At 37.0% G+C, this 72,089-nt stretch overlaps 1 protein-coding gene and 1 pseudogene across 1 annotated transcript; both read right to left on the bottom strand.

Moving 5' to 3' along the window:
- Window positions 1–16,094: 16,094 nt before the first annotated feature.
- Window positions 16,095–20,008, bottom strand: LOC114289778 (LRR receptor-like serine/threonine-protein kinase HSL2). Its single transcript, XM_028233545.2, has 2 exons — window positions 17,102–20,008; window positions 16,095–16,638 (listed from the first exon to the last, which is right to left on the bottom strand). The coding sequence occupies exons 1-2, from the start codon at window positions 19,695–19,697 to the stop codon at window positions 16,286–16,288; spliced, it is 2,949 nt and encodes a 982-aa protein (XP_028089346.2). The 5' UTR covers window positions 19,698–20,008; the 3' UTR covers window positions 16,095–16,285.
- Window positions 20,009–47,328: 27,320 nt separating this feature from the next.
- Window positions 47,329–47,934, bottom strand: LOC145822397 (putative mitochondrial protein AtMg00860 pseudogene; annotated as a pseudogene).
- Window positions 47,935–72,089: the final 24,155 nt, after the last annotated feature.

Raw genomic sequence — 72,089 nt, 5'->3', positions numbered from 1 at the left:
TGGATTTGTCCATGAAAATGAGAGGTGAATTGTGCAGACAACCCTTGGAAAAATCTTCTTTTTGCACTGTTTGTGCTCTGTTGCAGCATGGTGATCCAATGCATTAGTGGCCGGCAGTGTATCATTTCTGGCCGGTAGCATCCCTACATGGCCGGCAGGCCACTGATGTAAATCTCAGCAAAGATTTGGTAAGATGAAGCAAAAAGATTCTGGAAATGCTCAACCCTGCAAACAGAGGCTTTCAAAAGCAAAATGAAGGTCTTTTCGGGCCAAAACCAAGCATATGCACCTTCCACTTCCCGAGGCGGAGCAGTGGCAGCATAGTTTAATGTCTTAATTGCTTAGTTCGTGTATATTTGTGTTGTAAATTAATTAATTAGTTTGCTAGTTAGTTAAAGTGTTGTAATAATTAGTAATTAGTTTAACTGGTTATTCATTTGGTTTGTAATAATTAGTCTAATTAGCTTAATTATATTAGTTTAATCAGCTAGCTAGTTAGCTCTTATTCATTCGGACCCTTCTTCGCGAGGGGGTAATGTTGTAATAAGTGTGTGTGCGTGTGTGTATGTCTTCCAACCCCACGTCTTTCTCCCTTTTACTTAATCGCTTTCGATGGTTAGATTAGGGACATATTTCAAATTAACATACCTTATGCTTGTATCCATTCATTTGTATTGCATGCACCGAGGCTCAGCGTATCATTCAAACTGCATTGTCATTTCAATATACTTATTTGAATACGTGTTTAAATTGCATATTGTTCAAATCAAGCCATATGCCATATTAGTAGCCGAGCCTATTAATTGCATATTGCATGTGTTGCATTAGGCATCTTGTATAGTTAGGAATCATGCATATTTTACTAACTCATGTTTTCCTGGCTTGGAGTACTTAGTGAGTTTTTACGCTTTAGCATACTTGCCTAAGTGTGAATGTTGCCATGATTAGCATGTTTGCCATGAGGCTATGTGCTTAAATACTAAACTGCATTAATGCCTGTGGATGAAGGCTTGTTGTTTGAATTGGAACGATTCAACGAATGTACGTTTTAAGCCCACTTTGTTGAGTGGCAAATCATGTTTTAAGCCCACTATGTTTGGTGGCAAATCCGCAACTTTTAAGCCCACTTGAAGTGGCAAATTCAAACCATTTTCGCAAACAAACATGAGTTGAATTGTTCCAAATTGAGCAAACTAGTCTATACTTGCTTGTGCGCGTCACATAGTAAAGCTAGTTTAATAACCGAAATAAGAACGCATAATGTTTATAAAAAAATCATATTATGATTAGTAAAGGCCGATCTTTGATCGGGCGAGTGGGGGTGCTCAATTCATGACCTTCCCCTCTTGTACCTAAGTTCTCGAGTCAAGGCAACTTTGGTGATGACAGACATGTAGCCTTTGGCACGAGTCATAGGTTTCCTAAATTTCTCCAAAATAAAATATTTAGGTGGCGACTCTGTATCTGGCAAAGCAGTCCAATTTTGACATTTTTGATTCTAAAATCGATTTTTCAAAAAGATTTGCCAGATTTGGACTCTTTGGTGTTTATCAATTTCACATTGCACTTGTGAGATTAGATTCAGAACCATTGGAGTCTGAACTGGAGGCCTTTCATATCAAACCTTTCGAAATGGGCCGTGAAAAAAAGGGGAGCCACACTACTGTTAGTGGAAAAGAATGCAAAATTAAGTTAAGGAGTCAAATGTACTTTAAAACTGTTTAGAATTATAATTTTATGCATTTTTATTTGTAATGTTCAGGTAAGTGGAGGTAGACAATATAAAAACTGGTGTTATTGAAGAAATTTCAGCAACTGATTTCAGTTGTATTGAATTTGCGTTACCTAATTTTTTTTTTCAGTGGAGGTTGAGATACAAACAAAAGAGTATTAAGGTTGATAAAATATTGATAAAATATTCCCCATTTCCATACCCAATGCCAGTGGGTTGGTCAGAGTAAATGTATATGATCGGAGGTTAGATGGTAATGATAGTTTGCAGGCGTATTTTGTTTTCCCTGTGGACTATTAGTGCGAATTAGTATATTATGGGAATGGTTATTGTTCCATTAACGAAAAATAGGTGCCATGAATGTTGAAGTATCGACTCGAAGATTCGAATATTAAAAGGGGAGTAACGTATTGTAAAATGAAAGGGTATTTAAAGTATTCTACAAGTGAAATGCTGGAAGATTCGCAATTGAGGGTCCTATCTATTGTTATCTTATCTAAAAAATATACGAAGGCGAATGTTGATGTTTGGCATTGTGCTCCAACTAAAGTTCTTCTAATTCCATCGTGGACTAAGTCCGTTGGTTTACCTGAGAGGCGGAGAGATTTGCTGTTAATAGGTTTTGGGGAAAGTGGTTTAGTTATTAATGAACGTAGAGGTCGTCTCAGCTTATCCGAAATTGATGTACGCAGAGCTAACGATGGTGCTAGTGATGTTGATCATGGTCCGTCGATTTCGGAGGTTGGTGCTGCTAGAAAGGAAGAAGTTGATAAGAGATGGTCTGTTGTTATGGCTAGTCCAGAATTTTTCGATGTTTTACGAAATGTAATCATGAGTGTAAAGAAGAATGACAATGTTGTTGTTGATGATAAGGGAAATGTAATAAGTAAATAAAAGTTTAAGTGGTTACATAAATAAAATTAATAAAATTTTTCATTAATCATGACAGTGGTTACATTTACATCAAGCCATTCTCTCATTTTTGGGGACATTGCATCTAACCAATTACTGTCCCCATTCATTAATATAATACAAGGAATTCTTGCTCTAATAGTGAGATCTGGTTAGAATTTAACAAATACATCGAAGTCTCTCTGGCAACCTATTAGATTCTTCATTAGTTCGGTTGGGACACGTGTATAGCACTTTTTGACAAAAGAATAAAAAATACTCACACCACTCACACCTAGGCCCGGGTGTGACTTCCTTTTAATCCCATCCATACACGTGTCCACAAGTACATAAATGGACAGCCCAGATTAGCACGTGGGGGGGAGGGGGAGGAGGAGGAGGAGACGTTGGTAATATTAATACAATGCCCCCCTGTCACACTAAGTCACACCATTCACACCAGGTTTTTAACTAATAGAGAGCTCTTGTACGACTGGTGTGAGTTTACTGTTTACCACTGCAAAATGCCTCGCCAAGCCTTTTTCCGTTTCTATGCCAAGAATGTTTTCCTCATCTACCCACAATGCCTTGCCCAAAAGAACAACTCTTGGAACTCCTCCAATCCCTTCTCTAACTAGCCTGTCAGCCATACTACATACTTGTCGCAAGAGAGCTCCACGACGATGGAAACCCCCACCTTCATGCCATGGTGTAATGCACAAAGAAGATACAAACCTCCAACTAGAGATTTTTCGATCTCACTGGAACCAACGGGAGAATCTATCATCCAAATATAGAAAAACTCCATTCTTTAATAGTAAGTTGACAGTATATATAAAAAGGCGGCGCTTTCATAGAATGGGGAGAATTTTTATCTAAGGGCAAAAGTCCCTCGAAGAATAGAGACGAACTCTGGCGGGAATACTTGCAGAAGCAGAAACGGAAGAACAATTCTTTGCACTTTGTAAAGAAAGATGCCCCACTGATTGCGTAACAAAATATTCCCCGTTAAAAACATTTTCGATGGATCATTACAAATGAGAGAGACCCTCATATACTACCCCCTTTAATTCATTTTCTTTTTAAATGAAGAAATGAAAAATTAGGCAGAAAATAATATTTTATTTGCAAGTCAGAATTTTGTAAAATACGGGCTATGTCAAAATTGTTGTTTCTCCGTTTACAGTAAAGACGACAACATTAGATTAGGGATATACAATAATAATATACACAATTTATATACAGACGAAGAACTCTTCTTCTCTTCTGATAACAGGATCCTGAACAGTGGCCCATCCGCCCAATGTCCCAACCTTCGAGAATAGGAAAAATTGCCTGGGCTAGAAGTCTCGAATGACACAACTACTTCTCCGACAGAATAAGTTTCAAGGACTATGATCAAGAAGCCGTCTACAACGTCATAGATGACATCAAATACTCAATAGTCCCAACCGAAATAATGAAGAATCTAGTAGGTTACCAGAGAGACTTCCGTATATTTGTTAAGGACTTTGATAGAGACCTCCTCCAATCACCACACCCACCCCCCCTCCACATACGTGGCAGGTGGTGATTGGAGGAGAAGGAAAAAAAAAAAGAAATAAAGAAAATCTGACCAATCAGAAAGAGAGGGGGTCAAGGAGGTGGGGGAAAAGGGGGTCCGGATCTTTTTCCATTTGTTAAATGCTAACCATATCTCACTATTAGAGGAGGAATTCCTTGTATTATATTAACTAAAGGTGACAGTAGTTGGTTAGATGCAATATCCCCAAAAATGAGATAATGGTTTGATGTAAATGTAACCACTGTCATAATTAATGAAATATTTTATTAATTTTATTTATGTAACCACTCAAACTTTTATTTACTTATTACGTTTCCCTTATCATCAACAACAACATCATCATTCTTCTTTACACTTATGATTACATTTCGTAAAACAGTAGAAAATTCTGGATCGTCCATAACAATAGACCATCTATTATCAACTTCTTCTTTTCTAGCAGCACCAACCTCTGAAATCGACGGACCATGATCAACATCACTAGCACCGTCGTTAGCTCTGTGTACATCAATCTCGGATAAGCTAAACCGACCTCTACGTTCATCAATAACTGAACAACTTTCCCCAAAATCTCCTAACAGCAAATCTCTCTGCCTCTCAGGTAAACCAATGGACTTAGTCCGTGATAAAATCAGAAGAACTTCAATTGAAGCACAATGCCAAACATCAACATTCGCCTTCGTATATTTTTTAGATTAGACAACAATAGATGGGACCCTCAACTGCAAATCTTCTGGCATTTCACTTAAGTATACTTCAAATACCCCTTCATTTTACAATACGTCACTCCTCTTTTAATATTCGAATCTTCGAGTCAATACTTCAACATTCATGGCACCTGTTTTTCGTTAAAGGAACAATAACCATTCCTATAATACACTAATTCACACTGACAATCCGCAAGGAAAACAAAATACGCCTGCAAACTATCATTACCATCTAACCTCCAATCATATACATTTATTCTGACCAACCCATTGGCATTGGGTACGCAAAAGGAAAATATTTTATCAATATTTTATCAACCTTAATACTATTTTGTTTGTATCTCAACCTCAACTGAGAAAATAAATTAGGTAACGCAATTTCAATACAATTGAAATCACTTGTTGAAACTCTTTCAACAACACCAGTTTTTATATCGTCTACCTCCATCACCTGAACATTACAAATAAATATACATAAAATTATAATTCTAAATAATTTTAAAGTACATTTGACTCCTTAACGTAATTTTGCATTCTTTTCCACTAACAGTAGCAACCATTAAATATATGACACCCTTCTAAATACTTCCAGCATTTCCCAATAGCGTATCTTTGTAGTCCGTCCAAACATCAACTGGGAAGAACCGGTCCACAACTTCTATTTTGTGACGAACATACTCTTTGTCCTTACCACCAATAAGTTTGAATCTCATTTTCTTTAACATTCGAAACCTATCAGACTGGTCAGAATCAACAATCTAGGCCTCAGGATTATCCTCGCCAACTCCAATAAATATCTTGTTAGGTGTGGGGACGGAATTTGACGGACTATTATCACTTATGATGAAAAACAAAACGTGGTGGACCACAACTTCCTCTTTAGTCTCTTGGCACAATTGAACATTCCCAATTAATTTTATATACTTAACCAAGATATTGTCTGATTGACGGTCATATCTTTTATTACTCAACTCAATACCATTCAGCAATCTCGTTGCACCTTTATTATCAAATTTAACGTCCCTTAATTGTTCATCGTACAGTTATAACTTCTTTACTCCCCTCTTAGTCTTCTTAATATATCGTGAAATTTTCTAAACATATCGTCTACGAATGTACGCCGCCTTAAAAGGTGCACGACCACGGTAACTACGCTTATATCCATTGGCCGTCGATGTCCTTGACCTTTAGTACGCAAGGGCAGTTCGATATTGGCTGCTTACTATTTCTTTGGAGTTTTTTTTTAAAAAAAACTCCAAATCTTTTATCCAAACACTTCTACATGGACGCAACTTTTTTTTTTTTTTTGGGGCTTTTCAAAATAAGTACGAGAATATTGATAATGTTAGACATAAATTCTTAAAAATGAGTTTATTAAATTTGGTTGTGTTTATTGAAATAAATTATTCTCTTATTAATTTACTAGTGTATGCCCGTGCCTAAAGGCACGGTATAAATAATGTTAGGATCAATATATAATTGTAATTTATATATATAATGTTGAAATTTATGAAATTTGTGTCATTTTTTGATAAAAAAAAAATGAAGTCAACAAAACTGCGTCCTTTTATTTATTTACATAAATAAATGAAGGCAAAAAAACTATGTCCTTTTATTTATAAATGAAGGCATGGAATAAATAATGTGAGGATCAAAATGAAGGCACGATATAAATAATGTTAGGATAAAAAACTGTGTCCTTTTATTTATTTACATAAATTTATGCAAAAAAAAAAAATACCAGACAATAAAACCATTTTATAAGCAATAATGAAGGAAACTAAAGCAAGAGGGTGGGAATATTGTATTCACCATTCTGAATAAAAAAATACTCTATTCACAATGTGCAAATAATTCAAAAGGGCGGGAAGCAATTAATGAAGACAACTAAAGTACGAGGGTGGGAATACTGTATTCACCATTGTGAATAGAAAATTCTCTATTCACCATTGTGAATAATTGAAGAGGGATGGGAAGTAGTTTACCCGCAGTGGTGGAAGGCTCTAGGATTGCCAATTTCACATAAGTGGAACTCCAAAACTAACCCAATACCTACTGTTTTCAATGTGTTTGGGGTTAGTTTCTGTAGCAAGAGCAGCAATTGAAAATATAATGGAACATTCCCAAAAACAATGGGACAAACAACCCCAAACACTGAAACAAACTGTTGGAAAAATTGGTTTATAGGACTTATTTTGGGCCAACTTTGAGCCCAAAATTGAGTGGGCTCCGAACGTCTTTTGGGGCGGGTCCAAAAAGGTAAAGTGTTCTTTGCTGCGTGGTAAGTCACACGGTGAAGGCGATTCGTCAAAACCATTTATGAGTGATTGGAAACATGACGTCGTTTTCGGGTTCGTGGAATAGGAAATTTAAGGAAGTAAATGTGGGTTTCTTTGGAAAGGGTTGTCCCACATTGAAACTTTAAGAGAGTTTTGTTGAGTATATAAGCTTTAGCCTACAACACTTGGGTTGGGCCCCAAGGGGCACCCCAAGTTTATAGAAAGGAGGAGTTATGGACAAAGTGAACCTTAGCCCAAACCACCACACACGCGCGCCGCCGCCATCCGTCCGTGCCGGGCGCGGGTTGTGGGTCGGGTCGGTTCTTGTATTAATTTTTTGGACAAAATTTTTTCAAAAAATATTGCGGGAATTTAATTCAAATTTGAATTCCAATTTTTTGTCCAATATTTAAGTCTTCTCTGTCCGAAATTCCTTACAGAATCTGCCGAACAGATTCAAACAGAAACTGCCCTGGCAGTTACAGTTTCAACACGGCAGTTACAGATTCAAACATATGTCCAGAACTGTTTGAATTTAAACTTGTATCTGTTCAATTCAAAACACACCTGTTCAATTCAGAATGGTACTTGTTCGGGTTAGCATTTTGTGCCTACAAATACCAACATTCCAGCAGTGTCTTAGGATCTGAAAATCAGTCTGCAAATTGTCTCTTTGCTGTCCAGTATTTATTTTGTGCATTATTCTTCATTTTAGTTTTAGAATAAAATTTAGAGAGTAAGAACACAAGGTTCTAGTTCGTTGTACAAATTTGTGTGGAGTGCTACTACAAGTTTGTGAAGATCATTGTATCCTGAGAGATAGACGCCATTCAACCATAAGCACCGTAGCGGGGCGAATCTGTCTTAAGGACAGAGTGTCACACACTCGACTTGGTCTTTAATTATTGATTCGGTTCAACAAAATAAATTCTGTAAGTTTTATTTTATTTTGTTTGAATTATTTCAATTTATTTTATTTACACAGAAGATTGTTCCAACACAAACAACAATGAAAAAAATACAATTGAACAAACAAACAATGGAACAAACAATGGAAAAGATAATTGAAAATACAATGGAACAAACTAAAAAAGCACATTGATTAAACCATACATACTGTTTTCATTGTGTTTGATGGAGGTTAGTTTTGAATTATCAATTTCAATTTAAAATAAATTTATCGCCTATCTTATAATTCATTAAAACACAATTAAAACTGTTAAAAACAAATTTAGAAAAAATCAATTTTACGAACATTGATTATTTTTGTACTATTTTTTTTTCCCCAAAAAACCTCAACACTATTAATGAAGAGAATAAAAATTATAATGAACCGTATTACACAAAACACTTAGAGATAAAGAGATTTGATATACACTTACAATGAAAAAATAAAAATAAAACAAACAAATAAATCAAATCCAAACAATTGCATCAAAACACATAAGATTCCAGTATACATTAACAAAACTGTGAATTTTCAATCTACAATGTCTTCTCTCTTTTTTTTTTCTTTTTCTTTTTTTTTTAAAAGAAAAACTTTAGAAGCATCATAAAAAAATCCAATTGTAATTTTAACAGGAGGATCACCCTAGGTTTGTGGCTGCTATGATAACAACAACAGTTTATTTCACTGCTTTGCTAACCTGTCAATGTGTGAAAAGTTTGGTATGCTAATCAAAATTTGAACTTGAACATGAACATGAACATTCTGTTGCAATTACACATATAAATAAATTGATATTCATGAGATTCCTTAATTTGGATAAATTCTCAAAGACTTTACCCACATACCATAGTCAAGTCTTGTAACTTTAGGTGAATATGAACATGAACATTCTGCTGCAATCACATGTAAATAAATTGATATTCATGAGAATCCTTAATTTGGGTAAATTCTCAAAGACATTGAACACATCCACAATATCTTCTCTCTTTTTTTCCTTTCTTTTTTTTATTTAAAAAAAAAAACTTTACAAGCATCATAAAAAAATCCAATTCTAATTTTAACAGGAGGATCACCCCAGGTCTGTGACTGCTATGATAACAACAGGAGGATCACCCCCGTGTACAACAAAATAAAAAACTAACCAATGGTAATGAAAAAAGCAGTCAATGGTGTTCCACAGAAAATTGGAAAAACTAACCAGTGTATAACAAAATAAAAAACTAACCAGTGTACACTCAATGGTATTGTACACTCAATGGTCACCATAACCAGTTCAAAAGCTAATGTAGTTCTCGGTGCTTAGATAAAATGTATTAGATTGAGATGAGATGAGTTGGGTTTAATTAATAAAATTGTGGGTTTGGGAGAATGGAATTCTAATAAAAACAGTATGGTGCCCAATGTAAATGACCCATAAACAATGTAAAATAACATTGAAGCCTTTGAATTGTCAACACAAAGAACTGAAGAACTTAACTCTGTTTTGCAACAAGGGAAATTCAAGAATAGACACAACAAACACAGAGAGAGAAGGAGAGTGGCACAAATAGAGTGAAACACAAAATAAAAAAAAACACTAAAACAATTATCAATCTTACCTGAATGATGGGTTTGAATTGCAACAACCATCCCATTAGATGTGCCGTGCTGTTAGGGGTGAACTATGTACAGTGACTGACCTCCAACATTATTAACTACTCAAACCTGCATGTTCACACTAAACTAAACACCAAGGCCTTTACTATTGCACCAAGCAAGAACAAATCAAATCAAGCACAAATACCTGCAACATAAACTGATAAGTTTTCCACGTTGCTTATATTTGTTTCTAACTTACAGCATGATCATAAACTATTATTAGCATATAGTTATTTATTAAATTTTATGTTTATATCAACCTGCATGAATCCATACATTGCCTGTGATGGGATACAGGAAAATCAGGGGTTATATTTAAAAATTTTTCCACTAATATCCAAAAGGAAAAAAAAAAAAAAAATTGTAATGAGAATCTTTGGCCTTACCAATGTTGATCCTCTTATTCCAGTTGCAGCATGTGAGAGCATAGCAAATGGTGTCACCCGTTGACGAAATGTTGAAGAAGATAATGAAAATAAAGTTCTTGGTAATTGAAACATAAGAACTATCAATGATAAAGCAGTAACCAATGTCCAAAGGAAGATTAAGAACATGAACATGAATATTCTACTGCAATCACACATATAAATAAATTGATATTCATGAGATTCCTTAATTTGAGTAAATTCTCAAAGACTTTGGACACATCCACAATATCTTCTCTCTTTTTAAATGAAAGAGAGAAAAGGAAAAGAAACAATAAATAAAAACAACATCGTAATGTTTAACCATGACAAATTATGCACATTTTCTTACATGCATATAAAAAAGTTAAAAGACTTTCAGGTCAAACAAAATTGTAAGCACTTTTAGCATATATCTACTAAAGCTATGCAAGTGGTGCAATGTAGTAACATGCCATAACAATACTGCCTTTCAGGTGTTTAAATTTAATAGTTTCTAGAAGATATTACGGAGAAAGTTGGGTTGTTTACAAAAGTATTAAATTAAATAAAAAAAAATAAAATAAAGGTGAGGCCAACGCTTTCAATCAGCTAAGCAGTCTTAATATGTAGATAAAGAAACATATTCATGTGTTTTTATATTCATGTATGTCTATGCATTACATATTGAAAAAATAGTAATGTCTTTGCACTGTCTATGTTCTATACTTTTTAAAGGATTTACCTTCTCGATGTTTTGATCTCTTGATGAGCCCTTCCATCTTTATGCTAGTTTCCATGCAACTTTTGAGCTAGGATCAAACTCTTTTTTTGTTCAACCAGTTGACCATGCAAGAATTTAGACACTAATTTCAGCACCGCTTCTCAAAATGATCTATAGTTTGGGAACTGGCAAATTGCTTTAAAGATGTATAGCGAAAGACTTTAACCTCAATAACTACAATATCAAATTTTTCTTGAGCAAATAAGCTGAATGGTAGGGAGACCATTAAGAGATCTCTAGTGGATCTTCTGATTGGGGATGGCCTACAAAGAATGTAAACAAAGAAAAACTTCAATGGGAACCTCACAAAAATGAAAAGACGCGAAGGAAAAAAGGAAAGTTTTAGACATCCTTACCTGCATATCTCCAGGCTTATCTTCAATACTTCAGGCTTATCTTCTAAAATCTGTGAGATGGGATCAGTAACAAACTTCCTTCAGCTCCCAACCAGTTAGTTGAGTTAAATTTAACTGAGAAAAAAATTACAATGATCATTCTATTTATGTGACAACCCTCACCACTGATTAGTGTTAATCTATGATTAAGCATGTTAACTGACTGATTGACTGAAATTCTGAATTGATTGATTGAGTGTATTAGTTTAAATGCATGTCTATCTGTTGATTGCTAAATTATCTGTTCATGTATTATGTTTAAACTGCAAATTGAAGGCCTTATCGGCGGCCGAATCGGAAATTGATTAGTGTTTTGTGCTAGTTAGAATTTATGTGATTTTATGGTATATTTAATTGAAATTTGATTTTGTATGTTTAAATTGGATTAAATAATGCTAATTTACAAGAGTTGGACTTATTCACCAAATTGCCATGCTTAGTGGGCCACTTTCTCCAACACCTTAAGGCTTGAGTACACTTAGACATACCTGTTGCTCAGCCATTTTGAAGACACAACCGACTAGAGAGAGAGAGAGATAGGAGAAATTGAGTTCATCTAGGCATTTAGCTTGGAGACTTGAAGATATTAAAGGTTAATTGCATAACTGAGCCTCTAGACCTGAAATTGAGGAACCTAGGTAAGGATTTCATCCTTTTAATTGTGAAATCAAGTTAGTTCTTGCATGGTTTTTGGACGATTAGAGTTTTAAAGCCAAGAATTGGCTTAATATGTTGAATTGAGTAGGAATTCATGCATGCATGTTCATATTGTTGAATTTTGAAGTTGTTTCGTGAGGATTTCTTCATGCATGTTCATATTTTGAGTCTTGATCCATGAACTCACCATGTTTTGAAGTTAAACATTGCATTTGATCTTGTTTTGTAGCATTGGTGTTCCTAGGAACCCATGCATGTGTTGAATTTGCATTGTTCTTCATGTTCATGAAAACCTCTTTGAAAATTGTGTTTAATTGAACTACCTTTGGGCTTTGACTTTGCAAATTGATCTTCAAAACATGTCATATTATGAGTTTACAAGTGTTTTCCAGAAAATTAGCCCAAAAGGATCGATTTTGGTACATTTAAAGTTGAGTTTTGAGCTTGAGGTTCAAATCTGGAAATTTCAGATTTTGGACTCACGCTCGAGCGAGGAACTCCACGCTTGAGCGTATGAACTGGGTTCATGCAATCCGCTCGAGCGGGGAAAGTGACGCTCGAGCGGGAAATGCGTGTATCCAGTACTTTGCATGTATTTACAGTCCGCTCGAGCGGGGGAGTGCATGCTCGAGCGAGGACTTGTGTCTCACGCTCGAGTGGGTATTGAGCGCCCATCGAGCGTGAAATTCGTACATCCAGTACTTTTACTGTAGTTTACAGTCCGCTCGAGGGGGGAATCCAAGCTCGAGTGTATCCCTTTTGTCTGCATTTCCGCTCGAGCGGAGAAAGCCACGCTCGAACGGGACCTCTGTTTCAACAAAATTTTGAAAAATGTTTAAAAGTACATCTTTGCATCCTCATTCCATCCTAGGCATTCTTAGGCCTAGTTTAAGACATCTTAATGAGGATATTGATATAGAACCACACCGAGGCAAATTAGGGATTAAGTTATTATTTCCCAACTGTGTAGCTTAGTGTGTGTTCGTTCTGTAATTGTGTAGGGTTGGCATCCGATGATGCGTACTAGTTTATCTGTAGCCCAGAACTCTGTGAGTAACAATGTTGCAAAGATATGTTCAATTAAGATTATTTTCTGAACAAATGACTGTACTGATTTATGAAATGACCCTGTTTACTGAATGAATGTTTGTCCTATTTGTGAACTGTATTCGTGGCATCCATAGCAATTTACTGTTACAGAACTGTTACTGCTACTGTTACAGAGATCTCTGTTGGTTCCCATGTTGGAACCACTACTGTTTACTGATATGATGGCCATCGACTAACTATTCGGTCTGTTAAGACCTACTGTACTGTTTGTTATGGGATGTACCACTTATGACTGCTATGATAGAATAATTGATATACTGTTTAAACGACTGTCTTAAATACTGAAAGGACATTTATTCTTAACCTCTTTACACAACTGTTATTCACTGGGCTTTAGCTCTCTGTTTATATATATATGTAAGTGTCCAGGCACTGGATCGGAGCTAGGAGTGTTGGGTTAAACTCCTTTTTTGTCAAGCCAACCACTGTACCTCACTGCGAGGTTCCATGTACCGCCAAGCCAAGACTGCTTTGGGGCGTTTTAGATTTTCCCCCTTTCTGTCTCTGTATTGTATAGACTGTATAGACTTGTACTGTACTGTTATGGTAGGGATTTGGTCCCTAACCCGAATGTTTGTATATATATGTATAGTACTGTTTTGTTCTGAATGTGAATATGTTTTAAAAAAGTCTTTTTGCATACAGACTGTCACAGCTCATTGGACATCTTTTAATTACTGTTTTGGCTTCTGTCAGCCCCTGTACTCTGTATTACTGTTTTACTGTTAAGCAAGCCTTCGGTAATCTCGGATTACTGGCCGGTTATGGTGCTAAACCCATAGGGGCGGGTTTGGGTCGTGACAATTTAATATAAAACAGAACCAGTCAAGTGACAATTTTATCACATCAACACTGCATCATTGGAAAATGCAATGTTATCAGATATAATTTTTACAATGCCCTTAAGTGGGAGATTTTGACCAAACCCTGTATCACTGGAAAATATAATGTTATCTGAAAAAATTTGACAAACTAAAAAAATTGTGAGAGTTTCACAAACTTAAAAAATTTCACAAACTCAGAAGTTGTGGAAGTTTCCAGTGAAAGTCAAAAAATTGGATTTGATTATATTATGGAAAATACAATGTCATCTGAAAAAGATTTCACAAACTCAAACAATTGTGGGAGTTTCACAAACTCAGAAGCTGTGGGAGTTTACAACAGCCAATAAAAAGACTTGAGAGAATAAAGAATTTAATTAGTTAGAAATAGAGGGATTTACCTGTTAGGGAGACCATAAAGAGATCTCCAGTGGATCTTCTGATTGGGGATGGGCTGCAAAGAATGTAAACAAAGAAAACCTTCAATAAGAACCTCACAAAAAATGAAAAGACGTAAAGGAAAAAAGGTAGGTTTTAGACATCCTTACCTGCATATCTTCAGGCTTATTATCTTCTAAAATCTATGAGATGAGATCAAGAGAATTCAATATTTCAAGCTTATGGGATCAGTAAAAACCTTACCTCAGCCCCCAACCAGTTAGTTGAGTTAATTTTTACAATGCCCAAAAATTTAACTGGGGAAAAAATTACAATGATCATTCTATTTAATAAAAAACAGAACCAGCCAAGTGACAATTTTATCACATCAACACTGTATCACTGGAAAAAACAATGCCCTCAAGTGGGAGGTTTTGACCAAACCCTGTTATTTGAAAAAAATTTCACAAACTCAAAAAATTGTGGGAGTTTCACAAACTTAAAAAAATTCACAAACTCAGAAGCTGTGGAAGTTTCCAGTGAACTAAAATGTATTAGATTGATTTTTTTTTAAAAAAAAAAAAACACTAAATGACCTGTAAACAAAACCCTAAAATAACTTGTTTGATTATAACAATCACAGCTTGACAGAGAGAGAAGGGAGAGGCAACAACACTGAAAGGGAAAAAAGACTGAAACAATCTGCAATCTTACCTTGTGAGCTGAGTTCGAGAGCAGCGAAAGGGAGGGTTGCAAGTGCGAGTTTGATTATCAGAACCTTGAAGCCACTGAAACAAATAAAAAACATAAACAAAAACAGAGAGAGAAGGGGAGAGGAAGAAATCGAGGGCTGGAAATCCTTGGGAGCCGAGTTCGAGATGCAGAAATCGAGGGCTGGAGAACTAGAGAGTAGCGTTGGGGGGGTGCGAACCGAGTTTGAGAGGAGCAAGCCAAGAGGGAGGGTGTGAAAGAAGAAGAACAAAGAGGGAGATAGAGATAAAGAGGGAATAGAGAGGAGACATGAGAACAGAGAGGAAGAGAGAGATAAGGACGGGATTGGGAGGAGATGTGGGTAGGTGGGAAGGGAAGGCTAATGTTTGGGCGGGAAGAAAATATACCTGAACCATTCACATATATTTAGGATTGATATTGACCATTGATTCAAAATATATCTCTGGTACATTTTACATATTTTCAAAAACCATCATGTTTTATTACATAGATTTGTCTTGTATAATTTTACATTTTCAATTACACGTTGGAACATATAATTTTCATCTATGAAAGTCAATAAGATGAAATTTATATTTCTAGCTAGTTACTTTATCACATATATTGAAATAAATATTGCTTGAAGATTCAAGATCGAGACATATCATAAATGTTTTGTTTTTTTTAATTATATTACAAATAACTGTCAAACATAATTCAAATATTTAACTTCAGTAGATAAACATATGTAACAATATTACTATTTTTTGTAAGTTCATGCAGACAAGAGAATAAGCTCAATTATATAATCATATTTTTGTACTCAATTACATTGACAAAGAATGTCTACTAAATAAGAATATATATATATATATATATATATGGGCTTTGATAGAGACCTTTTCCAATCACCACCCCACACACACGTGGCGGGTGGTGATTGGAGGAGAAAGAAAAAACAAAAAAAAAAAGAAAAGAAAATTTGACCAATCAGATCAAGAGGGGAGGGAAAAAGGAGGTCTAGGTCTTTTTCCTATATATATATATATATATATAATCACTAATTACTAACTAAATTCATAAAAAGACGTTAACTGTAATGCAAATAATATGCCAAGAGCATTAATCTATTCAAGCTTGCCTTGGCTACTCTCTTAACTGAAAAGAGCTTTTACATGCTACATTGGCACAACTATACCACCCCCCCAAAAAATTAAAAAATTAGATGCCACCCAAAAAGAAGCAAAAAAAAGGCCGACCAGCTGCTACAATCTCAGCACATTTTCTCACTTTTGATGAGCCAATGTATGGTGTTTGAGCAACTCAACAACCCTTCTCATGGAAGGTCTGTTCATGGGAATTGGAGAAGTGCAAAGTAGAGCAACGTTGAGGACTTTCTCAATCTCTTCGTAATTGCTTGTTGATGGGTCCATCCTCGGATCTACAAGCTGTCCCAAACCTATTATGCCTTTTCCTTCTTCTGGAGATGATAGTGCAACCTCTGTTACCCACTTCACAATGTCCTTGTTCTCCCCCAAGGAGTCATCGTTTGGCCTCTTACCGGTTATGAGCTCCAACAACACCACGCCAAAACTGTAAACATCACTCTTCTCATTCACTTTCAATGTGTAGGCATATTCTGCGATCAGTACCAACACTCTGAGTTTTAAATTGTTCACAGGATAAAAGGAAGTGGAAAGCATAATTATACAATACATTGGACATTATAATAATTGAAAAAACACATTTCCTTCAATCAAATACTCCGCTGTACCATTTTTCTTGTCTCTCAACTCAAAATTTTTTTTCCATCCCGCAATGTATCCTACTTTCTTTGCCTTTGCATAGATCGTCAGTTTTACTTTTTATGACTTTTTATTTTAAATATTATCTCCACCATAAGATGTGCTAAATCCTAATTAAAGAGAATTAATTTAACACATCATGCAACTCGAAAAAGATTAGGGATAACGGGATAGAGTATCAATTCCTAATTAAGAAATTAATTATTTAACACATCATATTATTGAAATCTAAACTATGCTTTAAAAAAAATGAATAAGCACAAATATCAAAGACAAGACCATGCTGCAAAAACTCACCAGGTGCAATGTAGCCACAAGAACCGGCAACACGTGACATCACTCCACCACCGCCTTCCTCCATCAGATCATGTTGCAACGTCTTGGCCAACCCGAAATCAGCGACTCGTGGGTTAAAATCCTCATCCAACAAAATGTTGCTAGACTTAACATCTCGGTGCACAATAGGTGGCACACAATCATGGTGCAGATAGGCCAACCCATGGGCTGCCCCAATTGTGATTGAGAACCTCTTAGGCCAATTTAACAACACCCCACCCCTCTCCCCGTGCAATACATCCCCTAAACTCCCATTCTCCATGTACTCGTACACCAAAATCTGAATATCCTCTCCGATACAGCTCAACAACAGTTTTACAACATTGCTATGTCGGATTCTACCCAATGTCTCCACCTCTGATCGGAACACTGCCTCTGAGTCTACTAATCGGTTGCCACCTCCCCACAACCTCTTAGCTGCCACCATTTGTCCGCTCTTGAGCTTCATTCTATAAACCTGGCCCGATCCACCTGACCCAATTAGGTTTTCCTTTGTGAGTGCAGCCAACACGCCTTCTTCATTAATCTCAACCCGTTGGAATGCGGTTATTTCTAATGAATGATGTCTCTTATTAAAAAGTAGATTCAAAGTTTTGATCTTGAGGACCCAGATAAGTGACCCGATCAATAGCAAAACCAAGGCCACAAGAATTCCTATCAAACACAAGGTAATGGGTTTGGGTTTGGATTTCGGGCATGGAGGGAGTGGTTTGAGATCCGGACTGCACAGACCCGGGTTACCCATTAGGCTCTGAAGATAAAACTCAGTGTTGAAACCACTTGGCACTTCACCTTCAAGTTTGTTGTTGGAGACATTGAACACGTTGAGTTTCAGATTCGTCAACTCCGCCGGAATCTCGCCGGAAAGTGAGTTTCCTTCTAGATTCAAGTTCGTTAACGACGACAAACTCCCAAGCTCGCTCGGAATTTCACCGTCGAAATTGTTATTCGAAAAATTCAGCTCCGTAAGCTCTTTCCAAGAACCAACGCTCGCTGGAATTTCACCGGTGAACTTGTTCTCTTGTAGCTTCAACTTCTGTAACTTATTCAATTCAGTTATACATCCAGGCAATTGGCCGAAAAATTGATTTCTACTCAGATCGGCAAATACAAGCTCTTCTAATTTGCAAATTTCCAATGGAAGTCTGCCGGAGAAGCTGTTGCCGGAGATCAATATTTTCGCTAAACCTCGAGCATCGGAAATGGAAGGAGGAATCGAACCTTCAAATTTATTGTTTTTCAGTTCAATGAATTGAAGTTCTGAGAGATTCCAGAAAGGTACTGATCCAGAGAGTTCGTTATTGTAGATACGTATGTAATTAAGAGTATTGCAATCACTGTACGAATCGGGAATAGGACCTGAGAAATTGTTGTCGAAAGTGAGTAGTCGTTGAAGTTTCTTTCTGTAACAAAGATTCGGAGGCAATGAACCTTCAAGTTCGTTACCAGAGACATCAATATCATTAAGATCGGAGTTTCGGCCTAAATTCACAGGCAATGTACCAGAAAATCTGTTGTTGAAGAGTTTCAATTGCGACAGATTAGGGTTTGAAGCTAGGGTTTCTGGAATTTCGCCTTCGAAACTGTTGTCATTGAGATTGAGTACCGCGAGAGGCATACCGGCGATACCCTCCGGCAATTTTCCGGTTAGATTGTTCTGAGAAACGTCAAGTTGGAGCAGTGAAGTCAAATTCGATAAAGTAATAGGCAATTCACCTGATAATTGGTTTTGATATAGCTCAATTTGTTGTACATTTTGCAATCCACCAATGCTATCGGGAATTTTACCAGAGAGTTGATTAACGGAGAGATCGAGATTTTTAAGAGCAACGAGATTTCCGATAGAGTCTGGAATGTTTCCGATGAGACTAGCGCTTGGAATCCATATATTTTCAAGTTTTCTCAGGTTTCCGATTGCCAGAGGCAGTGGACCTGGCTTGAAAGGATTTCCAGCAAGCTCGAGCCGTGTCAACTCAGTGAGATTGGTCAAGAACTCAGGGATTGAGCCATTGAGATTGTTATACGCTAGCCTGAGCACCTTGAGAACCGGAAACCTGCCGAAACTTGCCGGAATATCGCCGGTGAAGTTGTTCAAGTTGAGATCGAGCGTGGTCAGGTTGACGAACTCCGGCACAAACTCCGGCAATTCACCGACGAAATAGTTGGAAGACAGATTCAAGAAATGAAGGTGAGAGCAGAAATAGATGGAGATCGAAGAGAGAGAACCGTTGAGATTGTTGTCCGCGAGACTGAGGAACCGGAGCGTCGGAATACGGCAAAAATCCGCCGGAAATCTGCCGGCGATGTTGAGACTGGAGAGGTCAATCGCAATGACTGCGCCAGTGTGCGGATCGCAGGTAATCCCGGTCCAGTTGCAGGGAGCATTATGAGTCGTCTCGACCCAATCACCAAGTCGACCATGCGGGTCGTCGAGTCCGTCGTTTTTAACCCGGAGTAAAACGGTGACGTCTCTTTGAGTACAACTCACAACAGAGACACAACTAACCACAAATAAGAAGAGCGGAGCAACAAGTGTTGTTGACCTCTGCGAAGCCATTGTTCACCCTTTTTTTGCTACAGAGGAGAGAACATTTTTCTTATGGAGAGAGAGAGAGAGAGAGAGAGAGAGAGATGTGGTAGGCTCTGGCATGAGTGACAAATGACAGAGTAGACAGGTTTTCTGGGAATTTTCACAAAAGTGTGGAAAGTGTGTGGGTTCACATGGAAATGCTAGTGCTTCTGCTGCTGGGTGTGAAGGTGAAATGTGTGAGAATTGAGAAACTTTCATGCAGAGATTGTCTCTTTTCAAAGGTGAAGTGGATTAGGACGATGTCTCTATTCAAAGGGGAAGTGGATTCACCAAGGATCCTCTAGAGTGAAATTTTTTTAAAGTTTCTTAGAGTGCTATATTGTGTGGTTGAGATTTACTGGTAAGTCACATCAATTTTTCTGATGTGACTTACCAATAAATCTCAACCACACAATATAGCACTCTAAAAAATTTTAAAAAAAAATCACTTTAGAGGATCCTTGCTCAAGTGGATTAGGACGAGTGGAAAGTAATTAAAGAGCGGTATAATTGCAGGGAATACTCGTAAACGCGTTGCTTTTGTCATTTCGTTGGTGTTTGATAACATCTCCATGTGGCTGTGGGGTGTTTGGATACTGGACCGGAAATTTCCTACATAAGGATTGTGTATGGGAGACACATATGTGATAGTGAAATCGCATTAGGGAAAGAGCAATGTTAGGTATCATGAAAAAATTTTCATGAAAATGATCATAAAATATTTATGACCTTTGAATTACACTTAAAATAAAACACCACACACTAATCAAGGTAATCTAAGGGTCATAAATTTTTCATGATCAGTTTCATGAAAGTTTTTTCATGATCCCTATCTTTTCTCTTAGGGAAAAGTTAGAGATCATGAAAATTTTGTCATGAAAATGATCATGAAAAAATTATGATCCTTGGATTACCTTGATTAGTGTGTGGTGCTTTATTCTGAGTGTAATCCAAAAGTCACAAAACTTTCATGATTATTTTCATGAAAGATTTTTCATGATACCTAACATTGCTGATCTCATTATTCACACTCACTACTTGATTTCAAATAATCTATTAATAACCAGATAGGAGCAATAATATGTTTTGTATAACAGATATATATGTAATGGTTTTTATCCCACGTGGCATCTACCCTCCCAACACTAAAAAATTTCTCCATTTTGAGGATCTATTTAACAGATTTGTTCCCAGATTAAGCATGAAATGCAATGGCTGGGAAGAGGTTTTTGAAATTTTGAACAAAAAAGGTTCACATTGCTTGAATCTAAGGCTAATTTGGAGGGAAGAGGGTGGTCCTGTGTAATGATGCAGAGTTGGTATGAATATGAATACCAAAAGTTTAGGTGTCGTTTGGTAACACTTACGTTTTCAGTTTTCTGTTTATATTTACAAAAATTTAAAAAACTCAAATAAAAACTTGTTTGGTAAAATTTTTGATTTATAAATCAGTGGTCTCAGTTTATAAATTTGGCCAAAAAATGAAAACACAAAAAATGTGTTTCCATTTTGAGTTTTCAGTTTTTTTTTTTTTTACCACCCAACACTAGCCACCACCCACGACCATTTTCCACCTCCGTCTTTCGCCACCACCACCCACCACCCACCCCCACCACTACCACCACCACCACCACCACCACCACCACTACTACCCACCACCCACCTGCCATCCACTCGCCACCACCCACCACTTGCCACTACTATCCACCGCCCGCCACCACCACCTACTTGTCACCACCACTCACCACCCACCTGCCCCCACCTGCCACCACTATCCACCACCTGCCACCACCAGCCACCTGCCACTCACCCGCCACCACCACCCACCACCCACCACCACCACCACCACCATCACTCACATCACTCACCACCCACCTACCTGCCACCATCACCCGCCACTCGTCGCCACCACCACCTACCACTCGCCACCGTCACCCACTCACCCACCCACCACCACCACCACCTACCCGCCACCACCCGCCATCTGCCACCCACCTGCCACCACCACCACTACCCGCCATCGTCACCCATCCACTCACCACCACCATCCGCCGCCTACCCGCCACCACCCGCCACCACCACCACCACCCACTCGCTACCACCCGCCACCATCACCCACCCACCCACCACCACCAACTACCCACCACCCACCGTCACCACTTTCCACCACCGTCTTCCGCCGCCACTTGCCACCACTCGCCATTTCTCACTCTTTTTTATATTTTAAATTTTTTTAAATATTTTGTCAATTACCAAACGCGTTTGTAGTTTATGTTTTTCTAAAAATAAACAAAAAATAAACAAAAACCAGTTTATAAAATTTTTGTAAATATAAACTGAAAACGTAAACGTTACCAAACACACCGTTAATACTTCGTCCATCAAATTTGTTTAGTCTAAATTTACCTGATTGAAGAAACTTGCAATATCAAAATAAGGAGTGGAGAGGTAGTAAAAATTAACCAGTTTTGGAGAAAATTTATGTGCTAGTCTTCAGACAAGGTCACATGATGTCATTACTTGATATTGGTAGTTGAAATTATGTGATTCAGTATTTTTTGTTAAAATTTTGAAAGATAACTTCACACTAATGATAAATGGTGTGAAATATTATTCTTAAACCACAAAATAACCTCCCCACTAATGGAGAATATTCTTTAATATCTTTTATTGATTTTGATTCATTTTGACTAATGTGTTTATCCATGATAAGTAGTGAATTCAAATTTTAAATTGGTTCACAAAAGCTATTTTTGGGACCTAATATGTAACAGATTTGTTTGGTCTGAAGAATTTACAATTACATACCCATAAATAAAAAAAGAAGAGTGAAACCTTATTTGGACCTAAATATTTACAGAAATGATGCCACCAAATAAATTTTAGCATGACTTTATTTATTTATTTATTTATTACTTTTATGTTGATATATATATATAACAAACAACATGTCTATTGGTAGTTTCATTTTGGAGCAGATATCGGTATCTGAATCATTAAATTTTTAATACTTATGGAGTAAAATATATATGTAAAAAATTAAAATGATCGGATATTGATAGGTATATATTTGAATCACATTTGTATTACAAAAAATGTTGTCTATTTTTTTTCAAATAAATGTGATTCAAATATATAACTATCAATATTTGATAATTTAAATTTTTTTTATGAATATTCTACTAAATTAATCTTAAAAAAATAAAATGTTCGAATCACCAAATTCTATTCTAAAATGAGCTCATTAAACCCAACCCTCTCTCACTCCAATAGGGGTTGTTTTGGGAAGATGGTAAAAAGTGACTTTTTGGCTTTTAACTAAGTTTTTGGCTTTTTTAGACAAATGATTTGGGAAGTTGGTAAAAAGTGACTTTTGACTTTTTTGATTAATATTTGTTTATGATGTCAAATCATAATAAAATGACTAAACTATCCCCATTTATTTAAAATATTTACAACTTCAGCTATGTAACACATTTTGACCCATGAGGGGTAAAATTATAATTTCACTGTTGGCTAAAAACCAACTTTCCAAATGAAAAAAAAGCCAAAAAAGTCAACTTTTAACTTTTGCTACTAACCAAAAAAAGTGACTAAAAACTATGTTGCCAAAATAAGCCCTAATCTAAAAATTTGAATATCGAATGGGTAAACAAAATCTGCCTAAATTAAAATGAATAGATAGTTCCTGCATTGACGCACATGAACTAGTAAAAAGGCAGGCAAAACAACTTTAGCGTCGCCGTGAAGAACAAGCTCTCTCTGTAAGAAGCTGTGGATTTGGTTATGAAAATATAATATTTTACGGAGGTTTCATGCATTAATAAATATTCATTGGAGGTTCACATTCCAGTAAAATTCAATGGATGCTAATACTAATTTTATTCTCTTTTTTTTTTTTTTCTTTTTTTTTTAAACATGTGTGACATGCAATAATAACAAAAAGTCTGGTTAACAAATGTCAGTGAGGCATCAAAACAGGTAAAGAAATTTAAAATTATGAGAAATTTTTTCACCAAATTCAATGCATTTTTTAACTATTTCATTTATTGTGAAAATGAAACACTTGTTAATATTTGTCATAATGACATTCCGATATTTGACGCTATAACAAATTAAGATTTTAGAAATAAAAATTTAGAGGCCAAATCACATTTTAGGATCAAAATAGTTGTCAAAATGTCATTATTGTAGTTTTCACAATGAAATTTTACATTTTGTAATGAATTATTATTCTTTTGAGTCTTTTTATTAAAAAAATAAATAATTCATTACAAAATTAATTTTTATCTAAATATTAGTGATATTTTCAAAATTATCTCGCTGAAAGTCTTTTTTTTAAAAAAAAAAAAAAAAAATCATGACGGTCTTTTCATAACAACTCACTAACAAATGGAATTAGTTTCTTAATATTTTGTAACTAAATTTTCAATTTCAGAAATTAAAGAAAATTTAACCTAAAACATTTATATAACGAAATTATTAGAATAATAAGATAAAAATAACTCAACTGCTAGGCATGTAAGTAGCAAAATTTAAAATAAGATTCGTTAGTTTAAAAATACACTATGGCATTCTCAGCAATACTAATTGGCGTTTTGAGAAATTGACAAAAAAAATTAACTTTCTGATTTTTTTTTTGTAATTTTTTTATGCTAAAAAAACTAAGGTTGCGTTTGATGGAATTTTGTAAATATGATTTGAGAGTATGAGTTATATTTTGAATTTGTGAGTTGTGAAATTATGATTTGAGTGTAGAAAATTTATTTGGTTATGATTTTTGAATAGAGTGTTGAATTGAGTTTTGAATTATATGTGAACTTGAGTTTTGAAAGTTTGATGTGACATGTGAAATAAGAAAATTTGTTTGGTGATGAGTTTTCAAAACTTAATTCAACTTATAATTGATAATCAAACACACAACTCATAACTTGATATCCGTATTTTTGATCAACAGTCATAACCAAACTATTTTTAAAATACTCAAATAAAAAAATGATTTTTTTTTCAATTAATTATTTTTAAGTAATTTTTTTGAATAATTTTTTTTCCCAAATAACTTCTATGTCAATTATTTTATGTCAATTCATTTTTTTGTCAATTCATTTTTTAGGCCTGTATAAACATTAAAAATATTAAAAATATTTTAAAAATATTTAGAAAATTAAAATATTAAGAATATTAAAAATATTCCGAAAATCAAAATATTAAAAATATTTTTTTTTCAAAATAAATATTCAAAAAATTTAAATCATAAATATTTAAAAAATTTAAATAATCTAAAAATTTAATAAGTAAAAAATTAAAATAAATATTCAAAAAATTTAAATCGTAAAAATTTAAATAATATAAATATTCAAAAATTTTAAATAATTTAAAATTTTAATATTTTAAATTTAAAAAAAACTATACACTCAAATCGTAACCAAACACATAAAACAAAACTCAATTAAGAAATTATTTTTAAAACTCATAACCAAACACATAACTCGAAACTCCATACTACTTTCACAACTCTACACTCAAATCGTAACCAAATACATAACAAAAAAAAATTAAAATATTTAAAAATATTTTTATAAAATAGAGTTTGAATTTATTTTTATAAAATATTTTAAAATTTAAAAAATTAAAATCGTAATATTTAAAAATATTCAAAAAATTAAAAAATTAAAAAAATCGTAACATATTTAAATATTTAAAATCTTAACAAAATTAAAATATTTAAAATATTTAAAAAATTAAAATATTGATTTGAATTGAGTATTGAAACACATAACTCGAAACTCTATACTACTTTCACAACTTTACACTCAAATCGTAACCAAATACATAACAAAAAAAAATTAAAATATTTAAAAATATTTTTATAAAATAGAGTTTGAATTTATTTTTATAAAATATTTTAAAATTTAAAAAATTAAAATCGTAATATTTAAAAATATTCAAAAAATTAAAAAATTAAAAAAATCGTAACATATTTAAATATTTAAAATCTTAACAAAATTAAAATATTTTAAAAATATTTAAATATTTTAAATATTTAAAAAATTAAAAATATTGATTTGAATTGAGTTTTGAAAAGAATTTTGAATTATGTATTTGGTTATGAGTTTTGAAAACTAATGTTTATGTTTTGAATTGAGTTTTGAGAAATAGGTGTAGAATTATGATTTGAAAGCTCAAAACAAACATCACACTCAAATTAATGGATGAAACTATAATTTGAGAGGCTTACCAAACGGAGCCTAACTTTTTTTTGTGACTTTCTTAACTAAAAAAGTTAAATTTAAAAAATTAAGCCTGCGTTTGGTTGTGTCTTGTAATTATGATTTGAGAGTATGCGTTGTATTTTGAGTTTGTGGGGTTTGAAATTATGATTTGAGTGTAGAAAATTTGTAAAGAGTTTTGAAAATAGTTTTGAGAAGAGTTTTGATTTTAGTGAGGAATTGTTGATGTGACATTTGATATTTGATACAAAAATTTACAACTCATAACTAAACATACAACTCAAAATTATTTTAAAACACTTAAAAAACTTTAAAAATTTTAGAAAATATTTTTTTTGATTATATAAAAATTAACATATCAATTGCAAAAAAAAAAATCACTATTCCGGTCAACCAGCCTGACGTTCTGTTAGGCCAAATTTTGAAAAAAAAAAATTCTGAAAAGCGCTGCTGCTGCAGAGAACTCTGCAGAGTTTTGGAAATGTGTTTCCAAAACACGTTCCAAACACCATACTGAAAACGCAGTGTAGAATCATATTTTAAAAACACAAACAAACACAGCCTAATTTTTTATTATGTATTCAAAATACCCCTAATACTAAGGGATTGTTTGGGGTGTCCTAAATAAGTGTATTTTTTTGACTTTTTATGAAATATGGGTTGGGTATGGGTTGGATTTGAAGTGATGTAATAGAGAGGTAATATAACTTAAATAAGATGATATGACTTAAATAGAATAGTAACTTTTTAACTTTTTTGATTTTTTTTTATTATACCAAACTAAGCCTAATATTGTATAGATGATAAGTTTTTAAACTTATAAATAACATTTAATTTATAAAAAAAAATGACTATGATGATAACTACTGATCCCTTTCTTCTCCTGAAGTCAAAGGAACAAAGGACACCAGATGGGCTCTAGGTCCTAATGTCAATAATTTACGACAAACAATCCCAACCACTAATTTCACTTTTTATGTCATCCTTCTGAATTTTTCTTCATTTCCAGGACATGGGAAAGCCAACTAATGCGGGACGGGGCTTTTCTCGAAATAAGTTAAAATAGTAATTTATTTATTAAATTAGGTCTAACTTGGGTGAAATTTTTAAAATAAACCGAACGTTATTACAAATCACGTTTTCACTATATTTTTGGCACTGCTGTGAAAAATTGATAAAATCGTAAAAACGTTTTAATTAAGAAAATGTGGTTACAAACTACGTGTTTAAAGAAATCTGTTTTTGTAAAGAAAGTATAGTTTGGAAATCTGTTTTGTGCAGAAAGTATGGTTAAAAATTATGCTTTTAAATAAAATTGTTTTGGGTGTGTTTGATAACGTTTACGTTTTCAGTTTATATTTACAAAAATTTTATAAACTGGTTTTTGTTTATTTTTTATTTATTTTTAGAAAAACATAAACCACAAACGCGTTTGGTAATTGACAAAATATTTAAAAAATTTAAAAATATAAAAAAAAGTGAAAAATGGCAAGTGGCGGTGAAAGACGGTGGTGGAAAGTGGTGATGACGGGTGGTGGGTAGCTAGTGGTGGATAACGGTGGCAGGTGAGTGGGTGACAGTGGCGGGTGGTGGGTGGTAGCGAGTGGGTGGTGGTGGTAGATGGGTGGCGGATGATGGGTGGTGGTGGGTGGTGGCGAGTAGCTGGTGGTGGCGGGTAGGTGGCAGGTGGTGGTAGTGGGTGGGTGGGTGACGATGGCGGGTGGTGGCGAGCGGGTGGTGGTGGTCGTGGCGGGTGATGGGTGGTGGTGGCAGGTGGGTGACGGATGGCAGGTGGAGGTGGGTGGTGGCGAATGGGCGGTGGGTGGTGATGGTGGTTGGATGGGTGACGGTGGCGGGTGGTGGGTGGTAGCGAGTGGGTAATGGTGGTGGTGGCGGCGGCGGGTGGTGGCTAGTGGTGGTAAGTGGGTGGCAGATGGCGGGTGGTGGCGAGTAGGTGGCGGGTGGTGGGTGGGTAGGTGGGTGACGGTGGCGAGTGGTAGGTGGTAGCGAGTGGGTGGTGGTGAGTAGTGGTGGTAGGTAGGTGGCGGGTGGGTGATGGTGGTGGTGGTGGTGGTAGTGGTGGTGGGTGGGTGGGTGACAGGTGGCTGGTAGTGGTGGGTGGCTGGTGGTGGCAGATGGTGGATGGTGGTGGCAGGTGGGTGGTGATGGCAAGTAGGTGGCAGGTGGTGGTGGCGGCGGGCGGTGGATGGTAGTGGCGGGTAGTGGGTGGTGGATGGCAGGTGGGTGATGGGTGGTGGTGGTGGTGGTGATGGTGGTAGTAGTAGCAAGGGGTGGGTGGTGGTGTCGAGTGGCTGGTGGCGGCGGGTGGTGGGTGATGGTGGCAGGTGGGTGGTGGGTGATGGTGGCAGGTGGGTGGTGGGGGTGGGTGGTGGTGAAAAATGGTGGCGGGTGGTGGTGGAGGAAGACGGTGGTAGAAAATGGTGGCGGGTGGTGGCTAGTGTTGGGTGGTAAAAAAAAAAAATGAAAACTCAAAATGGAAACACATTTTTTGTGTTTTCATTTTTTGGCCAAATTTATAAATTGAGACAACTGATTTATAAATAAAAAATTTTACCAAATAAATTTTTATTTGAGTTTTTAAAATTTTTGTAAATATAAACAAAAAACTGAAAACGTAAGTGTTACCAAACAGCTTACAATCAAAATAGAAAATAAGTAGAAAAGTAGCTCAAATGGTAATGTGCTTCTTTCTATGGGAGAGGTACAGGGTTCAATTTCCCTCATCTCTAAACTCTTACTTTTTTTCAAATTTAATTCAATTTTTTTTTTCTTTCCACTCACTATATACTTTATATATTTATTATGTAATTTTTTTATCAAAAAAAATAAAACGTTTGTTTGGTTAACTAATATTTATAATAAAAATTATATCTAAAATAAAAAATAAAAGTTTTTAAAATTTTAAATATTTAAAATATTAAAAAAATATAACACATAAATGTATGAAATATAATGCACATTAAAATAAATAAATAAATATTTATGTGTTGTATTTTTTAAATATTTTAAATATATTTTTTAAATATTAAAAAATTTTATTTTTTTTATTTTAAATATATAATTTTTATTATAAATATTTAAAATAAAAAAATAACTACAATAAAAAATATATAATTTTATTTATAATTTTAATGTATAATTTTATAAAATGTTTACAATAAAAAAATATAATTTTATTTTTTTGTATCCTGTTTCTAACTGTTTAGCTACTTCTGTTCAATCGGCTTCCTTGTTTGTTTAATTAATCCTGTTTTCAGTTCATCTTAATCACCCACAAGATCAGTCTGTTCTATCTACCTAGTTTAAGTCACCCACTTCTTCCCAGTCTTGTGTAAGTCCTTCGGTTTAGACAGAGTCAGACTTTGGGGTTTAAAGATAGGGTATGTATGTATACTAGGTCTGTGATAAAATTGACAAGAATAGGGTATGTATTAAGATATCTGTAAAACTAGTTAATTAACACAAAACAATGAATCGATTATTTAGAAGTAACTCATCAGTCAGTTCTAGGTCAACCACCTTGCCTTCCATACCTAATCCAGGAATCTTAATTAATGAAGAAGATGTTGAAATACAAAATGATTCAATTAATTCTGGATGGAATATTCCAAAACTGCCTATTAAAGAGATTTATCAAACTTCTTTTTTACAAAATGTTTTTAAAGTTACTCTCCATGTTAAAACTATTGAACAAGTATATGCTCTCGAAAAGCCAAGAGAAACCTGTCAGTTATTTGATAAAAAATTAATCAAACGCCATATAGATCGTGGTTACAATTTTATGCATATTGGTTTAATTCAAATTGGTGTCAATCCATTAACTATGATAGGACAAAATACTTCTGTTTTACTCTGTTTAAGAGATGCCCGTTTTCTTAATTATAATGCTAGTTTAATGGGAATGATGGAAACTGGTCTTAATAAAGGTCCCGTACATTTTAACTGTTTTCCTGATTTTACATTAAGTTTACGAGATCCACATATTCTCAAGGCATTAACATTAAACATTCAATTACATGGTGAATATACTGAAATGTTAGATTCTTCCCATAATATTGCTTTGATTTATCGTGTTCATTATAAGTGTATGCAAACTAATTTAAATGTTCATGCTTTACATAAAAGTCCCAAAGATAAAACTTTATTAATCCAAAGCAGTAGTACTAATGAATCAAACATTAATATTCCTCACATGATTGAATGGAAAGATATTAATTTACCTGATCAATGGGTTACTGTCAATGAAAATTACAAACATAATCCACAACAATCTTCAATCCAAGATATTAAACATATCCAGCAAAATACTGATGGATCCGTTAATATTAAATTTAATCGCAGTCAGTCTTCTAGACATAGTACATCTAGTGTCCCTTCTGAAATATCAACTGAAGACGAAATATTTAACACTCCGCTATTTCGAAAAAATAGTCAAATCCATCTTGGTCCAACTAATCCAAGTTCTAAAAATAAATTAAAAGGAATTGATAATTCCACAACTTCTCAAATCAGTAAACCTGTTTATACTACTACCTCACATTTCCCTGAAGAAGAAATAGCTTCAAATAATTCCCCAACTCAAACTGATTTCGAAGAATTTATACCACCAGTCACTCCTCAACTAATGACAATCAAAAAAGATTTTACTCCTGATTTAGATAAACTACTTATTGACTTTAGATCCAAAGACAATAGGACTAAACGACATGCTTATCGTGCTAAATATGATTCTGCTCAACAATCTCGAATAACTAGAAAATGGTATGATTTTATGGTTCAATATGGTTTTGAATTATCTTTCTTTGATTACATGGATCAATATTACAAAAAGATTAATACAATCACCAAACATAAGTGGAAAACTTCTCCTAATACTTCTGTGAGCTCTAATCACCCTCCATTAGAAAATATAATTATTGATCACCAAGGTTCTGAAGTCCCAGCCTCTCCTTTTAAGTTACCTGGTACTGATCCTGAAATAAAAAAGGTTATTGAACAAAATAATTATACTAATCAATGTCTAAAAACAATTGGTAAACAATTAGATAAAATAGAAACTAATTTAGATGACCAATCTGCCAAATCAACTAAAACTCTAGATCAACCGTTACTTAATCTACCTAGTCATCGTTCTAAACGAACTAGCCTAGTTACTAATAATCAATCTACTGTCAAAGCTATTGAACAATTATTTACTAAATTAACTCCTAATGATACTTCTACATCTAAAGATAAAGGTCTTACTGTTTTGAATCAACAACCTATTACTAGTCCTATAACTGATCAATCTGAAACTGATACTACTGATAATGAAATCAATCAATTAGCCCAACAGTTTCAACCTTCTACTCTTCAAAAAATTCATTATCCTAAAGTTAATCCTCAAACTACCAAAAACTGGTATTCAAGGCCTACTCCTCCTGATCTCCAATTTGAAGAAACTAATATTAGTAATCAATTTTCTGTTTCTGCTAAAAGGTTATATGAATGGAATATTGATGGTCTCAGTGAAGATCAAATCCTTCAAAAATTAAACCATTTATCTATGGTCGCCAATAGTTATCTCAGTAATTATCCCCAATACTCTCAACCTGAAATTGTTTCCCTACTTACCTCTGGTTTTACTGGTATGCTCAAATCTTGGTGGGAAAAATATCTTACTGAAACCGACCGTGACTCTGTTATTTATGCCAATCAAACTGATGAAAATGGTCTCCCTCTTTTTGATGAATCTATAGGATGTTGTCACCCTGACGGAATTAATCAATTAATATATACAATAGTTCGACACTTTATTGGTACCCCTACAAATATTTATTCTCGTATCCATGATCAACTAAGTAATCTTAACTGTCCAACCTTAAGTGATTTTCGATGGTATAAAGATGTATTTACCTCTCGAGTCATGCTAAGAGAAGACTGTACTAAATCATTTTGGAAAGAAAAATTTATTAATGGATTACCTAGCTTATTTGCCCATAAAATTAGAGATGTTCTTAGTCAACCCACTGGTGTTATTGAATATGATAATCTCACTTATGGTGATATAATTAGCACTATTCAAAAAGAAGGTTTAAAAATGTGTATTGACCTCAAACTTACTCAAAAAGCTAATAAAGATAAACATAAAGCTAAGTACGAATTAGGAAATTTCTGTGAACAATATGGTTTACCTCCTGTTGCACCCTCTCGTAGGAAATCACATAAATACTCCAAACATAAATCATCATATAAACATTCCAATAAATATAAATATAAGAAGAACTATACACCTTCCAAATCCAATGATAAATTCTATACTAAACCCAAAAAGCAATATTACAAATCCAAAACCCATCCAAAATCTAAATCAACTAAAGATGTTACTTGTTATAATTGTGGACAAAAAGGACATTATTCAAGTAAGTGTAAAGACAAACAAAAATTAAAAAATAAAGTTAATCAACTTCAAATTGATGATACTTCCAAAAATCAATTATATGAAATCTTTCAATTAAATCAATCTCTTAGTAGTTCCTCTTCGGATCATCCTGATACTTCCTCTGACTACCATTCACCTAGTAGTGATTCTGATAACAATATTAATTTAGGTTGTAATGATGTTTGTTGTAAACCGATTAAACAAATTACCGTTCTCACCAAAACTACTCAAGAAGAATCTGCTCTAATCGACCTAATTAGTAAATTAGACGATCCCAAGTTAAAACAAAAATATACTGATAAATTAAAATCCTTATTAATCCAATCAGATTCCAAACCTAAGTTTGACAAACCTATAATCAGTCTATCCAAAACTTTAGAAAGATTTAAAACTAAACACAAAGAAGTTACATTGCAAGATTTACAACAAGAAATCAATCACATTAAACAAACACTCAAAGAATTACAACATAAAGATAAAACACTCGAAGATGAAATTATTGCCCTAAAACTTGATAAAAGTTTAGATAATTTCCAAACTAATGAACATGAGTCCCCACATGAATCTGAACATGAATCTGATCCTAATCCGGAGAATTTACTATTTGATAATCGATCACACCAATCTCAATCCAACAATCCTGAAGAAAAAAGATTAAGTTTAATTAATAAACTTTATATTCAGAAATGGTATTCTAAAATTAAAATAATTGTTAATGATTTTGAATTAGAATTAATTGCTTTAATTGATACTGGTGCTGATTTAAATTGCATACAAGAAGGGTTACTTCCTACTACATATTATGAAAAATGTCAAGAAAAATTAACTTCTGCTAATGGTACTCAAATGCATATCAAATATAAATTACCTAAAGTACATGTTTGCCAAGATAATGTATGTTTCAAAACCTCTTTTGTTTTAGTCACCAACATGACTGATAAAATCATTTTAGGTTCCCCATTTATTTATCTATTATATCCCTTTACTACATCTAGTACAGGCATCACTACACATGTTTTAGGACAACCTGTTACATTTAAATTTTTATCTCCTCCTGAACTATTACACTTAAACCAATTACAAGATTGTTCTATTTCTCATCAAATTAACCGCCTAACTCGGCATTTAAAATTTCTTAAAGAAGAAATAAACCACAAACGCATTGACCAACAATTAACTAATCCCGTTCTTGTTTCCCAAATTAATGATTTTAAATTAAAACTTGAATCAACTGTTTGTTCTACTTTACCTACTACTTTCTGGCATAGGAAAAAACATGTCGTTACCTTACCCTATATTAAAAATTTTAATGAATCACAAATTCCTACTAAATCTCGCCCTATTCAAATGAATCATGAATTACTTGAAATGTGCAAAAAAGAAATTAATGAATTATTACGAAATCGCATAATTAGCCCAAGTAAATCACCTTGGTCCTGTCCTGCTTTCTATGTTAATAAAAATGCTGAATTAGAACGAGGTGTCCCTCGGTTAGTTATCAATTACAAACCATTAAATGCTGTTTTAGAATGGATTAGGTATCCTATTCCCAATAAAAAAGATTTAATTAAACGACTTAGTCAAGCTGTTATTTTTAGTAAGTTCGATTTAAAAAGTGGTTTTTGGCAAATCCAAATTCATCCTAAAGATCGATATAAAACTGCATTCAACACACCCTTTGGTCAATATGAATGGAATGTAATGCCATTTGGTTTAAAAAATGCTCCTAGTGAATTTCAACATATTATGAATGACATATTTAACCCATTTAGTCATTTTTCAATTGTTTATATTGATGACATCTTAATCTTTTCAAAATCAATTAGTGAACATTGGAAACATTTAACTGCATTCTTTTACACAATTAAAAGTCATGGTCTTGTTATTTCCGCTCCTAAAATCAAATTATTTCAAACTAAAGTTCGCTTTTTAGGCTATGATATTCATCATAATACTATCCTACCCATTAGTCGATCCATTGAATTTGCATCCAAATTTCCTGATGAAATTCTTGATAAAACTCAATTACAAAGGTTCTTAGGTTCCCTCAATTACATTGCAGAATTTTATAAAGACCTTAGGAAAACTTGTCAACCTTTATTTGATAGGTTAAAGGATAATCCTCCTCCTTGGTCTTCTGTTCATACTTCTATTGTCCAACAAGTCAAACAATATGTCAAGTCCCTTCCCTGCCTTGGTATTCCCACTGAAAATTCATTCAAAATTATTCAAACTAATGCCTCCGATATTGGTTATGGTGGCATTCTACTTCAACAACTTACTCCTCAATCATCTGAACAAATTGTTCGCTATCATTCTGGTGTCTGGAATAAAGCACAATTAAATTATAGTACTATTAAAAAAGAAATTTTATCTACTGTTTTATGTATTCAAAAATTTCAAGATGATATTTTAAATCAAAAATTCTTACTACGTGTTGATTGCAAATCTGCTAAATATGTTCTTGAAAAAGATGTTCAAAATCTTGCTAGTAAGCAAATTTTTGCTCGTTGGCAAGCTATTTTAAGTATTTTTGATTTTGATATTACCTATATACCTGGTTGTCAAAATTCCCTGCCTGATTTTCTTACCCGGGAATTTTTACAGGGGGGTAAGGGATGACTACACCATTCATTGCTTACCATAAATCCCGAATTACCTATTTCAAAACCCTCATTAAACAGCTTACTCACCGCATTCACCGCCTCAAATTAGCTCGACCCACTACCACAAGAGCCCAATACATCAATTACCAACAAATTCAAGCTCGCCGCAATTTACTTGCTCACAACTACAATTGTTTACATCATCACCAAGATTATCTTGATCTCCTTTCTGGTTGCTAATCACTGATTCTTGTTTTCAACAGATGTCTCGCCCAAGGCCTCCTTCCAAGGCTTTGGTCCCATCTTCTAGTAAACCAAGTCAACTTCTTGTTCCACCTCCTTTGGAGTCAATCACCCCATCCTATTCACTTGTTATGGATAATCGTTACCAAGCTCTTGGTAACCTTTGCCGCCCTGATTACTCTACTGCATTGGCCTCTGATCCTTTTGCCCCTAGTCAATCAGTCTCAGTTACTCCATTCCCAGTTAACCCAGTCCGGTCATCCAAAACTGAATACACCAAATCACATATTACCAACTTATTCTATAAAGAACCCAGTCACCCAAAGAGCCAAATCCTTAATGACATTGCTAAATCCTATTTTGGTCCTGGATGCCATTTCACCCTTTCACATCCAGAGAAAACACTCTCCTATTACAAAGATATTTTGCTTCATCATCAATCAATCCTGATCAAACCAATCCAAGATCGCACCTATGCTTATAAGATTCTGTACCATTCCATTTACATTCACAACATTGTTTCCTTAGCTGAATGGGGTCCTCCATACCAGCTTCGTGATTTGCCTGGTCATTCTATTCAGTATAATTACCATGATTACATTGATGCCTGGTTCAAGATTTTCTTGTACCAAAATGAAACTTTTAGCCATTCTTGGTTCATTTCATTTGATCAAAAATTCAAGTCTGAATTACCTTCCTGGTTTCTGCGATGGTGGTCTCACTATGGTGCCATTTCAGATATCCTCCCTGATAATCTGCTTGAATTAATCAACTATTTTGCTGCTGTTTACCCATTTACCACCCATCAGAGATCATTCCCACTATTGTTAATTTTTATAGCCAAGTATAAAATCCCTTGGATATTCAAATGGCATTATGGGATTGATGATAACATAATTATCCGACATCACTCAGTCAAATGGTGGGCTAAATTCAATTTGCCCCGCATATTTGAAATTGTTCATGAAGAATTTCCATCTAGTCAATATGCTCCAACTCCTGCAATGGTCAAAGCCCAGCAGATCCCAACTGCTGCAATCAGTCAAGGAAGTCAGCCCAGCCTTCCTCCAATCAATCTTGGAAGCCCCTCATCCAGTGGTTCCAAGCCCAAATCCAAACCAGTTCAGTCAACACATTCAAAATCAAAGGCTAAGTCCAAAGCTTCTCCAGCTCCGGCCCAGCCCAAAGATCAGTCCAAATCCAAATCAAAATCCAAAGCAAAGGCTAAGCCCATTTCACCTCCTGCTCAACCCAAAGCTAAATCAAAGGTCAAGCCCAAGTTATCCAGAGATGAACTGCTCCAATTAGCAAGACAAATTACAGACCAAGCTGAAGCCCAATCTGCTTCCAGTCCAGACCGTTCAGACCAATCAGAAGAAGGATCAGTCAGCTCACATTCTTCTGAAGAATCAACTAATCAATATTCAGGCCCAGAGTTTCAAGATGCTCAGGATCCATTTGCCTAATCAACATTGGATTCCCTATAAATACATTTCCACACTCAAAACACATTTCCACACTCCTGTCATAACCGAACACATAACTCAAAATTCAATTAAAAAATTATTTTCAAACCTCATAACCAAACACATAATATTTATATTTTTATTATAAAAAAATAATTATAACAAAAAATATTTAATTTTATTTATAATTTTAATGTATAATTTTATAATTTTTTTACAATAAAAAAAATACAAGTTTTCTTTTTTTATTTTAAATGTATAATTTTTTTATTTTCAATATTTTATTTTATTTTGTAAATATTTTAATTTTTTTAATTTTAATATTTTAAACTCAAAACACATTTCCACACTCATATCACAACCAAACACATAACTCAGAACTCAATTAAAAAATTATTTTCAAACCTCATAACCAAACACATAATTTTTATATTATAATTTTTTATTTTAAATATTTTATTTTGTAAAAATTTTAATTTGTTTAATTTTAATATTTTAAACTCAAAACACATTTTCACACTCATATCATAACCAAACACATAACTCAAAATTCAATTAAAAAATTATTTTCAAACATCATAACCAAACACATAATTTGAAATTCCACGCTATTTTCAAAACTCTACACTCAAATCGTAACCAAACACATAACAAAAAAATTAAAATATTTATAATAAAAATTATATATTTAAAATAAAAAATAAATTTTTTTAATATTTAAAAAATATATTTAAAATATTAAAAAATACAGCACATAAATATTTATTTATTTATTTTAATGTGCATTATATTTCATACATTTATGTGTTATATTTTTTTTAATATTTTAAATATTAAAAAATTTAAAAAAATATATTTTTTATTTTAAATATAATTTTTATTATAAATATTACTAAACCAAACAAACGTTTTACTTTTTTTTTATAAAAAAATTAGCATAATAAATATAAAAAGTATAGAGTACGTGGAAGGAAAAAAAAAATTGAGTTGAATTTGAAAAAGGCAAGAGTTTGGAGATACAGGGCATTGAACCCCATACCCCTCCCATGGAAAGGAGCGCACTACCATTTAAGTTGTCTCCCTACTTGTCTTTTATTTTGATTACAAAACAATTTATTTAACAGCATGGTTTCTAACTACACTTTCTTTACAAAACAGATTTCCTTAAACGTGTGGTTTGTAACCACGCATTTTTAATTAAAAGTGTGGTTTGTAACCACGCTTTTACGATTTTATCAATTTTCCACGGCTGGGCCAGAAATATGGTGAAAGCGTGGTTTGTAACAACGTTTTAGCTTATTTTGGGAATTCCACCCAAACTAGGCTTAGTTTGGGAAATAAATTGTTATTTTAGCTTATTTTGGGAAATGGCCCAACGTGGGACTCTTCAAGTTCAAATTGTAAGATGGTCTTGACAATGGTAACAGATAGGAGTTTCTGTGAGGGTGTTTATCGTGTAGAAAAATATATTTGAAAGAGACAAAAATAGAGAAAAATTCAAGTGAAATTCTGCATTGATCTTGGCCTGGTATTTATAGATAATATGATATCTTGACAGAGAAGTCACACCCTTAGGACTCTAATCCAAGAGACATAATGTTATGACCCGAACCCGCCCCTAAAAGTTTGGGTCATAACCAGCCGATAATCACTTGATTACCTTCGGTCTAAACAAACATACAAAGTAATTATTGTAATGGGACCAAAAGCGGAAGTATACAACAAAAGAATGAGTCCATGGAGCTATACTAATATAAGCAAAATGTAACACAACCACATCATTTACATGCCCATGCAAAAAGAATATAAGTATCAAAGGAAATTGTGCACAACGTTTACAAACCCAAGACCACATTAACAAAACAAAGTAAAGTCAACGTATGAAGTGAGTCAAGACAACTCCATCACAGAGACAAGACTCAATTGGGTCTAAAAAAGGATGCCTCCTGAAACTGACTCTAGGGTTGTGCTCCATGCTGCGGATTACCTACATGTGCGTTCATAAAATTGGGTGAGCAAAACTCAATGAGTAACAATACAGTAAACAGTGTAAATAGATAGTCATAAGATTTTCGCAATACTCAAAATTGTATAAACAAAACAGCCTTAGGCCCAATCATGCTTCAAAACGGCCTTGGGCCCAACGTATTTCAAAACGGCCTCGGGCCCAACGTATTTCAAAACGGCCTCGGGCCCAATATATAACAAAACAGCCTCGGGCCCAATCATATATCAAAATGGCATCGGTCCCAATCATATATCAAAATAGCCTTGGGCCCAATATAGCACATGTCATATAACATTAATGAGGTTTCTCATTTCAAACAAATCACAATGTCGGCACCAATCACTGTTCATGGTTCGAGGTACACAATAATGAATATATAAATATGGTATTATTACTCACTGTGCTTGGTTAGATGATACTCCTTAACGACTCGGCTTGCAGAAACATAACCAAGCATAACATTTTAAAACACATTGCCTTTCATTCACTCAATTGATTTATTCGTTACATATGCGTTCAATTATTCCCCATTCTTTAATTTCTCGCAAGTGTTTACATAATTCCTATAACAATTCCATATGTTTTTCATTGAAAATATTATGTTTACATATTTAAGGTTTAAGGAAATAGCAAAAGAAATAAACAACCTACACTAATTTGAGTATATCTATTTGTGTACTTAGAATTTGGATGTGATACCACCACCATTAAAAATTGGACTTATAAGGATTGAATTTAGGCTCAAGAATTACTTAAAACGGAGTCCGGATGAAGGAGATATGCCTTTTTGAAGTTGGGCTGAAACAGGGGTGCTGCACGTGCAGAAGTCTTCACCGCTCGTGCGGCTCAAATCCGCTCGAGCGGAAACACCAACTGCTCGAGCGCCCAAGGAGAAGAATCCAAACCTCTTTTTTTTCTTCAGGTTCCGCTCGTGCAGAGCCTGTGGCCGCTCGTGCGGTCTGGGCAAACTCAGATAGTCTGAAAATGGCCAAAAACGTAAAACCCTCCAAACTCATTTCTAAGCTCAAATCAAAGCAAAACTCACTCAAAATCATGATACATAAGCATGATACAAGTGTAATTCCACATTAAACATATCAATCTTGCATCAACAACAATTCCATGGTCTCATCTTTTCACAATTTCATGTTTTACATACACAAATTAAAAAATACATATATTCATGAATGATTTTCTCACAAATCTTGTTTATGTGAACCATCTAGTGTTTGTTTCATGGATCAATCATAAAAATGAACTCAAATCAAACAATGGTGTAGAGATCAAGGTCCAATTTCCTACCTTAGCCCTAGTCACTACACAATTCCAAACCCTAGCTCAAAATTCCTAATTTCTTCATGATTTCTTGACAAAGATGAGTTAGAGACAAAGTTTGTAAGTAAATTTCTGTCACGACCCAAACCCACCCCTATAGGTTTAGCATCGTAATCGGCCAGTAATCCTTGGACTACCGAAGGCCTCTGAACAGATTAACAAGAATAAGGGGCTAGCAGAAGCAAATACATAAATATAGTTGTCCAATGAGCTGTGCTGACTTATATGAAACGGAATATTTAAAAACTTTATATACATAATCAAAAGTCATTCATACATTATACTCACACACATTAAAGTATCTTAAGTACAGCCAACAGAACAACCGAGTCTTATATATACAGAAACAACAGAACTTAAACAATGGACACTTCGGGAACCTCCACGTGAGGCACAATGGTTGGCTAACAATAGAACACAGGTCCAGACAAAAAGCCTTCAGGCTCGGGCTCCAGAATGCTCACCTATACATATATATACACACAATGAGCTAAAGCCCAATGAATAACATTAAGGTAAAGGGGTTAGTGAACGAAATCCGAATATATCACAAGCAGAAAACAGACCAGAGCATAATCATTCTCATATCAGAACATAATAATGGTACATCCCATAGAACACATCACAGAACGTCTTCCGACTAGAGTAATCGGTTTCGGATACCGATTAAACACATATCACCACAATGAAGTGGCTAACGAGATCTCGTAATTACTTGTATGTCATGGACCCGCATTTTCATGCCGTCCCCTATGACTTGGGACTATCTATGGATGCCATAATAGATTTCAAACATGGAATACTCGTTCACGAAAACAGATATCATTTCAGAAATCAGAACTTATCATATTTCATTTGGAACGTAATTCATATGAACGTATCTTTACAATAACGTTACTCACAGTGGTTCCAGTAAGTGGTCAATCAATCCTCGAGTCTTGACCTACAATCACAAAATACATAACACAAGCATGTCTTATCATTACACATTCAAGTGGCCATTAAGACTTAGCTTTCATTACATTGGTTCTTATTCTTTCTTATCACGTTGCCTAAAACACACACACTTGCAGTCTCGAAACTTAGTACATTCTTTTCGTAGTGTGTTTCTAATACATAACCTCATTACTATGGCTTAATTAAGGTTTAGGAATGCCTAAGATGCAATGAGGATGCCAAAACATGCCTTGGAACACTTAGTCAAATTTTCTGAAAATAAGGTCCACGGTCAAGCGTAGCTTTCCTCGCTCGAGCGGACATGCAAAATGTGAATGGTCGCTCGAGCGCACATTCCTTCGCTCGAGCGATCTGTAAAAGACATGAAACTTTAGGAAGCTTGCAATTCACGCTCGAGCGGACTTTTGGTCGCTCGAGCGGAGTGCACGCACTCAGATTGGTCGCTTGAGCATGAACTCCCACGCTCGAGCGTAGATGCAAATTCTGGAATTTTCAGATTGCATCTTCAAGCTCAAAACTCGAATTCTTGTGACGCCCCGATTCTACATTATAGGTTGCAGTCAAGGGAGAGTCACTAGTGAGTCCTATGGTCAATAACCAAGTAAGATCCCAGATCGCCAGAGGAGTCAAAATAGCCTCCCTTCTAAGTCCAGCTTTCTTAGGCAGCGCACTACCCTTTTGACAGATCTTACAAGGCATTGACACAAGGTCTCATAAGCAACGATAAGGTTCATACATAGGATATAAATACATAATAACCACAATTATACTTGATTCAAAAGATTGTTCCATTGTATTACATCCCAAAAAGAAAGTTTTAAACTTCATATGAGTCTTACAAAATAACAAAAAAGCAATTTCTAGTATTCCTAAGACAGCCAAAAGTCTTCAAAGGTTTCCAGCTCGTCGTCTTCCGCTGCGAGTTCCGCTTCGTCACCTGGCATGATACGCCGTGAGTTTTGAATGCCCAGTAAACACACACACACCTCACCCCTTTCTCCCAGTCCAATACATAACCACAATTATGGCACCAGGTAGTAAAGCATGATAGATACATAAATGATTAAGTTAGATGTCAGTAAACTAGGAATCCCCAAAGAGATTTTGTCCTCCCAACCACAATAATCGGACGCGGATTATTCGGTATGCCCCCTCTTTTGCTGCTTTGTTGCAGAACTAACCTCGGATGCCTACCAACAGTTATATACAATGTAGCGCCAACCGCAGGGCCTCAAAAGAGACGGTAAAAATAGGACCTTGCCCAAATCCCTCCTTACACCAAACCACCTAGGGTCCGAATGCAACCGCTCCGTTTAAGGGTTCCGAAAACCACTTGCGCAAGACTTTAACTTCCAAATAGGGAACGCATCCCAACAATCCATATATCACATTTTTTTTTCATCTTTTCATTACTCAAGTGTTCAAAAACCCAATACCCTCCCAATTAGGTTTCCCGTTGAATTAAGTGTTTTAAGACAAGGTTAGTTCAACTTATAAAACAGTGATATCCATATAAGCATGTATTCTTAAAATGAGAAAGGTAAATAACATAACCACAACACATATATTATCAGGTCAAGATATGATTATAAGCTACAATCATTCTCATGAACTCAAAGGTACCAAACATCCACACCTATCAAAGTTTCCAGATTTAGTATCGTATAAAGATTAAAATGAAAGAGCTATTTTAGATCATTTACCGGGCTTGGCCTTCCTATGGTTTGTAGAGGATTCAATCTAGTTTCTAGAACATTTTTCGGAATTGGGGTTGCTCTTCCAGATTCTAAGTTATTTAGAAAATATTTCAGCGCTGTCCAGAATCTGTCCAGATCCGTCGACTGTTACGAAAACTTGATTTTCTTGCAAACCGCTCAATGTTTTTCGATGAAAAAAATTTTAGTTGAAAGCTAACTTTTCTAGGAAGGTTTTGACATAAAATAGGGGTTCAGAATAATTTTATACATTTTTCTGGAATTTTTGAAATTGGGCTAAAAAAACAGGTTCTAAGGTAAATTGCTCAAAACAAGAAGATCTATGAAAAGGGGGTTCCACCAGGGAAAAGTTTCATTTCTTTTGTGAAGAAAATATGCTAACTATCACATGTTTAACTCAGAAATTTTTTTGAAGGAGTGCCCTTGAAAAATTGAGAGTTTGGTACGAAAAGAAGATGGTTCTGTGCTTAAATGGGGAAATACAAGAGAGATGAACTCAATACTCAAATCTTAGTATTTTTAACATAAGAACTTGATAATAACAGATCTGAAAAACATTATTTAGAATCTTTAAAAACATGCATTAGAAAAGGAAATGAAAAGAAGGTTGTGTTTGTGGCTTACCTTCTAAGCTTTGCACAAGAAACTCTCTTCTTCCTCCCGCTTCTCCTCTAGACTTCTCTTCCTTGCTCTCCTCCCTCTCTCTAACCAAAATGTGTGTGTGAGTGAGTGTGTTGTGTGAGTTTGCAAGCTAGGGGGTGTGGTATATATAGGCAATTTGGTGTAAAAGGACATAAAAGCCCTTTAGTTGAAAATGGATGGGAAAGTTAGGATTTTGCTTGGTGTCGAGTGGGATAGGAGTAACTAAGGTGCTAAATCATAGGTTTTGGCATCAATTAGTTGATCTTTAGTTGAAAGGTAACAAGTTTTGAGATTAGCAACCTAGGTCTAGGCCACTAGGTTGTGTTTTTTCCTAGAATCTCATGATGGTGTGTCTTGGAAATAGATTTCTCACCTCCTCCAAGGAGGGGCCGGCCATAGGGATGTTAAGGGCCTAATTTTTAATTATTTTATGTTCTAGGCACATTCTTCTAGGTATATATATATATATATAACAAGATTGATGGTACTTCAAGGTACAAGGTACAAATATTAGTTTGGGCAAGTTTTGAATTTTAAAAAAAAAAGGTGAGGGCTTGGAGTAAATACATGTAACGTATGTAGAATTAAATTAGGTTAGGGATCCTAATCCGATTAGAGAAATTCCTGTTTCGATAAAAAAAAGTAATGCTAACCAACAAGATTTGAATTAATTCAAGTAAACGAGGGGCTTAAAAAAAAATAATAAATATAATTCAACATTAGGGTCTTAAAAGTAAATACATATTTCAGGGGCCTTACAATTCCAACCTTTAAAACACATCTCTTGGGCCCTAAAACTTGAGATAACATAGTAAACTTGTAAAACATGAAGAATTTAGGATCATTTCATAAAATCATGGCTCAAGGGTTTGCCAAAAGTTCCCAATTTCAACTTAAAACGTGATGAATGTTCATGAACACAACATGCATGAATTTTTCTTGTATCAAACTTCTCAAAACATGATCAAACACCACAAAACAACTAGAAACTTGATGATTTCTCTAAATGAAGATGAATTTCAAACATGCAACAGAGAATTCTTGGAGTTCATGCTCAATTTGTGAGAAAATGTACATGCATGCATGAATTAACTCTAAATTCAACATCTTTGGTCCAATTCTTGTACACAATCACAAATTCTTCTTGAAATGATCTACTTGATGGTTAAAACTCATAATTAAGTCTTAAATCCTTACCTAGAGTCTTGAATTACTCTTGTTCTAGCACAATCTTGGTGAATTCAACACAAAACCTTCAATTCTTCTTCAATCTCTTTCTTTCTCTCTCTAGAATTGCACACTCTATCTCTCTCTAAAATTAATCTCCAGAATTTTGCACTCAAGAATGAGAGGAATGAGCTCAAATGAGCTTATAGGCTCATATAGATAGTTATGATGCTAAAATACATTAATTAAAACATAAGGCTTGCCAAACGCAACTTAATGAATTGTTCTGAATCAATTTTTAATAAAACTTGCCATATAGTTCTAAAAATTCCAAATAACATATTGGTGGAGTCAATTTCAGTTTCGGATGCCGATAAGGTTTTCAATTTACATATTAAAGTGGAATTCCAGATAGATATTTCTACAAGTAACAGATAGTAAGCCAAATATCATGCAAATCACATAATGAACCCATAATTTATTTTATTCACTTAATTAACATCCTTAATTACCGATTAGTGGCTAATTGTGGATCGGGGTTATTACAATTTCCATACCTCAACTCAAATCTATGGTTTGTCCCTTGATTCCCTTCAAATCCCTAGCTTTCTCCTCTTCCTCTCTCTCTAACTCACCATTTGAGCTCTCTTCCCATGAAATAAAGAACAAAGGCTAAACATATACACTTAACTCAAAAATCTTAATTTATTCATTACGAATCATAATTTTTCAAAATCTCACCAAAGGCTCTAAAAATCATGCTAATCATAACAATGAAGTCGCTTTTTGTTTATCGCGCCTCTGCAGCCTTCAATTTCAGTTCAGAGTTTCAATTGCAATAGATAATCCTACTTTCAACAGATATTTTTTCCAAATTCACATATTTCTCATACTCAAACTTGCAAATTCATATCAAACACATAATCACATATATAATTAAGCATAGTACAAGTTAGGTTATCACAGGCTTCCCCCATTTAGGAAGTTTTGTCCTCCAAACTTGTTTACCTCAAGTTGAAAACAATTTCGAGTATCGTTGTTGTATTTCTTCTTTTCGTTCCCAAGTGGCTTCGTTCCCGTGATGTTCCCTCCATTCCAATTTTACCATTAGGATAGTCTTGTTCCGTAGTTGCTTGACTTGCCGATCAAGGATTTGAAGGGGCTTCTCCTCATAAGCCATATCGTCATCTAGCACAATTTGATGATAGTCAATAACATGGGAGGAATCCCAAAGGTAGCCTCGCAACATTGATATGTGAAACACATTGTGCACTTGCTCCATGCCCGGTGGTAAAACAATTCGATAGGTAACTGGACCCAGTCTTTCCAAATTTGAAATGGCCCTATGTACCGGGGTGATAATTTCCCTTTCTTCCCAAATCTTATGTGCCCTTTTATTGGAGTGACTTTAACAAAGACATGATCCTCAACTTCAAACTCCAAGTCTCTCATTCTTCGATCTGCATAGCTCTTTTGTCGGCTTTGAGCAGTTTTCAATCTCTGTTGGATGATTTGAATCTTTTCCATAGAAACTTGCACAATTTTAGGCCCAATCAACAACCTATCCCCAACCTCGGTCCAAAAAATCGGAGTTCGACATCTTCTCTCATACAAAGCTTCATATGGTGCCATCCCAATACTGGAGTGGAAACTGTTGTTTTAGTTAAATTCCTCCAAAGGTAAATAAGCCTCCCAACTTTCTCGGAAATCCAAAACACACATTCTAAGTATGTCCTCAAACATCTGTATAGTCCTTTCGGATTGTGGATGAAATGCGATACTGAACCTCAACTCGGTCCCCAATGCTTTTTGTAAGCTTTGTCAAAATCTTGACACAAACTTAGAATCTCTATCTGACACAATGGAAACTGGAACACTGTGCAATCGAACAATCTCTGCAATGTACACAGTAGCAAGTCAATTAGCATTATAAACAGTCTTCACAGGCAAAAAGTGAGCAGACTTAGTCAATCTATCCACAACAACCCATATAGAATCCATACCTCAGGGTGTTCGGGGTAAGCCCACAATAAAATCTATAGTTATATGCTCCCACTTATATTCCGGAATAGGGAGAGGTTGAGGTAACCCCGCCGGTCTTTGATACTCCGCTTTTAGTTGTTGACATTTTGAGATTAATTCCATAATTTCTCTCTTCATATTAGGCCACCAAAAAGCTTGCTTGAGATCTTAGTACATTTTGGTATTCCCGGGATGCATAGCAAACCTGGACTTATAAGCTTCTTCCAAGACTCTTTTTTTAACTTCGGGGATATTAGGAACACACAATCTTCCCTTGAACTTCAACACTTGAGCTTTCAAAGAAAATCTCGATCTCGGTTTTGCTTCCATCTCATCATATACTTTCTTGAGGAATTCATCCTTCAATTGCCTTTGTTTAATTTCCTCAATAACAGCCGGTTGCGTGGTCATTGCAGCTAACATTCCATCTCGTTCATGTAGCACAATTTCCACCTCCATTCTTTCCAAGTCAAGTAAGAGTTCATTTCGCTCCATAAGCAAACATGCTAAGTTTCCCATTGACTTTCTACTAAGAGCACCTGCTACTGTGTTGGCTTTATCGGGATGATAATGAATCTGCAAGTCATAATCCTTGATAAGTTCTAACCACCGTCTTTGTAGCATATTAAGCTCCTTTTGAGTAAAGAAATACTTGAGGCTCTTGTGGTTGGTGTAGACTTTACATGTTGCACCATAAAGATAATGCCGCCAAATTTTTAATGCAAACACCACAGCATCTTATTCTAAATCATACGTAGGATAATTCTTTTCATGTGGCTTCAACTATCAGGATGCATAAGCAATTACTCTTCCATTCTGCATAAGCACACACCCCAAGCCCTTATGAGATGCATCACTATAAATCACAAACCCTTTTGTACCTGACGGTAAGGCAAGGACCGGTGCTGTCGTGAGTCGTGTCTTTAATTCTTGGAAAGTGGATTCCTTCTGTTCTGTCCACTCAAATGGAACACCTTTTTGAGTCAATTGGGTAAGTAACACCACAATCTTAGAGAAATCTTTAACAAATCTTCGATAGTAACCGGCCAAACCCATAAAACTATGTACTTCCGTAACATTGGTAGGAGTATGCCAATTTACAATGGCTTCTATCTTTTGCGGATCGACAGACACACCGTCCTTGTTAATTACATGCCCCAAAAGCACAACTTCATTCAACCAAAATTCACATTTCTTCAATTTAGCATATAACCTCTTGTCCCTAAGTGTTTGAAGAATTAGTCTCAAGTGCCTTTCATGTTCCTCCCTACACTTCGAATAAATAAAAATGTCATCAATGAATACCACCACAAACTCATCCAAGTACAGTTTGAAAACCCGATTCATTAAATCCATAAAAGTTGCCGGTGCATTCGTAACCCCAAATGGCATGACTAAAAATTCGTAATGGTCGTACCTGGTTCGAAAGGCGGTATTCTCAACATCCTCTGCTTTGACTTTCAACTGATGGTACCTGGATCTCAAGTTGATTTTTGAAAACACTTGTTCCCCCTGTAACTGGTCAAACAAATCATCAATCCATGGTAAAGGATATTTATTCGTCACCGTTACCTTATTAAGTTCTCGGTAATCAATATACAATCGGAGGGTCCCATCATTTTTCCTCACAAACAAAATGGGTGCGCCCCATGGCGATGTACTCGGTCAGATGAATCCTTTATCAAGCAATGCTTGTAGCTGTATTTTCAATTCCTTCATTTCTGCTGAAGACATTCGGTACGGAGCCTTCGAAATCGGTTAAGTACCCGACACAAGATCAATGACAAATTCAATCTCACGGTCTATCAAGTCCCCTGGCAATTCTTTGGGAAATATATCCGGAAACTTACTAATAATCTAAATATTTTCAACACCCACCTCAGTTGTCTCTGAATGTAAAATACTACACAAATAACCCCTACAACCCTTGTGAAGTAGTTTATAAGTTTTCATAACCGATATCAAATAAGGTGGAGGGACCACTCCATGCCCCACAAAAGTAAACTCTTCTTGACCTGGTGGGCAGAACACAACTTGCTTAGACACACAATCGATGGTTGCACTATACTTAGCAAACCAACCCATTCCCAAAATTATATCAAAGTGTATCATGTCAAGTGGCATCAAATTAGCACATAATGGCATATTTCCAAGTAAAAACTCACATACAAGATACATATAAGCACATAACATATATTCCCACGATGGGAGAGACACGCCCAACACATAATTCAAGGGTTCCATAGATCTATTCAAATTAGGAGCAAATGTTTTCGAAACAAAGGAATGGGTAGAACCCGAATCAAGTAGCACATGCACAGGTTGGCCATTGATGGAAAACGCACCTGAAACCACAACGTCTGAATTTTGGACATCACCCAGAACAAGAGCAAAGACTTATCCTTGCCTAACATTGTCTCTAGAAGTAGTAGGCCTTGCCGGGGTCTTTGTTGCAGGAGCGAAACCAACTAAACTAGCAGTTGGCCTATTCCTTTTCTATTACTCAAACATAGGACAATCTCTCACCATATGTCCCGTCTTTCCACAATTAAAGCAAGCTCCTGATGCTCGATAACAAACCCCCTGGTGTTTCTTTCCATATTCCGGGCAAGTTGGTGTTGAATCACAAGTAGAACCCGAAGTGTTGGAAGTTTCCAAATTTTGCTTCTTACTTTGCGAGGATGCCATCCCTTTGTGCACATTAGAGCCTTTGCTTTTGCCCTTCCAATCCGAGTACCGGTTTTGGTTGGCTTGGTTACCTTCCGCTATGATGGCCTTGAAAAGATAAGGAAAGAACGGTGGTTAACCCCATTCCAATGCATGTCAGAACACACGCTTTTTAGGCATCATTACATCTTCTCGCCTCTATGTACGCTTTCTTCATTTAATGTGATTTGAAACTATGTTGTCCCTTCGAATGTAAGTTTTTTTTTTTTTGAATACTCAAAGCTTATGGTTTGCCTTTCGATATACCTCCATTTCACGACCTCTGCAACTTCCTCCTGTCTCTCATTGTCTCTTCTGCTTCTTGTAAGTTTTCTTCTCCTTCATTGCGAATCCCACTTCCTTGTTTATTTTTAGTTTTGCACAGTTCTTAGGCTAGCTAGGATGGCAAAACACTTGAAAGAACTCCTTTCAACGGATTGAATTTCTGGTTTCTATCGCCATTATTCCATCCCCGACGACGTCCATCTGTCACTCGTGATAGATAGAACCATTGATATGGAGAGGACTGATGAAAGTACAATCATATTTCCTCTCCTATCAATTATTGAGGGCGGAGTCCGTTTTCCCTTTCACTCATTTTTAAGGGCCGTCCTTCGCCACTGGGGCTTAATCACTTCCCAACCTAATGTAAATTTTTTTTGAATCATAATGGGGATTATAGAATTGAACCGACGCCTTCGGATTAACCTTGGTATACCTGTAATTCGACATTATTATGCCTTAGCCAAATCTTCTGGCCAGCAAGGACGCTATTTTCTCAGGGCCAAGGATACTGACCATCACTTAGTGACTATACTTGCCAATTCTAGAAAGCGTGTTGACGATGTAATGGTCGTTGTCCGAGGCAATTGGAAATTCGGCGAGGGTGAAGATCGCCTGGATCCCGTGCCAAGACGATGAGGCGAACCAGGTGGTCGTATAGCTCCTTATTTTTTATTACTATATATTTAGTCAGCTTTCATTCTATTTACTTACCGTTTTATTTGTGCAGGCAACGATTTGAAGAGAGTTTTGGTTTCAGCCGACGACGTCATTCTTGTGGAAATTAAAATCGCGCTCCAATTCTTTGGCTGTCCAAGCCTTCAGAAACAAGGGAGGGCGGCCCAAATTCTTCTGAGATACGAGCCGATTTACACAACATTTTCGACGGCAGATAACATTCCAATTCCGAGGGGCGAACAGTAGCTTAGGGCCTTTATCTTCCCCAACTTTAGAAACCTAAGGCAGATTGGTTTGGAAGCCTCCGATTCGAAGCAGATAGAAGAACAAGTAGCCGAAGAGGCTGTCGAGGAGCCGAACCAGTAGGAAGCTGAGGTAGACGAGGCTCTAAACTTAGCCTTTGAGGAAGCCGGCCTCAATTCATCCAACCCACTGTTCACTTCAGGCCGAGAGGACGTCTTATTCGGAGACATTTTTACAAGCTTAGGAGACCTTCCTGGAGCGTATCCTAAGAATATGGCTGGGGAGTCGCTCACTCAACTTGCCAGAAGGAAAAATGCCGAAAGGATGGCCGCCCAAAGGAGAGCCGAGGCCATCCAATCGGAAACTCCACCCGTTGCCGTCGTTGAGTCCTCTTTGCCTGTTATTGAGGAAGAGACGGCTCAGACCGAAATGGTCGAGGCGGAGCAAATGGAACAGGGGGATCAGGAGACTGAGCAAAATGAAGAAAAGTGCCCCGTCGAGCGAGAAGCCGTCTCTGGTGAGGACCAAATCGATAAACGGCCGCGCATTTAGGAATCGGACTTAGTTGTTTCGTTCACTGTTCAACCAAAGATAAGGGATATGTCGATTGCCTCTGATGCGTCAGCTTTGAAGGACCCGGCTGTGGCCTTGAGCATGGCCTCCTCAATTTCCTTGCCAATTGACAGAGCCACATTTCGGGCGGAGCCAGATCTACTGTCAATTGCACTTGCTGCTCAATCAGCCTTATTGGTACATTACTTGCTTTATCTTCAGTCTTCCGCCTAGATATATATATATATATATATTTTATTTTTTGTAACTCTATTTCCTTGTTTTGAAGACGGTGGGAAGGATAGCCGAAATCAACCGCCGTCAACATAACACTATAGAACAGATCGGCTTGTTGAAAGCTGAAATTGAAAATGAAAAGAGCAAGGTTGTGGAAGCCTCTCAAAGAGCCAGTTCTGGGGCATCGAAAGTGGGGAGGAACGTGCAAGAGCTGACTTCGAAGTCGAGAGCGCGAGGAATTTCGACCAACTAAGGCTAGCCACCAAAGAGAGGGCCAAAGCCAGCGAAGACGTGCTCAACTTAGCCAAGGAGGTGATCGCCAAGCTGGAAGCTGACTTGAAAGAATCGAGGAACGCAAAGGAAATAGCTGACTCTGAGATTTCCAAAGTGTTCCAAGATGGGAAGGACGCCGCCTTGGAAAACTACGTGGAGGAAGTGCCCAAGTTCGAGAATCAGGGCTTCAAACACGGCTGGCTCAAAGCCCTCATTGCCGCAAATGTGACATTGGCACAGCCGATTCCATACAAGTAGGTGGACGTTGAGCTGCTGGAGTCTGACCCTGAAGATTGATTACGGTGATACTTTGATTTTTGTTAGGCATCTTAGATGCGTAGTTTTTGTAGGTTTTGTTAGTAGATTTTCATTTCTTTACTTGGACTGGAAGTTTAAATGTAAGGTAATTTTTATGTGTAAAATGACTACTATCTGTACTAAATTTATTAATAAAAATTTCCTATGCTTTTCAGTTTACTGCATATACTATTTGCCTTCAATTTATTAATGAAAATTCCTTATGCTTTTTTGTCTGCGGCATATAAGTAAATTAAACATCCAATAACTTAACCGAATCAATTAAACATCATATGCTTGTCTTTGCTATTTAGTCGAACAAATAAACTAATCGACAGTTAACAATTGGGAAAGGTCCATGAATATCCGATAAAATAACGAGTAAATCGGCTCAAGACCTCGACGTCTGGCCGATTAGATTAATGAATCTGCCCTTGCCCCAGCTAATGCATGAACTGGAATGCCGAACTCTATTAGTTCATGGAGTGGCTGGGGCATAGGAGATGATCGGCGCTAGGCCTGTACATTTGGCCGAATAGATTAATGAATCTGCCTTGCCCCAGCGAACGCTGGAACTCACAATTTGGTCGGCGCAAGGCCTCAACGTCTGGCCAATTAGATTAATGAATCTGCCCTTGCCCCAGCTAATGCATGAACTGGAAGGCCGAATGCTATTAGTTCATGGAGTGGATGGGGTAGATGAGATAATTAGCACCAGGCCTGTACATTTGGCCGAATAGATTAATGAATCTGTCATTGACCCAGCTAATGCATGAACTGGAAGACCGAATGCTATTAGTTCATGGAGTGGTTGGGACATACGAGATGATCGACGCCAGGCTTGTATATTTGGCCGAATAGAGCCTGATCGAATCTGGTGAAAGGTTATAAAATTTAGCATTGATGAGATCGCCTCGGGGATGCTGCACTCGTAAAGAATAAATGAGGTAGGTACTGGGTGCGCGGAGGGGCCATTGTCACGTGTAAAGCCAATAAATTGAGGGAGGAAAAGAGCAGTGTGGATGATTGTGGATGGCAAGAAGGTTATTCTTTAACAGCAGAGGAGAAGGGAGAACACTCGCGGAGTTGGACTCAGAGATAAATCAAGGTGGCGAGCCTACGCGCATGGGGCGTAAGACGTCGAGGGAACGTGAAAAATGCGAGTCCCTGCGTCGTCGAAGTAGGTCATTTAGAAGGGAGAAACAGCAACGGGGCAGCTCCCCTCTACCACGCTCAAGAGGAGAAACCAGTGCGACGCCGCGCCCGTTATGTTTTACGGTTTTTGTGGGGAACAAAAGTTTACTCGACAAATTTTTCCACCAGAAGTCTAGCAGTCAATGGTCGGTCGACCTGATTTCGAAGTGTTTCGGGACGGCATTCATGGAGCGGTGAAAGGGCTGTATACCGTCTATGAAATCAGCATGTGTCTTCGTGCCACACGACGGGAGATAGAGCAGAGGGATGAGCGCATTCGAAGCTTAGAAGCTCGTGCGGAGAAGGCTGAGCGTGAACTAAGGTCGGTCAAAACTGCCAAGAGACAATCGGTCAGCCAAGCTAACCCAATTGTGGAAGAAAGAGTGACCCAACGGCTTATAAGTCATGCGATTGCCGATCGAGATACGGAAAGCATGTTTGCAATAAAGGCCACAAAGACCAGGGCTTATGAACAAGGCTTCCATGAGGGCCGAAAAGTTAGGATACAGAAGACTAAAGAAAAGCTCGCCGAGGAGGTCTGTCGATGCGAGAATCGTGGATTCAAACATGGGTGGGTCAAGGCTCTCCAGGCCGCAGAGGCTCTCCGGGTAGCAAGCGTTGATTCGGCGTCGCCACTATATCAGAGTCATCATTTTCCCTTTGTGGCTTTCGAAGTCGAGAAGAGCGATGACGAGGGGGATGCCGAATAAAACTGAACATATTGTAACGCTCTAACGTAGATTGGGAGCAAATTATGTATTATTAATTATTTCAATGAAACATATTATTTTAAATGTTTGCATGTTGTTTTAATTTATATTATAAATTTAGTTATGATCATCTTCCATTTTTCGTCAGCTATGTTTATGCTTGTCAATCATAATGTTCATGAAAAGCGCGCCGAATTCGGAGGCTTTTAACTTCTCCAATCATGAAATCCACGAAGGGCGCTCCGAATCCGGAGACTTACTAGGCCCAAAAGTGTCATTCACTAATCGGAGGCTTTTATCTTGGCCAATCGTGAAATCCACGAAGGGCACTCCGAATCCAGAGACTTAGTCAGCCCAAACGTGTCTTACACGGATGGGGCTCAGAATTCAGAGGCTTTTTTCTTGGCCAATCGTGAAATCCACGAAGGATGCTCCGAATACGGAGGCTTACACGACCCAAAAGTTTCATTCACGGATGGGGCTCCGAATTCGGAGGCTTTTAACTTGGGCAATCGTGAAATCCATGAAAGGCACTCCGAATCCAGAGGCTTACTTGGCTCAAAAGTTTCGTTCACTGATAAGGCTCCGAATTCAGAGACTTTTATCTTGGCCAATCGTGAAATCCACAAAGGGTGCTCCGAATCCGGAGACTTAGTCAGCCCAAATGTGTCTTGCGCGGATGGGGCTCCGAATTCGAAGGCTTTTACCTTGGCCAATCGTGAAATCCATGAAGGATGCTCTAAATCTGGAGGCTTACTTAGCCCAAAAGTGTCATTCACTGATGGGGCTCCGAATTCAGAGGCTTTTATCTTGGCCAACCGTGAAATCCACGAAGGGCGCTCCGAATCCGGAGACTTAGTCGGCCCAAACGTGTCTTGCACGGATGGGCTCCGAATTCGGAGGCTTGTACCTTGGCCAATCGTGAAATCCACGAAAGGTACTCTGAATCCGGAGGATTACTCGGCCCAAAAGTGTCATTCACTGATGGGGCTTCGAATTCGAAGGCTTCTAGCTTCGAACTAAAATTTCATATAGTGAGATAAAAAGTCTTACATTATAAAAGTGAAAGTTGTAGACGACGAACATTCAAAACAAGTTATCATGCCCCACAAGTCAGGTTAATGATAAAATTTACACAAATGTGTGGAATTCCAAGGACGTGGTAGACTTCTCCCAGACATGTCTTTGAGCCGATATGCCCCTGTTCTCGCGATTGAATCGATCTGATAGGGGCCGTCCCAGTTAGGACCCAGTTTTCTGTCAGCCAGATTCCTAGCAGCTAGAAGTACTTTCTTGAGGACCAATTCTCCTGGTGTATAGCGGCGTAGCTGAACACGTTGATTTTACGACTTAGTAATCTGTTGCTGGTACCGTGCCATGGATGCAAGGGCACGGTCTCGTCGTTCTTCAATCAGAGTCAAATCCAAGGCCAACATCATATCATTTCGGCCCATATCAAAAACTTTTGATTTCAAGGTTGGGAGGCCGATCTCCAAGGGGATGATTTCCTGGGTTCCGAAGCACAAAGCAAACGGCGTTTCCCCAGTGGATCACCTCAGAGTAGTGCGATAAGCGCACAACACACTCAACAATTCTTCAACCCATCTGCCTTTAGCTTTCACCAGCCACTTCTTCATGCCGTCCAAGATGGCTTTGTTGGAGGCTTCAGCTTGACCATTGCTTTGTGGATAAGTCGGGGTGGAGAAATAGGGCCGAATACCATACGTGCTGCATAATTCTCGATAGACACCACAATCAAACTGGGTACTGTTATCTGAAATGAGTGCTCTTGGAAAGCCAAATTGTGTTATGATATTCTTCCATACAAAACGCCTAACATTAGTATCTCGAATGTGTGTTAGTGCCTCCGCTTCGACCCATTTTGTGAAGTAATCTGTCGCGACAATCAAGAATCGCTTGTTCCCTGGGGCCCGTGGCAATGGCCCGATGATATCAAGCCCCCATTGTAATAACCGTGTCATGTACTATGTTAATTAATCATGATTATGTTTTTAATTATGTGCTTAATTTGAATTTGAGTGTTAATTGCATGATTATATGTGATTTTGGCTTTGTATCTGTTCACCGTAGGAAAATCTGTTAGAATCTGTGCTTTAAACTAAAAATTGAAGGCCTTATCAGCCACAGAAACTGAAATTGAGTACGCCATTATGATTGGCGTAATTTTTAGAGCCTATGGTGAAATTTAATTGAAAATTGATTTGGAACGAAATAATTGGATTAAATTGATTGAATTGGGTATAATTGATTAGCCTTGATCAAAATTTTATTAGGCCATCCTATTTGCCTATAAAGCTTCATATTATGGTTTTGAGCTCATTTTTGCTGATATTACACTCTAGAGAGAGAGAGGGAGCTCAAGTTAGAGAATTGCTCAAGAAGCTTGAAGATCTTGGAGTTTAACTCAAGGATTAACTAGAATTTGGAAGACTTGAACTTCTAGGTGAGTAAATTTATGAGTTTGAGTTTGTGATTTTGTGAATTCAAGGTTAAATGGTAATCAAGAACATGAATGGGGTTGATTATGATGAAATTGAAGTTTATATGCACATGCATGCATAGAATTGCCATGAAATTGCATAATCAAGCATGTAAGAAGTTGAATATGAGAAATTGAGTGTTGAATCATACATGCAAGCATAGTTTTGTTGAGTTTCATGGTTATAAGCATCATTTGTAAATGGAGTCAAGAATTGGCATGCATGCATGATTGATGAAGATATGAAGTTTAAATGCATGAATTTAATGTATTGGAAGCAAGCTTGGTATAATTTGGGTTTACATGTGATTGATTCATAAGATTTGAGCTTCATAATATAGTAAATTGGTGTTTGTAGCATGTTAGTAGTTGTATATGAGAGTTATGGGTTATAAAATGCAAGCTATGTTAATTTGAATGCAAGTTTGAAGCTCAAACTAGTTGCTGGAAATTCCAGAATTTGGCATGTCTGCTCGAGCGAGGAAAGCGCCGCTTGAGCGTGAAATGCTAGTTCCCAGAACTTTTGCAAACATGGACGTCTGCTCGAGCGGGGAGATTCACGCTCGAGCGGGGAGCCATGTAGTTTGACTCTCAGCTCGAGCGTCCGAAGTCACGCTCGAGTGTAAAAATGAATTAACTAGTACTTTTGCAGACCAAAGGGGTCCGCTCGAGCTGCGAAAGCTGTGCTTGAGCGAGGATCCCTGTTTCAGATATTTTGAAAAGTGGTTTTATGATTTGTTATCCATTCTCTTTCATTTCTAAGCACTCTTAGGCATGCATTGAGCATTGTGAATGAGTTAAAATGATAAGAAAGGAGCCTAAGAGGAATGTATAATTAAGAACGGATTGAATCTCTTGTGACCCATACGTGTTATGTAATGTGTAGGGTCGAGCTCAAGGGCAAGTCCACCGGCAGAACACAGTGAGTAATATCTTAGTAAAGATATTTTCAAGTATGTTACTTTCCGAATGCTACTTCTGTATAAGCTTCATGGATTTTTTTGATTTGAAATATGAATGAGTATTCTATATGCCTAATTTTGTATAAGGCCGTTTGATACGTTTGATATATCTGAATTGGGCCTATGGCCGTTCGCCGTTGATATGTTTGATATATCTGAATTGGGCCTAAGGCCGTTTGACATAAATGATTGGGCCAAAGGCCGTTGGACATGAATGATTGGGCCAAAGGCCGTTGGACATGAATGATTGGGCCAAGGGTCATTGGACATAAATGATTGGGCTAAAGGTCGTCGGATATGAACGATTGGGCCAAAGGCTGTTAGACATGAATGCAAAGATGGGCTAAAGGCCGTTTGAATATGTCATTTGATATGTTTGAATACCGTGTTGGGCCAAAGGCCATTTGAATGAAAGGGATCATGATCATGAATATGAAATACGCATGGATATGAATATAAAGAAAATGGGCCCGAGGCCATTTGACATGTTTGAATTGGACCAAAGGTCGTTTTGAATAAAGAGTTGGCTAGACCAAAGGTCGTTTCGTATAGATGGACCCGAGGTCGTATTGTTTTATATAAGAATTGGACCTGAGGTCGTTTTGCATGTGGATATGATGTGTTGGACCCAAGGTCGTTTTGCTTTGTTGAGATTTGTAAATCTGGTGTGAATGAGAATAGTGGTTCAAATGTGTACATTATAAGTGTGATTCATTTATGAACAAACCTCATTCATTAACCTCTTTATTTTGATATTATTCACTAGGCGTTAGCTCACTTTTATCTATATGTATTTAGGTGAGCAAAGGGACGTTCAACCCCAGCCTTAGTGGAATTTAAGAAAGGAACCCGAGTTTTGTGAAGTCAGCCCAGGTGCCTCACGCAAGAGGCTTTGTTTATGATCTTTGGTATTTCTTCTGCTATTTCTATCGGTCGTGATAGACCGTTTATGTGTATAAGCTTTTGGTTTAGCTGACTATGTGTTTGAATGATCCTGGGTATACAAGATGTTAACTACTGATATGTGGTGTGAGTTATTATTAAGTACATGTGAAATGTTTTGATATGCCATGTAAGCATAGCTCATTGGACAAAATTTTTAAGTCGTTTCAGTTTGGCCCCTTAACTCTGATGGAATCTATTCTAATCTGATTTGAGGCCGTAGGTAATCTTATGATTACTGATCGGTTATGACCTTAATCTATAGGAGCGGGTTTGGGTCATGACAGTGTGGTATCAAAGCACGTGTTAATAACTCACACACTTGTCCAAATGAGCCATAAGGTGTCTAGAAAAGACTTAAGATGCATCCATTTGATAAGTACGTGATGTAAGCACTGAGAACATGTGATTATATAAGATATGAATTGTTGCACTAATGTGTACAACAAGTTTTGTTTTGTTATAATGCACGTACATGAACATGCGAATCATGAAAAGTTGCTTACGTGCATTCGATTATGCAAATGGGTGTCTAGGTGGAATATGAATATGGTCAAATGTGTAATTATCCGGTAAGTGTTCTACACGCAATATCTAATAAGTATGCAATCGTCTGTTTTGCATGTGATTAATTATGTCTTGACGATACGTAAAATGAGAATATAACGATGTGTCTATGTGCGAATGTACCTATGTGTATCTGTGTTTATTTCTGTATTGGGCATTCCTATATTTGGTATGGCTTAATAAGAGTTTGTGTAGAACATGGATAAAGTAAGGGCATACGAGTTAGCAAACTCTTCCACAGCCCGACTTGATAGACTGGAAAGAATAGTACAAGAAATGGCAGAGATCTTAAGACAACAACATCAGTTGCCGCTAGGGCAAGAACCTTTGCCACCACCAGCGCAAGAGCACCAAGTGAATGTGTTGGAAGTCACAAAATATGTTGAGGTGCTAGACCGAACACTGATGACCAAAGCTAACATGAATCGACCTTCTGAATGGAAAAGCAAGAGACAAGGCTTTTTCTTAAAGAAGAGGTCATTTAAAAAGCAAAATACGGGATCATCGCGCATTTCAAACTCTACAAGGAATACAGCACCGACATGTAATGAATGTGGTAAGAAACACCGAGGAGTTTTTTATCGAATTTCTGGGGCTTGTTATAGGTGTGGTAAAATGAACCATACGGTAAGGAACTGTCCCCGGACAGAGCAAAACGTGAATAGACCCGTTGTCTCAGCTGGATTCGTACCAATGGCAGGAACTGCTAATCAAGATAGAGTAATTGCACTCGTCCCAGAAAGCAATCAGAATACTGCAACCGTTATCCCAGGTATCTATACTGTTTATAAACGAATGCCTATATATTGACTGATTCTGGACTGGTACATTTGTACATCTTTGCTTGGGATATTATTTGATTCGATTAGGCGCATTCTTTCATATCTGCTATATGTGTATCTAGATTGGTCAGACCCACAGGATCAATACCTTATTTACTATATGTATCTGCCCCATTTGGAAAATTTGTGAAATACATATTGAGATATTGATTGACTCTGTACATGCGTATGTACATCTAAACCTATGCTTAGGGTAATTTGTTATATCACTGTCCTCAATGACTAAACCACTTCTGTGATTATGTGACTGAGTTGAGCACCCCAAATAATGAACTCTATAAATTATGAGATCATGTATTCTGATTGGTAGATAATTGACTGGACTATGTGGCTACATGTCACGACCCAAACCCACCCTTATGGGTTTAACACCGTAACCGGCCAGTAATCCAAGATTACCGAAGGCCTGCTTAACAGTAATACAGTAAAACAGAGTACAGGGGCCTGGCGGAAGCCAATACAGTAAATAAACAATGTTCAATGAGCTGTGACAGTCTGTATGCCAAAAAGACTTTTCATGCATATATATATATACACAGTGCAGAATAGTATGTACAATATTTATAATCATTCAGATCAAGGACCTAATCCCTATTAAACAGTACAACAACAGTCTATACAGTTAACAAAACAGTTACAGAGACAGACGGGGGAAATTAAAACACCCCTAAGCCATAGCTTGACAGGCTCGGAACCTCGCAGTGAGGCACAGTGGTTAGCTTGACAAAACTGGAGCTTACCCCGACACTTCTAGCCGCGGTCTGGTGCCTGTACACCTACATATATATATGAGCAGTGAGCTAAAGCCCAGTGAATAACATAATGCGTAAAGAGGTTTAGAATGAATGTCCTTACAGTAATGAAAATAGTTCATTAAATCAGTATTTCAGTCGTTCAGTCAGTGCAGTCATATGTGGTACATCCATTAGCATAACAGTACAGTAAACAGTAAGTCTTGCAAGACCGAACAGTCAATGATGGCCATCAATCAGTAAACAGTAGTGGTTCCAACAAGGGAACTGACAGAGATCTCTGTAACAGTAACAGTCAGTAACAGTAGTTGCTAAGGATGCCACAATACAGTTCAGAATAGAGGACATACATTCATTCTATTAACAGTATCAATTCAGAAACAGTACAGTTCAATTGTTCAGAAGGTAATCATTTTTGAACATATCTTTACACAGTTGTTACTCACAGAGTTTTGGGCTACAGTTAGGCTAGAGTGCGTCCCCAGTCACCAACCCTATACAGTTTACAGATTGAACACACACTAAGCTACACAGTTGGAAAAGATAATAATTTAATCCCTTATTTGCCTCGGTGTGTTCTACATCTATATCCTTATTAAGATGTCTTAAACTAGGCCTAAGAATGCCTAGGATGGGATGAGGATGCAAAAATGCATTTAGAAAACAGTTTCAGAAAAAACAGAGCCCCGCTCGAGCTCAGGTTTCCCCGCTCGAGCGGACATGCAACAAAGGTACCCGCTCGAGCAGACTGTAAAAGTACTGGATAGGTGAAATCCCCGTTCGACAGACGTTCGACGCCCGCTCGAGCGTGAGACACAAGCCCCCGCTCGAGCGTACAATCCTCCGCTCGAGCGGACTGTAAATCAATGCAAGATGCTGGGAGCTCGATTTTCCCGCTCGAGCGTCAATTCCCCAGCTCGAGCGGGAGTCAAAAATCTGGATTTTCCAGGTTTGAGTCCCAAGTTCAAAATCATGTTTTGATGCATAAATTTCGATCCTCTTGGGCTAAATTTCTAGAAAACACTTGTAAACACATAGAATAACCTGATTCAAAGCTCAATTTAAGAAACCAAAGCCCAAGGGTGTTTCAATTAAATCCAATTTCAAACCAATTTTCATGAACAAGATGAACATGCAACATGCATGAAGTTAAACAACTTACAAGCCTCAAATACATGCTCTATTGAGCTAATATCTTCAAAGACAAGATGAATTCATGGACTTAACATAAATATGAGCATACATGTGACAATTTTCCATGGAATCAACTCAAAATTCAATAATATAGGCATGCATGCATGAATTAAGCTATAATTCAACATGTTAGAACTAAATCATGACTTGACTCCTCAATTAGACATGAACCATGCAAGAATCAACTTAAACACAACAATGAGAGGTTAAATCTCCTTACCTAAGTCTTGAGTTTAAGGTGTAGGAGCTTAATTATGTAATCAACCTTCAATTTCTTTAATCCTCCAAGCAAAACACAAGAAGGAATTCAATTCCTCTTCCTCTCTCTCTCTTGGTCGGCTAAGGCAAGGGAAATGAGCTGATGAAATGTTTGCCTAAGTGTATAATAAGGCTCAAATATAGTTCATGAAGTGGCCCACTCACAATGGCAAAGTTGTAGATAAGCCTAACTCTTTAATTAGCTTTACTTAATCTAGTTTAATCATACTAAATCAAATTTCGGATAAATATGCCATAAAATCACATAAATTATGATGATCATAAAACACTAATCGATCTCCGGTTCGGCCGCCAATAAGGCCTTCAATTCACAATTTAAACATAAAACATGAACATATAATCAAACAGTCAAACAGATAGATAATGCATTTAAACAGATACAGTCAATCAATCAGTTTCAGATTTCAGTCAGTCAGTTCAGTATTTCAATCAGTTTAATTACTTTTCATAATCAGTCTCAGTTTAGCAGTAATCGGTAGTTTATCGGTAAACAGTGGTGAGAGTTGTTACACTACACTAGGCTTGACTCGTAAACCTATGCTTTTGTGACTGATTTGGGACTCTTGCATAACAAATCCTATATTATGTGCAACCGAGGAACTTTGTTTAGCGTGTTATTGTGCACCATGTACTTGCATATAAGACTTATTTGGGAACTGATATATTGATTATGATACATACCTCCTGATATGAACGACTGCATGCCTATGCACTTACATGTGAACTTATGTGGACAATGTCATATTGTACATGGCCTAAAACATTTTGATAGAAACAGTTGTGATCAATGACTCTGATATGACTTTGAGGACTGATGAACTTAGGACAGTTGTGAAACTATTGACTATGTACCTACGCAAACGAAGTATGCCTTACAGAACCAATTGTACCCCATTTGAGAAAAATTTTATCTGATTCAATCTGATAGAACTTTTGTTTGATTTGGCCTGATAGAACCCTCATTTGATATAATTTGATAGGACCTTTGTTTGATTTAATTTGACAAGACCTTTGCCTGGATTGATTTGATAAGAATCTCTATCTGATTTGATTTTGTTAAGGGGGATTACGAATTGTTCATGAATAAATAACCAGATTATTCTTGACGAAAAAAACTAATAGACCCAAAACTTGAATCCATTTGGAATACTTGACTTATTTAGAGGACCTTATGTGGGCTATCAGCAGACCGACCTAACCATGAACACCATTAAGAACCAACCTTTAACTGTTGGAGACATACGTGTTATAGATGAACGGAATTGAGCAAATCCAGTGATTGGGTGTTTTAAGGAACAATGCATGTATATTACCATATTCTTATTTATTTGACGCTAATGAAACCGATGACGGCAGATTGATTTGATTGTAAACAGTACTGAACATTTATCTTTGACTGATCAGAATATGTTTTGTATGGGAGAATAGTTGCTTCAGTGTTATCGGATTTTGGGAAATCATGTTATGGTAACTGCTGACCGTGAACCGTTTTGATTGTGAACACTATTGGAATTAGAAAACCTTGATTATCCGAAAGTGTGTGAATTCAGTACGCCTTGTAAATAACTGCTCAGTGCCATTGAATTCTTCAATTGGGGTTCTGAGGATGTGTAAATTGTACTTAACATGTGATTAACTCCTTTGATATTATCTTTGACGTCATGGGGATTAATATATGAATTACCTTATGCTTTTGACGACTATCAGATAATGTGGAAAGACTCGATGGAACAGAGAATTGAATATTGAACTGAATTGTAAACTATTAAATGAATTGAGAACACGCGTATGATGTTACAAATTGACTGCTTTGATGTTATTGTACTTTACAATCGATACTATGGGGATATATGAGTTATGTACGTCGTGTGGTTGATTGCTTCGTTGTTACCTTTGTTGACTCGGGAATCAGCGTCTGGATCAACTTTATATTCCTAAAGACTTTTGATTGACCTTGGATAACTGTGATGAGTCACTAAACTAAATACTGAATTGGATCGTGAATTGCGGAATTATTGAAGAATGAATTGAACTTCTGGGACAAACTTCTATGGTAAAGTTAGCTGAGATTTGAAATAAATATGTTGGTGACCTATTGTGAATAAGGAAATTGTTGAATTTGTGTCTAAATATTTTCGGTGCCAACGAGTCAAGGTCGAATATCAGATATAGACGGGACTACTTTAATCTCTTTCTATTTTGAATCCTAAATTGTGTCTGGATTCTGGCAAGCCTTCAAGAGGCAATCGGAACTGAATTGTGATTCAGCGCTGCTTTCCATCCGCAAATCGATGTACAATCAGAAAGAACTTTTTTTTTTGGATTCTGGGAGAAATGCTCCAAATGTATGCATTAGATTTTCAGGGAAGTTGAAAAAATCTATCCATCATTGGCAGACTTTGCTTACGATAACAACTTACACTCTAGTTTCAGTGCGGCACCATACAAGCCTTGTATGGAGGAAAAGGTAAGTCTCTGACTGATTGAGAATAGAGTGTTGCTTGATTTTGAGACTAAGCAAATAACTATCAAAAGGAATGGAACCGTTGAATAAAAAGTATTTTGAATTGTTTTCAACTAAAGGTAAAATAAGTTCGGAGGACCAAACTTCCTACACGGGGGAAGATTGTAATAACCGTGTCCTGTACTATGTTAATTAATCATGATTATGTTTGTAATTATGTGCTTAATTTGAATTTGGGTGTTAATTGCATGATTATATGTGATTTTGGCTTTGTATCTGTTCACCGTAGAAAAATCTGTTAGAATCTGTGCTTTGAACTAAAAATTGAAGGCCTTATCGGCCACAGAAACTGAAATTGAGTACGCCATTGTGATTGGCGTAATTTTTAGAGCCTATGGTGAAATTTAATTGAAAACTGATTTGGAATGAAATAATTAGATTAAACTGATTGAATTGGGTATAATTGATTAGTCTTGATCAAAATTTGATTAGGCCATCCTATTTGCCTATAAAGCTTCATATTATGGTTTTGAGCTCATTTTTGCTGAGATTACACTCTAGAGAGAGAGAGAGGGAGCTCAAGTTAGAGAATTGCTCAAGAAGCTTGAAGGTCTTGGAGTTTAACTCAAGGATTAACTAGAATTTGGAAGACTTGAACTTCTAGGTGAGTAAATTTATGAGTTTGAGTTTGTGATTTTGTGAATTCAAGGTTAAATGGTAATCAAGAACATGAATGGTGTTGATTATGATGAAATTGAAGTTTATATGCACATGCATGCATAGAATTGCCATGAAATTGCATAATCAAGCATGTAAGAAGTTAAATATGAGAAATTGAGTGTTGAATCATACATGCAAGCATAGTTTTGTTGAGTTTCATGGTTATAAGCACCATTTGTACCATTTGAAATAGAAATGGAGTCAAGAATTGGCATGCATGCATGATTGATGAAGATATGAAGTTAAAATGCATGAACTTAATGTATTGGAAGCAAGCTTGGTATAATTTGGGTTTGCATGTGATTGATTCATAAGATTTGAGCTTCATAATGTAGTAAATTGGTGTTTGTAGCATGTTAGTAGTTGTATATGAGAGTTATGGGCTATAAAATGCAAGCTATGTTAATTTGAATGCAAGTTTGAAGCTCAAACTGGTTGCTGAAAATTCCAGAATTCGGTATGTTCGCTCGAGCGGGGAAAGCGCCGCTTGAGCGTGAAATGCTAGTTCCCAGAATTTTTGCAGACATGGACGTCCGCTCAAGCGGGGAGATTCACGCTCGAGAGGGGAGCCATGTAGTTTGACTCTCAGCTCGAGCGTAAAAATGAAGTAACCAGTACTTTTGCAGACCAAAGGGGTCCGCTCGAGCTGCGAAAGTTGCGCTCGAGCGGGGATCCCTGTTTTAGATATTTTGAAAAGTGATTTTATGATTTGTTATCCGTTCTCTTTCATTTCTAAGCACTCTTAGGCATGCATTGAGCATTGCGAATGAGTTAAAATGATAAGAAATGAGCCTAAAAGGAATGTATAAATTAAGAACGGATTGAATCGTTTGTGACCCATATGTGTTATGTAATGTGTAGGGTCAAGCTCAAGGGCAAATCCACCGGTAGAACATAGTGAGTAATATCTTAGTAAAGATATTTTCAAGTATGTTACTTTCCGAATGCTACTTCTGTATAAGCTTCATGGATTTGTTGATTTGAAATATGAATGAGTATTCTATATGCCTAATTTTGTATAAGGCCATTTGATACGTTTGATATATCTGAATTGGGCCTATACGTTTGATATATCTGAATTGGGCCTAAGGCCGTTTGACACGAATGATTGGGCCAAAGGTCATCGGACATGAACGATTGGGCCAAAGGTCGTTAGACATGAATGCAAACATGGGCCAAAGTCCGTTTGAATATGTCATTTGATATGTTTGAATACCGTGTTGGGCCAAAGGCCGTTTGAATGAAAGGGATCATGATCATGAATATGAAATATGCATGGATATGAATATAAAGAGAATGGGCCCGAGGCTATTTGATACGCCTGATATATTTGAATTGGGCCCGAGGTCGTTTGACATGTTTGAATCGGGCCAAAGGTCGTTTTGAATAAAGAGTTGGATGGACCAAAGGTCGTTTCGTATAGATAGACCCGAGGTCGTATTGTTTTATATAAGAATTGGACCTGAGATCGTTTTGCATGTGGATATGATGTGTTGGACCCAAGGTCATTTTGCTTTGTTAAGATTTGTAAATCTGGTGTGAATGAGAATAGTGGTTCAAATGTATACATTATAAGTGTGATTCATTTATGAACGAACCTCATTCATTAACCTCTTTATTTTGATATTATTCACTAGGCGTTAGCTCACTCTTATCTATATGTATGTAGGTGAGCAAAAGGACGTTCAACCCCAGCCTTAGTGGAATTTAAGAAAGGAACCCGAGTTTTGTGAAGTCAGCCCAGGTGCCTCGCGCAAGAGGATTTGTTTATGATCTTTTGTATTTCTTCTGCTATTTCTATTGGTCGTGATAGACCGTTTATGTGTATAAGCTTTTGATTTAGCTGACTATGTGTTTGAATGATCCTGGGTATACAAGATGTTAACTACTGATATGTGGTGTGAGTTATTATTAAGTACATGTGAAATGTTTTGATATGCCATGTAAGCATAGCTCATTGGACAAAATTTTTAAGTCATTTCCGTTTGGTCCCTTAACTCTGATGGAATATATTCTAATCTGATTTAAGGCCGTAGGTAATCTCATGATTACTAGTCGGTTATGACCTTAATCTATAAGGGTGGGTTCGGGTCATGACACCCATTGAGCGAACGGCTAAGGACTGGTGATTGAGCTCAACACCTCAGCAGGAAAATGGGTTAAAGGGAAAAACTTCTGGGACTGTTCACATTTCTTGACGCAACACTCGGCATCAGCTCTCATGGTCAGCCAATAATACCCCTGTGTTATAGCTTGATGAGCCAAAGAACACCCACCAAAATGGGCACCGCAACTACCTTTGTGTATTTCAGTCAAGAGTTCTTCGACTTTATCTGGGTGAACACATTCTAGGTATGGACCAGAAAGGGATTTTTTGTAGAGCTTTCCCTACGGATCTAAGTAATATCGCAGGGCTTTGTTTCGCAGTTTGTGCACTTCTTTCTTGTCCGTCGGGAACTGTTCGGAAGATAGAAATGCAGTGATGGGGTCCATCCAACTTTACCTATGATATTGATTTGAATTGACTCTGAGGGGGCAATGCTCGGCTCAAGGATGAATCCTACTTCAATTGTTCGTTTAATTTCTGAGTTAATAGCAGAGGCTATGCAAGCCAAGGTGTCTTCATGTGTGTTCTGATCCTGGGTTATTTGATTTAGTTCATGATGGTCGAATTTTGCCAGCAAAGAATTCGCCGTTTTCATGTAAACTGCCATACGGTCATTTTTGGTTGCGTATTCCCCCTTCAAGGATAGGTGCATTCCGTAAGCCGGTTAACAATGCTTCGTATTCGACCTCATTATTCGATGCTTCGAAGCCCAGTTTGACAGCCTGCTCAATTATTGCCCCTTCAGGAGCCATGATCACTACGCCCGCCCCACTGCTATGTTGGTTGGATGATCCGTTACAATACAACTGTCAAATGTCCCCAACGTAAATTCTCCAGTTCGGCTTAGGTTGAATTTGATCAGACTTAAAGTTGGCGAGGCATCCAGTGAATTAGGCCACAAAGTCAGCGAGCACTTGCCCCTTAATTGAGGTTCTGGGCAGAAATTGAATATCGTACTGGCTGAGTTCGAGAGCCTATTTTGAAACGCGCCCTAATGCTTCAGTACTACGGAGTACTGACCGGAGGAGGTAGTCTGTTAGTACCCCAATGGTATGCCCCTAAAAGTAATACATCAGTTTTCTTACTGCCATGATGAGAGTAAGGATGAGTTTTTCAAACAGAAGGTAACGTGTTTCGGCGTCAACCATTGCTTTGCTCACATAATAAACTGGCTGCTGCTCCCCCAGTTCTTCCTTTAACAATACGGCACTAACAGCCCGATCGAAAACTGCCAGATATAAAATGAGCGGATCACTTGCCGAAGGTGTTGTCAAAAATGGAACTGATCGGAGGTAAGTCTTCAAACCATCCAAAGTAGCTTCGCACTCGAGGGTCCATTCAAAAGCTTTACCCTGCCGAAGGGTATGAAAGAATTGTCAGCAGTGATCTGTGGAACGACTGATGAACCTGTTGAGTGCGGTGGCCATCCCCATCAACTTTTGAACCTCTTTGACTGACCGAGGAGAGCCGAGTTCTAGAATTGCTGTAATTTGCCTCGGGTTGGCTTCGATTTCGTGGTGATTAACAATGTAGCCAAGGAATTTACCGGATCCGATGCCAAATGCACATTTGGAAGCGTTCAGCTTCATTTTGTATTTGCGAAGAATGTCGAATGTCTCTTTCAGATCGGCTAGATGAGTTTGCTCTTCTTTGGACTTGACCACCATATCGTCAATGTACACTTTCATAGTACGGCCAAGTTGCTCCTTGAACATGGCAGTGACTAGCCTTTAGTAGGTTGCCCCCGCATTCTTCAGCCCGAAAGGCATAACCTTATAGCAATAGGTTCCTCTTGGGGTGAGGAATGCAGTTTTGTCTTGGTCCTCCGGATGCATGGCAATTTGATGGTAGCCTCTGTAGGCATCCAAGAAGCTCATACGTTGCTAATGTGTTGTTGCATTTACGAGTTGGTCTATTCTGGGGAGGGGAAAGCAATCCTTGGGACAAACTTTGTTTAAGTCCGTGAAATCCACACAAACACGCCAAGTTCCATTTTTCTTCTTTACAACCACAGTATTCAACAGCCATGTAGGATAGGTCACTTCATGGATTGCCCCGGCATCAAGCAACTAGTCAACTTCTTCAACAACGACAGCAATGTGTTCCGCGACTGAACGCTGACTTTTCTGGATAATCGGCTTACATTTGGGATCAACGTTTAAGCGGTGTTGGGACACAGATGGATCCACCCCTAGCATCTCATAAGGTGACCATGCAAATATATCAAGGTTGTCAAGTAAGAGGGAAATTAGCTCCTGTCTGTCGACTTTATTCAAGGAAGCGCAGACCATAAAGAACTTGTCAGAATTTCTATCAATTTCGACCCAATCCAGGGCTCCGGTTGCCTTTTCACTTGGGAGCCGCCCAACATCGTCGAGGCTCTCTTGATTCGGCACCTCTATTGAATTCACTTCCAACTCTCTTGGTGTCTTTGCGGCAAAAAGATAGCATGTCTGCGCTGATTTCTGGGAACCTCGAATTTGCTCAATGCCACGTTTAGTCGGAAAGCGAAGTAGTTGATGATAGATGCTTGGCACAGCCTACATGGTGTGCAGCCAAGTTCATTCCATGATGAGATTATACGGCGAAGGAAGCTTGGCAACCAAAAATTCTACATCCACTGATCGAGAGCCCACCCAAACTGGTAGTATGATTTTTCCCAACGGATATTCCGGATTAGCATTGAAGTCGAATAATGGATAATGAGCTGGAGACAAGTCCGATTCAGTGAAGCCGAGTTTGACGAAGGTCTTGTAGTACATAACTTCCAAAGTACTCCCCTGGTCAATGAGAACACATTCAACAGTGAACCAATTTATGCGTAGTTCGATGACCAAGGGATCATTCTGGGGGAGCGTTACGCCGACCAAATCAAAATCATCAAAAGTAATACTTGCAACTTCATGGGGCCATTTCGCTGGTGTGATTTGTTTTTGGTGGTTAGGATGCAACTGAATTGTATGTATCGCGGATGTCATCGGCAAGCTGTATATCATATGGATTACACCGAGTGGAAGTGAATTATGTCGTAAAGTAACTATTTTGGTTGAGTTGTTCTTTCGGACGTGTTGCTTAAGCCGACCGTCTTGTACCAACTTCTCAAGGTGATCCTTTAGCGCGTAACAACTGTCGGTATCATGACCGTGGTCTTTGTGATATTTGCACCGCCTATCCCATCTCCTCGTGTCGGGAGGTCCCACCAACTTGGGTGGCCATTTAAAGAACGGAAAGTGTTGAACTTTAGACATAACCGTGCTGATCGGCTCCGATAACTCCGTATATTTCTTGTCCGCACGCCTTATGCGCCTGCTATCCACTTGAAGTTGTTCATTCTTGGTGTGAACATTGGTCATTTGATCGACACGAATCTCGTCTTTTGTCTCGTTCAGCCCGATTCCGTGGTTCAAGGCTCCGCGATGGTACAGAATTTATCGGCTGAACGATTTCAGACGGGCCCGTCTTGTTAGCCTTATGCCCGGCTTTGACCCGCAGGGCGTCATCTTCTACTTTGCAGTATTCCTCGACTTTCTTCATTAGCGACCAGACTGTTCTGGGGGGCCTTCTGGTCAAGGAGCTGCAGAGGGCACTATCGGGATGCAATCCCATTTTAAAGGCCATGATGGCCATGGAGTCATTTCAGGCATCATCTACTAGATTAAAGCATTCCCAATAGCGTGCCGAATACGCACGTAGGGTTTCCCCTGGTTGGATTTGTATTGCCCAGAGAGAATCGGCCTGGTTCGGCTGGACCTCATTGGTGATAAACCTTGCCCTGAAGGATTTTTGAAGTTGATGGAAGCTCTTAATCAATGCCAGTTCCAATTTATAATACCATTTGATGGCTAATGGTCCCAAACTGCTTGGAAATATTCAACACATGAAGGCCTCGTCGTCTGCATGAATTGTCATGGCTTGCTTATAATGACGAATGTGATCAGTGGGGTCCTTTTTTCCATCATATAGGGTGAACGATGGAGCTTTGAACTTTTTGGATAGCACTACCCTTGCGATCCGTCGCATAAAGGGGTCATGTTGATCCTTTTCATCTGAATCATTTCTTCTTCGCTTATTCCGTGCACACGGACTGCCTTCGGAAGAACTGGAGACTTCGACTCGTCCTTTCTTTTTGGATTCTGGGAATGATAAGTCAGAATCACTGCCACTGCTGAACTTGAGGTCATCCGCCATCTTTCTCAGAGGTCGTCCCGGATTTTAGCGCGCTGCCTGTTGGGATTTTGCTACCTCTAAGGCCAAATCCTGCCGAAGGCCCTCGTTCGCAGCCATCATGTTTTCCAACCTCTGTTCATTTTGCTTTGCCTGATCCATAATCACTTGTATTGTCTCATGTGCGGAAGTCGAGGGTGAAGTCTGGGCAACTAAGTCGAAGTTCAAGGCCCTTCGTGTGGTAATATTCTCTGGCCCAAGCATGTTACTTGGGGTGGTGTCATCTCGTGGCGTAAGGTCGTCAGCGACTACCGGAGGATTTTTCGTTACGCCCGCCATGGATGTGCTGGAGTATTCCCACAGACGGCGCCAATTGTAGAGAAGTGGTTTGGAAATACTCCCTGGATCCTGTAGGACGCTCTTGATCCTCAGCTAGTCACCTGAAGAGGAATGAATACTCCGGTCGGGGATGCCAGAATTAGCACTCTGACGGATAAGTCAATGTATACTCTCTTGGTTGCTTGTATCTTAAGTTAATCTTATTTGTTCTCACATACCTTTCTTCGGATGATGCTCCTCTATTTATATTTTTCTTTTGGGCCTCAGAGTCGGGCCCACCCTCAATCCATTGCACGTTTATTTATTCGGTTTTTGTTTAACTGGTTCTTCAGCTGATTAGTCTAATCGGCCTTGCAATCGTCCAGGATGGAGCCGAATACAAATTTCATCCTTGACTGTCCTCATACCGTCATTCAGCTTTATTGCACGTATACCAACAATATCCGGCTCCCACAATACCTAATTGTAACCTGTCAACAAATCGTTTTATCTAGACCTCATTACTAACGGTTGTGCTGCAAGCTATGTATTCAACTTCCATAG

The sequence above is a fragment of the Camellia sinensis genome, chromosome 1, assembly GCF_055761805.1.
Source record: "Camellia sinensis isolate YWXY chromosome 1, ASM5576180v1, whole genome shotgun sequence".
In the NCBI taxonomy this organism is placed as follows: Eukaryota; Viridiplantae; Streptophyta; class Magnoliopsida; order Ericales; family Theaceae; genus Camellia; species Camellia sinensis.
The sequence above is the reverse complement of the archived record's forward strand: the minus strand, read 5'-3'. Positions and strand labels throughout refer to the sequence as shown.

What these genes read in the sequence shown, in the direction of transcription:
- LOC114289778 (XM_028233545.2), bottom strand. Translation starts at nt 19,697, where the DNA reads ATGGCTTCGCAGAGGTCAACAACACTTGTTGCTCCGCTCTTCTTATTT. An exon ending in TTGTGGCTACATTGCACCTG is followed by an intron (nt 16,639 to 17,101) that starts GTGAGTTTTTGC and finishes TACTGATCGCAG; the next exon opens with AATATGCCTACACATTGAAA.